The sequence below is a fragment of the Hibiscus syriacus genome, unplaced genomic scaffold (assembly GCF_006381635.1).
Source record: "Hibiscus syriacus cultivar Baekdansim isolate YM2019G1 unplaced genomic scaffold, ASM638163v2 tig00111081_pilon, whole genome shotgun sequence".
Taxonomy (NCBI): Eukaryota; Viridiplantae; Streptophyta; class Magnoliopsida; order Malvales; family Malvaceae; genus Hibiscus; species Hibiscus syriacus.
This window is the reverse complement of record NW_024062974.1, coordinates 110,672-182,760: the sequence shown is the minus strand read 5'-3', so window position 1 is coordinate 182,760 and position 72,089 is coordinate 110,672. Positions and strand designations below refer to the sequence as shown.

General features: G+C 33.4%; 3 protein-coding genes and 2 pseudogenes across 5 annotated transcripts; 3 read left to right on the top strand and 2 right to left on the bottom strand.

The window, feature by feature from the left end:
* The window catches only part of LOC120152005, a 6,258-nt pseudogene extending 419 nt beyond the window's left edge, over nucleotides 1-5,839 (top strand).
* A 12,973-nt stretch (nucleotides 5,840-18,812) lies between these two features.
* Nucleotides 18,813-23,158, top strand: LOC120152010. The gene is made up of 5 exons (XM_039164311.1): nucleotides 18,813-18,884; nucleotides 18,967-19,872; nucleotides 20,313-20,756; nucleotides 20,841-22,333; nucleotides 22,486-23,158. Exons 1-5 carry the CDS (start codon nucleotides 18,813-18,815, stop codon nucleotides 23,156-23,158), a joined length of 3,588 nt encoding a protein of 1,195 aa, XP_039020242.1.
* A 30,747-nt stretch (nucleotides 23,159-53,905) lies between these two features.
* LOC120152009 lies at nucleotides 53,906-55,409 on the top strand (annotated as a pseudogene).
* A 1,348-nt stretch (nucleotides 55,410-56,757) lies between these two features.
* LOC120152008 (glycine-rich domain-containing protein 1-like) lies at nucleotides 56,758-59,511 on the bottom strand. 2 transcript variants are annotated; one of them, XM_039164310.1, is made up of 9 exons: nucleotides 59,324-59,511; nucleotides 59,122-59,239; nucleotides 58,790-59,041; nucleotides 58,243-58,701; nucleotides 57,680-58,164; nucleotides 57,416-57,599; nucleotides 57,170-57,325; nucleotides 56,999-57,105; nucleotides 56,758-56,968 (listed from the first exon to the last, which is right to left on the bottom strand). In XM_039164310.1, exons 1-9 carry the CDS (start codon nucleotides 59,488-59,490, stop codon nucleotides 56,773-56,775), a joined length of 2,124 nt encoding a protein of 707 aa, XP_039020241.1. In that variant the 5' UTR covers nucleotides 59,491-59,511; the 3' UTR covers nucleotides 56,758-56,772. The 2 variants fall into 2 exon arrangements, with proteins under 2 accessions (XP_039020241.1, XP_039020240.1); XM_039164309.1 differs by having other exon boundaries at nucleotides 56,758-56,972; nucleotides 57,003-57,105.
* A 9,387-nt stretch (nucleotides 59,512-68,898) lies between these two features.
* On the bottom strand, nucleotides 68,899-71,759 carry LOC120152006 (putative pentatricopeptide repeat-containing protein At5g52630). 2 transcript variants are annotated; one of them, XM_039164308.1, is made up of 3 exons: nucleotides 71,644-71,759; nucleotides 70,804-71,397; nucleotides 68,899-70,561 (listed from the first exon to the last, which is right to left on the bottom strand). In XM_039164308.1, exons 1-3 carry the CDS (start codon nucleotides 71,734-71,736, stop codon nucleotides 68,987-68,989), a joined length of 2,262 nt encoding a protein of 753 aa, XP_039020239.1. In that variant the 5' UTR covers nucleotides 71,737-71,759; the 3' UTR covers nucleotides 68,899-68,986. The 2 variants fall into 2 exon arrangements, with proteins under 2 accessions (XP_039020239.1, XP_039020238.1); XM_039164307.1 differs by having other exon boundaries at nucleotides 68,899-70,589; nucleotides 70,832-71,397.
* Between the last annotated feature and the right edge of the window lie 330 nt (nucleotides 71,760-72,089).

Here is a 72,089-nt window from a genome sequence, read left to right as displayed (position 1 = left end):
TGTTTGTGCCAGTGGTCTGCTTAAGGGGATTGAGGTAGTCATCACCTCCCCCATGTCATGGTACCAAAATTTTCAGTATCTGTAAAGGCAAAATACCCTACAAATTTCCATGGTTTTGATGGGTTGAATTGTTGCAGAACACTGCAAACAGCAGTAGGAATATTTCATGGTGAAGATGGAATAGTTGACGAGACACCAGCTTTGAACCGGCCACCGATTATAGCATTTGAACTGTGTCGTGAACGATTGGTATGCCTGCAAACATCCCACCATATGCACTTTTTTTAAAAAATCAATCCTTTTGAATGTAGGGAAAATATGAATGTTACAAGAGAAGATGCATCAGCCAATACCGGTCTCGTTTTGCGGCAGTTTATTTTTTAATGGCAAGTAGTATATTCTTAGTTAATTTCCTTTCTTCTTCTTCTACTTTGATTAACATTGACCAACAGCATGTAAAGCATTGCAGTAAGCAAATCTTGGAAAACAAATAGAAATATGGAATTACTTTTCATTCACAAAAATGTCAATTATACATCACCTAAACTTAACCTCTTATAGCAGATTGATAACAAATTTAACAACCTACAACTTCTAGAATAGATTCCTAACAACCTTGACACATATTCAAATTAGTTATAATCCAGATTCTTCATGTATGTCATGCATTAACTGCTAAACCACGTGAACAACACCCTCAGCTACTTCATGTACCTCAACATTCTCCCCGCTTCTTTTCATTCCATTCCTTAACTAGATACTACACATAGCTTTTCTCGAAACTGCTCAAACGCTGGTCTAGTGAGTGGCTTGGTGAGACCATCAGCCACTTGAAACGCAGCAGGAACATAACTCACCTGAAGATGACCAGCTGCAATATTTTCTCGAACAAAATGCACATCCAATTCAACATGCTTAGATCGAGCATGACACACGGTGTTTATACTCAAGGCAACAACACTCGTGTTGTCACACCAAATCACAGGTGCATCACTCAAGGACAACCCAAGACCACGTAGTAAAGCAGCAAGCCAAGTAATCTAAACAATTGAATCAATAACACTTATGTATTCAGCTTCCATCGTCGATCGAGAGACGGTCTTCTGTTTCTTGGAATTCCATACAACCAAACAGCCTCCAAGGAAGACACAATACCCAGACATAGACCTATGATAAGTGGTATCACCAACCTAATCTGCATCAGAAAAGGCTTTAAGACATAGTCTGGCATCAGTGTCCGAAAACACCAACCCATAATCCAATGTACCTACTAAATAACGCATGATGCGTTTGACAGCTACCAAGTGTATTTCACATGGAGACTGCATAAACTGAGCCGCTTTATTGACTGCGAACGCTATGTCTGGTTGAGTATGACATATATACAAGAGAGCTCCCACAATGTTGCGATACTCTCGAGCATTAGCTAGAAGAGCATTGCTTTGATCAGCAGATTTTGTAGCAGCAACCATTGAAGTGCAAACAGGCATTGCTTGACTCATATGAGCTTTCTTCAACAAATCAGAAATATAAGCCTGGTGACTCAGCATTAAACCAGAAGCAAGCTTCTTAACCTTAATTCCCAGAAAATAGGACAATTCACCTAGATCTTTAAGGGAGAAGCGAGAACTAAGCATGCAAATTACCTGATTTACAGCATCAGCAGATGTGCCTGTTATTATAATGTCATCGACATATACTAATGCATACGTACATTCATTGTCTTAAAGTCTAACAAAAAGTGACACGACTGCCTTGGATTCAACAAACCCTAAGTCTAACATGCTGACCTTAAGTTTGTCATTCCAATTACGTGGGGCTTGACGGAGGCCATAAAGAGCCTTTTGCAACTTACAGACCAATAGAGTATCATCTGAAGCAAGTTGTTCAAACCCTGGTGGTTGCTGCATATATACATCCTCATACAAATCACCATTTAAGAAGGCATTATTAATATCAACTTGCCTTAGGACCCAGCCTCGAGCAACAACCATGGTCAAAAGAACATAAACGGTTGAGAATTTCACAACTGGACTAAATATGTTCTGAAAATCAATACCAGGAACTTGTGAAAACCCTTTTGCAACTTGTCGAGCTTTGTACCTAAGCACATATCCATCAGGATTCTGTTTGAGCTTAAAGATCCATTTGCACCCTACTACACTTCTATCAGCAGGAAAGGGCACAAGCACCCATGTTTCATTCTCAAGTAACGTTGAATACTCAGCATGTACTGCTTCAATCCATGCAGCAGACTGAAGTGCTTCTCAAATTGTGGTTGGTACAACATCATCAAAAAATGTTGTATACACCTTTGGCTTAAACATGTCACGTTTACTACGGGGTCAGCATTGGATGAGCATTACTGACTGCAGTCCCCGTATTATCTACAGGCATTGTCTGAGTTTCCATGGCAACCTCAAGGTCTTCTTAATTAACACTGGAAATGTCAGACAGAGCAGCAGATTCATTATCTGGCCCTGAATATGTAGATCTGAGACTCGTATTATCTACAGGTAACTGAGAAATGGCTGTCAAAGAACCATCATCTGACTGCAGCTTAGTCGTGTCCATTACAATATCGAGAGACCTGCTCAAAGATATCAAGTGATGACTAGTTGGTAGACTTATCAGTAGCAAAAGGAAAATTCCATTCATCAAACTGCACATGGCGAGAGATAACAACACGCTTATCAGGTGTTAAACAAAGAAAACCTTTGTGTTGAGAGCTAACACCCATGAACGTACATGGCTGAGATCGAAAATCAAGCTTATGAGCATTGAATGGTCTGAGATGAGGAAAACATCTACACCCAAACACTCTGAATGATTCATAATTGGGCTTCTTCTTGAACATACACTCAAATGGTGAACGTCTAGCTAACACCCTAGAAGGAAGTCTGTTTATCAAGTGCACGTCCATAACTACTGCATACAACCAATAATTGGTTGAAAATGGATGTTTGTGCAAGCAAGACTAACACCAACTCAACAACATGCCTATGTTTACGTTCCACGACACCGTTCTATTCAGAGGTGTGTAGATAAGTAATACGATGAGAGATGCCAGCTTCAGCAAGCAGTCGAGACAGACGACAATATTCACCTCCCCAATCACTCTAAACAGCTAAAATATTTAGTCCAAATTGTGTCTTTACAAGTTGATGAAATAGATTAAAAGCATAAGCAGCCTGGGACTTATCCTTGAGAAGATATAACCACGTGTGTCTAGTACAAGCATCCACAAAACTAACATAATACTTGTAGCCATTAGAAACAATAGGTGATGGCCCCCATAAATATATAAATACAAGTTGGAAAGGTAGCTCATAGATAGTGGACGAATCAGAAAATGGAAGTTTATGGCTCTTTCCTATATGAAAAGCAACACATGTCTCATTAATACTTTTCTCAACATTTACATCAAGTAATTTGCAAATTTGCGAAAGTGTTCCATGAGCAGGATGCCCAAGGCGTCTGTACCATACTTCATACAAATTACGTGAAGCAGTAACACTATTGGCTTCAACAGAAACATTTTTATTACTTATGGAATCTACTTGAAACAAATATAGATCATCATTCTCTTGTCCTTGCAACAACACTTAACCAGTTCCTTAATCACGAACGCATCAATGAGAGGCATGAAATTCAAAATAGACTATTGTCCCTAGCAAGCTTCGACACCGAGAGAAGGTTTTTAGTTATCTTAGGTACATGTAGCAAATCATTTAACATCAAAGATCGAGAAGAAGAAGATCATAAAACAGTTTTACCAATTGCTCTAATAGAAAAAGAATCATCACTGCCAACAGTAATATTACCTGGTCTAGAGACATTCTCTCTTTTGATTAAACACTTTGGCTGAGTAGGGTGTTACATGATGCGTAGCCCTGGAGTCAACCACCCAGTGATCCCTTGTGGTAGCAGTAACACGTGGCTGAGGCTGTGAGGAATGAAAAAGTTGTTCCTCAGTACGAGATTTGGTGCAGCATACATAGTCATCCTCACCAATAGAAATCATCTCAACACCAGAGTAATTAGCAGAGCCTGACCCACCTTGAGCTACTGCACAATCTGTTGATCGACCAGTGAAGGTCTGATCGAACCTATACCAACAGTCAACAACCAGGTGACCATTTTTGCCACACTGCTGGCACTGAACACGTGGATGACCACGGCCACGTCCTCCACCGCGACCAAAATTGTTAGATCCTGATCGTCCAGAACCGCGATCGTGATAGCCTTGACCAGCAGCCTTCAAGCCAGCTTGCACTATATGCGCATTCATTGGAAAATACTTTTTCCTGGGAATCAAACCCAGCCAATTGCGTTTCTGCATCGATCAACATCGAGCAGATCTTTTCAAGAGACAACGCATCTTTCATGGTGGTGATGAACGCAATGTATGGTTGATATTCACGAGGGAGACCTTTTAATTTGCTAGCAATATGCTCGGCTTGAGGAATCGCACTTTCACATGAATCTAATGCATCACAAACCTCTTTGATACGAGTGAGATATGTGCGCATACTGTCATTTCCTTTTTTAAGCGATTAGAGTTTGTAATGGAGACTGATAACAGCCATGGTAGATCAGTTCGTAAAGAACTCCATGGTGACGAGAACAGCGTAGTACACAGAGGCAACCTCAGGAACAAATAATGAATGATACCATGTAAAGCAAAGCTTGGAAAACAAACAGAAATCTGGAATTACTTTTCATTCACAAAAACGTCAATTATACACCACCTAGACTTAACCTCTTATAGCAGATTGATAACAAATTTAACAACCTACAACTTCTAGAATAGATTCCTAGCAACTTTGACACCTATGCAAATTAGTTATAATCCAACTTCTTCATGTATGCCATGCATTAACTGCTAAACCACGTGAACAGAACCCTCAGCTACTTAATGTATCTCAACACAGCACAATGTTCAGATCGAAAACGAAGACGATGTTTTATGGAAAGCAACTGAAAGAGAAACCCTAGAAGACATGTTATCCAGGGGAATAAAGTTTTTGAATTGGTTAGCTCTAAAACTTGGGACTTAGAGTTTGTTTCTTCATTTTACGAGCAAAAAGCATGGAGTTTATGAAATGTTGCAAGTTGTGGACAAGGAAAGAGAAGGAGATAGCAGTGGTCAGCCATGATGTGTTTTTGCAGCAAGCAATGATTGGACTTATTAATACTAACAATTGTCTTCCCTTAATGGAAGACGATCCACGTAGCCGGTTAGTTTGTTAATTCAAGTGTTTAATTTAGTACAAAGAAGAATAGATAATGCTAAAATTAGCCTCCCACGTTTATTCAAATGGTCATTTTATCTTTTATTATATTTTTGGAACATTTCAACCCTCAACATTTCATTTTAAGACAAAAAATTCCCTAATATTTATCAGAATAATCACTTTTTTTTTCTTGCTAATACGAAGGAGGCAAGCTTAAAACATGCAAGCTTGGTCATGCTCAAAGAAAGAAGCAACCTCTGGTGGAGGCTCTTGGTAGCATACTTTTTTCAGTATTCATTACATTTTAGGTTAAAAAAAGTTCCCATTTTAAAGTGTTAATAGAGTGTTAACTAATAGTTTTCATCTATAGAGGGTGTTTTTTTACCCTAAAGTGGAATGTTGGGGCTAAAATGCTTAAAAAAAGAAAATAAGAGTTAAAATGACCATTTTAATAAATATTAAGGCCTATTTTTGATACTACACATAAGAAGAAATACCGGTGAATGTGACTAGCTTTCAATGTTTATATATGCAGCTTTAAAAATTGTGAAATAAGTTCCATAATTATTTTTTATGAAAGGTGAGCATATTTATTTAACACCATGTATGTGGATAGGATAATTTTCTCTTTTTTTCATTTTTTAAATTTTAGATAAATAAATTCTCAATTCTTTTATTAATTCATTTTGTAGTGCGACGGGATTGGGATTAGGTTCGGTGCCAAGGAACTAATATCTGCAACTTTGAGTGATTATAACATTGTATCCCTTCGGACTTTTCTACTTTACTTTAATCTTCAATTTAATCTTAGTATTATTTTCCAGTTTATTTTTATATTATTATTTAATCTTTTTTTATTACTGTCGTTAAAAAAATATCATCAAATCAAAATATATTACAGTTCAAAAAGTTTAAAAATTTGAAATACAGAATGTCAAATAATACAAATAAATTATAAAAATATTAAAAATATCTATATTTTTAGAATTTATATTTTTAACTTATATTTTTTCAAATTTTAATTATGTTTAATTAAAATTAAAAATTAAAAATTAAAAAATCATTAAAAATCAGAAAAAGTGAAAAAATGAGTTTTCTAAAAAGAAATTTTAAAATTTTATATATTTTAACTATTTTTTTGTATTTTATTTGATTTTTTAAATTTCAAATGTTTTAGTTTATTCAATTACATAGGAAATGTGAAAAAAAAGTAATACATAAACTGAATTGAGAAATAAATTAAAATATATAAAAAATAGCTATTACATTTAAACAAAATGGGAAATCTAATATTTTTTTTAAATGGAACATGTCATTTTAAAACTTGGATGTTTGTTGGGTCATGTTATCCACCTTCAGAAATACTGTATATATTATATTCAACTTGTAATAATTTCAATCATTTTAAAATATTTTGAATCATCCACTTCAATTATGGAAGGATACATAATTTTATGTTAAATGTGAATTTTTAAAATTTTAAGAAGGACGTATTCATAAAATTTTAGAGGAAAAAATATATTTTCAATAAAAAAATACTTTAAAAAATATAAAATATATCATAATTTTAAAATTTTAAGGGTATGATTGTCTCCACCCGTGACCCACCCCCTTCAGTCCATCCATGATTTTAACAACTTAATCAAATAATTTTTAAAATTGTCATATAATTGTACGAACCAAGCTACTTCATTAGTTAAAGGGATGATTATTTTCCCTAGATGTCTCAGGTTCGAGCACCATAGACTACAAAGGTGTTTGAACTTTTATTGACAAATGATTGAGAATCTTTAGAATAGATACTACTTGTAATCACCTTAGATTAATAAAAAAACTGTAATATGATTTCAAGGTAAAATGTAGGATAAATTATGTATTTAGTCATTTAACAATTCATGTGGTTTTTTTTAATTATCTAATTAAATATTTTTTTTCAAAATCATGTCTAACATTACATTTTTGTTTCATTTCGGTAATCTACCATTAAAAATTTAACAAAATTATTGACGAGACATTTCTAATTTTTCAATGATAACATGACATTATCTTATGGTGACATGTCAGTATTATCGTTTATTTTTTAACAACTAGTAATTAAAATAAAACTAAAACATAATGTTACGTATGATTTTAAAAAATTATAATTAAATGACCAAAACAAAATCATAAAATTAACTGGATGACTAAATATGTAATATATCTTGAAATATATAATGACATTTCCTTTCCATTATTCAAAATTGAAGAGCGTGTCTAAAGTAAACTCCCATGATTTTGAGCCGTCTGCATTTGTCAACGTGCTAATAAGGTACTTTGAACCCGGCACCGACACAATCAACTATGGAAACTTTACCCATATGATTACTATGGAAATTTTTTTTTTATTAAACAACTATGGAAACTTAGTCAACTGAAATTCGAGACATAAGAAAGACAACCATTCATTTTGCAGAGTGTCATGGAATAAACACATAATTTTATGTTGAGAGATAAAATTTTAAAATTTTAAAAATAAATAAGTTTATAAAATTTTGGAAAGAAAAAAACAGATTTTTAATATAAAAATACATATGGTAGAATATCAAACCTGCTTTTTTCCATTAATGTGGGCAAAGCTTGAATCAAAATGGTGGATATGAAAATGTCCACTTGGAGAGCTATATGGATAACCATACGTGGCAAGTGGAGATGAAGTTGTGTGACAACACGACATGAAAACGTAATCATGTCATCAATACAAAGGTGCTTAACAATTAAGAGAATGAAGCGGCAGCGGCTAAGATTAAAAATGCAGCAACAATTAACATTTAGCAATAACTTTAGGTTACAAAATTGAAGATAAACAAGTAAGGGTTGGCAGCAATACTTGGCGGGCAATTCACGGAAATTTTGAGGCGGTTTATATATATATTTTAATTATGAATGTGGTGAGTGAGTAAGAAAAGAAAAGAGAGAAAGAGAGCTTAGCAAAGCTTGTATTACTTTTGTAAAAAGACTACCCGAAACTAGTATTGTGTTCGTATTGTATCTTATTTTGGTTCGTATTAATAATATTGTGTGAGTTATAAAATTTATCAAGTGTCCATTCACGCTTCCAACAAGTAGTATCAGAGCTTAGTTCGAGTTTACGTAGCGGATAAGATGACCAATATGATTCAACAACAAATCCCGACATTGATAAAGTTAAATTATGACAATTATAGTATCCAAATGAAGGCGTTATTTGGTTACCAAGATTGTTGGGATATGCAGTAGCAGAAGCAACCTTCACAAATGAAGAGAAAAAGATACTAAAATAATCACGTAAAAAAGACAAAAGAACGTTGTTCTTTATTTTTTCAAAGTGTAGATGAATATACTTTTGAAAAAATCCCAGATGCAAAAATCACAAAGCAAGCGTGAGAAATTTTACAAAAATCTCTTTAAGGTGCAGAAAATGTAAAAAATGTACGTTTACAATCCCTAAGAGTTAAGTTTGAAATGTTGAAAATAAAAAATAAAAAAATCGATGATTACATTAGCCGTGTGAAAACGGTAGTAAATGAAATGAAGAGAAATGGTGAATCACTCGATGAAATCAAAGTGATTGAAAGGATTTTGCGATTATTGACACGAAAATTCGACTACGTGGTCGTGGCAATCGAAGAATCTAAAGATTTATCTCAAATATTGATGGACGAGCTTGTGGGTTCACTTCAAGCCCATGAGTAGAAGATTAAACAAAATAAAGATATTGAAAATTTAAAGCAAGCTTTCCAAAGCAAAATGAATGTCAATGAAGGAGAAGCCAACATTAGCTACACACGAGGCCGAGAAAATCATGGTGGTTTTCATAGAAGATATAGGGGAGGATGAGGAACACGAGGATGTGGTGGTCGATCATATGACACCACTCAAACGAGTGAAAATTTTCAAACATAGGTCATGGACGAGGATTCTGAAGCCGAGGTAGAGGCAGATATCAACAAGTAAATAAATTACAGGTACAATGTTATAATTGCAACAAGTATGGTCACTTTAGTTATGAGTGTAAATCAGCTCCTAAACAAGAAGAAAGAAATAATGTAGCAACAATTGAAGAAGAAAAAGTGAAAAAATCTCATGTATTTCTTACTTACAAAGAAAATGAAAAATTCAAGAAAAAAATTTAATATCTCGACAATTGTGCTAGTAACCACATGTAGGGCCGAAAAGAGCTATTCGTGAAGTTAGACGAGATAATTCATGGTTAAGTAACATTTGGAGACGACTAGCATGTAGTAGTCAAAGGAAAATACGAAGTCATGATTACTAAAAAAATGGTGAAAAAGTACATCTCAGATGTTTATTATGTACTGACTTTAAAAAATAACATCATCAGCATTGGTCAACTTTTGGAAAAAAGAATACAAAGTGGAGATGAAGAATCGCTCCCTCAACATCATAAATAAAGATGGAGAATTAATTGTCCAAGTTTATATGAATCGAAATTGTCTCTTTATTAATAACATCGAGTTAGGAGAAGTAAGATGCATGAAGATTGCGATCAAAGAGGATTCATGGCTGTGGCATCTACGATATGGATATCTTGGATTTTTGGGTTTGAAGCTCTTATCAAAAGTAAGTATGATGAAAGGATTTTCATAGATCAACCCTCCAAATCAATTATGTGAGGCTCTCATAAAAGGAAAGCAACATAGCCAAAGCTTCAAAGTTGGCAGATCGTGGCGATCCCGAAAGCTGTTGGAGGGAGTACACACAGATATAGATGGTCCTTTCGACATACCATCACTTGGTGGAAACATATACTATCTAACTTTTATTGATGATTTTAACAGTTAAAAGAAAAATCATAAGCGTTAGAGAAATTGAAAGAATTCAAAGTAATGGTAGAAAAGAAAAGCAACCAATATTTAAAAATACTCATATCAAACAGGGGAGGCAAGTATACCTCAAATTTATTTGAAGATTTCTACAAAGAGCATAACATCATTCATCAGCTAACAGTTAATACACATCCCAACAAAATGGAGTAGCTGAAAGAAAGAATCTCATAATTCTTGACATAACGAGAAGCATGATAAAAAGTAAGCACTTACCAAGAAATTTATAGGCTGAAGTTGTTCGTTGTGCAGTTTACTTTTTAAATCGATGTCCAACAAAAAAGTGTGAACTACATGACACCAAATGAAGAATGGAGTGGTCAGAAACCAAGATTTGGACACCTCAAGATTTTCAGATGCATCACATACGCCCACGTTCCTAAACAGACAATAAAGAAGCTTGATGACAGAGAAGAAAAATGTATTTTCTTCGTCTATAATGAAAAAAAAAGTAAAGCTTACAAGCTATATAATCCTCTTACCAATAAAGTAATAATTTCAAGAGATTTCGAGTTTGATGAAGCATAATACTAGAGATGGAGCACAGAAGAAAAGAAAGTTGAAGGAGTATTTTTTATGAAGATAAAGACGACGACAATCTTATCGATCAAGATGAACAAGATGATGATCAAAGTCCTCAACAAAATTCAACTGCATCACTATTATCAAGCAGCAGCAGAACATAAAGTTATGATGTACCTCGAACAAAAGTTCAAATATCTACAAAGGAGAGAAGAATACAAAAAGGTACAATGATTACGAATTATAAAATGTCTCATTTTTCAATCTACTTGCAAAGACTGATCTCATAACATATGAAGAAACAGTCGAAGATGACAATCAGAAAAAGATTAAAATGGAAAATCATATTTAAGGGGGAGTGTTAGAATATCAAACCTGTTTTTTCCATAAATGTTTGCAAAGCTAAATCAAAATGGTGGATATGATAATGTCCACTTGGAGAGTTATATGGATAACCATACGTGGCAAGTGGAGATGAAGTTGTGTGCCAACATTAAAATTAATCACGTCATCAATACAAAAGTGTTTAACAATTAAGAGAATGAAGTACCAGCAGCTAAGATTAAAAAGGCCACAACAATTAACATTTGGCAGTAGCTTAAGGTTGCAAAATTGAAGATAAACAAATAAGGGTGGCAGCAATACTTGGCGACCAATTCACAGAAATTTTGAGGCGGTTTATCTACTGCTATATATATGTATTTAGCTTATTTTAAATATGAATGTGGTGAGTGAGTAAGAAAAGAAAAGAGAGAAAGATAGCTTAGAAAAGCTTGTATTAGTTGCGTAAAAAGACTAGCCGAAGTTATTATTGTGTTTGTGTTATATCGTATTTTGATTCGTATTAATAATATTGTGTAAGTTATAAAATTTCTCGAGTTCATGCCTAATAATTGGTCAATTCCCCCTAGCATTGTTGACGAGGCTGTGGCAGATAGTTGTAGAAAGATTAAAATATTATAATGTTTTGTCAAATAAGTTTATACAACTTTGAGAAAACATATTTAGCTGGTTTGTCAAATTGCTCATCTTTATTTACTTAAATTTTCTTAAGTCATAGGTTCTAGACCCATTAAAATCACTCTTTTTACTTCTCCTAAAGTTCCCTTCCCCTCATCTCTAAGTGGTAATTAATTTTAATTTTTTAATATTTAAATTCTATTGTGATATTTTAAGCAATTTTAATTAGCTGTTATTTGAAAAAAAATTCCCTCATATTTGAACTAACTCATTTATTTATATTTTAAACTAAATATAATAATTATTTGTTTCCAAAATTTATTTTAAAAAAATATTAAGTCTAGTAATTATTATCATATTTTTGTTTGATAAATACTTCAAATAAAGCGACAATATATATAAAATAAAAATACCATTTTTAACATTAACAATACGAACAAAAGAAAAGTGAAAATATCCTACTATTCACGTATGACCTCTATCTGAACCGGTTTCACAACACAATAGTTGTCAATTATGCGTCGAATTTCTTCGTATTAAAGGTTCATTATTAGAATCTTCAACATCGTTGTTAGTAGATTGCCCGACATCATCGTGTACTACTGAGTCTTACGGTGATGGATGATGACCAATGAAGATAATAATTGCGGAGGCGTCTGAGCAAAATTCTCACCACTGAATGAAAATGTTGAAAATCCAGAGAATGAGGACGGCGAATATGAGGTTTGTAACTGAAATGTATATGGTAGAGCAGTCTCAGTCAATATCAAGGCATTTGTAGCATACGTCGAGTCTGATAACATCGGTGTATAAAACCCTTATATTGGACCAGAATGACCTGGAACATTTTACATCGACGGGGTTGTTGGAAACGATTGTATCAATATCGAGACATGTAGCATACGTTTGAGCAAATTATGAATGATTTATTGTTTTTGTTATGTTGATATTAATCCATGAAGCTTCATAATTGAGTTTTTTAAAAACTTTTAAAATTTTGTCGGAAGCCTGCAGTTTTAGCCCGCCGGTCGTCGGACGACGGTTTTGAGTTTGGAGCATAAGCTTTGGTGTCTATCTAAAGTTAATTTTTTGGTTTTGTATTATTAATTTTGATGCTAAAGAAACTTAAATCTGGATCTTTTCTGGTATCAAATTCAAATATACCAAACTTTGTTTTCTGGGAGGTTCTGATGTGCGGCGGTTAAAAAACGGCATGACTGGTTAAACAAGTGACTAATTAAAATTTACATCGGTTATGTTATATCATTTAACCGGAAATATTATCAAGTACAATAACATATTAGGTAGCGCTTATATAATGTAATAAGTAGCGCTTATATAATAAAATAGGCATTTAACCGGAAATATTATCAAGTACAATAACATATTAGGTAGCGCTTATATAATGTAATAGGTAGCACTTATATTGACATATTTTCTAACTAAACCGGTATATTTATACCGGTAACATTGTAAATTTACCTATTACATTATAATTATCGGTTTCGATATTTTTGGGATCGATACAATTGTAAATGTATCGACACTTTATGCGTGCACCTCGTTAAGCATTCATTCTGGAAAAAGTATTAACACAAACTTAAAACGTGTCGATATTTTATGTAGACCTATTTTCTCATAAAACCGGTATATTTCTACTGGATACATTGTAAATTTACCTATTACATTGTAATTATCGGTTTTGATGTTTTTGGGATCGATACTTTTAATAAATGTATCGACACTTTATGCGTGCACCTCGTTTGACATTCATTCTGGACAAAATGTATCGACATTTTTTAAATTTGTGTCGATACATTATATTGACATATTCTATCATAAAACTGGTATATTTATACCAGTTATATTGTAAATTTACCTATTACATTATAATTATCGGTTTCGATGTTTTTAGGGTCGATACTTTTAGAAGATGTATCGACACATATGTTTACATATTCTCTCATTAAACCGGTATATTTTACCTATTACTTTATAATAATTGCTATTACTTTATAATAATTGGCTTCGATGTTTTGCTGATCGATACTTACAATAAATGTATCGACACTGTTTTGGAAACTTTATGTTTGAGAACCATACTGGACAAAATGTTGGAAACAAATCTTTGTGTTTACTAATTTTATCATTAAAAAAGTCTATTTTTACCGGTTTTGTTATTGTTGGGCATAACAAGGTAAAAATGACCTAAAACATTGTTATTTCTATCTAAAACATCAATGTTTTTTAACATTTCCGGTAAAATGCTCAACAATAATAAAACCGGTAAAAAAAAACAAAATCGGTAGCGCTTTTACCGGTTTTGTTAAGAAACCCGATAAAATGCCAAAATAATAACAAAACCGGTAGAAATAATGATGTTTTCGGTAATTTTTACCGGTTTTGTTATACACAACAATAACAAAACCGGTAGCGCTTTTACCGGTTTTGTTAAGAAACTCGGTAAAATACCAAAATAATAACAAAAGAGATAGAAATAATGATGTTTTCGGTAATTTTTACTGGTTTTGTTATGCACAACAATAACAAAACCGATACCAACTTTTTTTAACAGTATATTAAACGCCGCACGTGAGCATTTCCATTCGGTGAAAGAAAATTGAAAGATTATATTTATATTTTTAGTAGTGCAAGTAAATAACAAATTTTGTAATGAAAATTGTATGTTTGATAAAGATAATAAAAAAGGGTAAACTACACCCCAATGGTCACTAATATTTTTATCAGGTTTTATTTCCTACTAAAGTTTTAAAAGTAATAAATTGGTCACTAACATTATCGATTTCTAGCAAAATATCAAATAGGTCATTGAATAATGATTTTATATTTAATTTACCTTTATAAACTTTCTAATTTTTATTTATTTTTTCAAACACACCAACCACCCACTTAGGGGTGTTCAAATAACCGAATTAATTCGGTTAACTGATCGAACCGAATTAGTTCGGTTAATTCGGTTCGATTACCGAATTAGTTCGGTCGGTTAACGGTTAAGAAAATTTTTAGAATTCGGTTAACGGTTAATTCGGTTCGAATTCGGTTAATTAACCGAATTAACCGAAATTAAATTTTAAATATTAAATATATTATATATAACATATGGGCTCAACCCAAATTATTAAAAACCCAATTAATAATTTAAGATCCAATAACTTTTAAACTTAAATCAATATTAATTAATTAAAAATTATATAAATTTTTTATTTTATAATTATATATTATTTAAATTAATTCTAAACTGTTTTTTAATTAAAAAATATTAAATATATTATATATAACATATGGGCTAAGCCCAAACCATTTAAAACCCAATTAATAATTTAAGATCCAATAACTTTTAAACTTAAATCAATATTAATTAATTAAAAAATTTATCTAAAATTTTTATTTTATAATTATTTATTATTTAAATTAATTATAAACTTTTTTTGAATTAAAAAATATTTAATTTTATATAAATTAGAAAAATTTTAAAAAAAATCGGTTAATTCGAAATTAACCGAATTAACCGAAATTTATTCGGTTCGGTTAATATGTTCGAAAAAAAATCGGTTCGGTTAACGGTTAAAGAAAAAAAAATTTGGTTAATTCGGTTCGGTCGGCCACCGTTTTAACCGAATGAACACCCCTACACCCACTCTTGAACAAACCCTCACCACATCTTCCTCACATTGCTGCTCGAACCTCTGCGCTCCATAACTTCACCTGAATAAGAAGCATCCATGATTTCTATAATTCAAAAATAAGGCAAGATATATTTTATAAAAGACAAATTCCAAAATGAGTTTAATAAGAAATGGATTCCACGAGACATCATTAACTAAAAGTTACGAAATATCAAAATGTTGAGGATCATTTTTTCTAAAATTAATAATAAACAACTAAAAATATAAAAAATAAATTTATTACTTTATCAATTGAAATTAATCATCACAACATCTACAAATTTAAAGAAATATTTTTATTTTATTTTTTTTTTTGTTTAAAAGGTAGCGCACGTTTTGCTTTTCTCTCGGTGCATGTTAGCAGGACTTGTAACACCCCAACTCGTATCCGACCCGGATACGAGTCCGAAGTGTCACATTGACTTTTCAAACATTTATTCGTATCAAATAGTGAGTAATTTAAAAAAACTTTGATAACATTTAACTTATTCAAAACGTTTACAAAATATATAAGAGTTCATACAATTTATATCTTTAGACTACATGCCAACTACACTCTATATACAGTACTTATATTTTCTGATCTGACATTTGGTAAGGAAAACTGACTTGTCTTGCTCCACATTCCTCTTTACTCTTCTCGAAACCTACGTGTGAAACAATCACACGCTAAGTCGAAGACTTAGTGAGGCATAAAAACTTATAATGCACTTTATAACATATATCAATATATGCATGTTCTGTTCTATCATGCTATACCAAATTACATGACTTCCTCATATCATGTAAAATTATATCATATTAATTAACAATAAATACATACATACACATAAATCATCATATCATTTGTAATACATTTATCATATCACTAACATATATTTGTTTATATCTCTTGATTAGCCCATGTACACCTGTGAGAACTGTAGATATGTGAGTCTATTGAGGTTGTGCACCACTATGCTGTCATCACAGCTCATATAAATGTCCCGAAGGACCTATCCAGAGGTCATAAAGATCCTCGGTAACTATCCAGAGGTCATAAAGATCCTCGGTAACTATCCATAGGTCCCGAAGAACCTAGGTAAACTGTCCATATGTTCCTTAGAACATAGATATAGAACATAGATATACTGTCCATATGTCTCGAAAGACATAGGTAAAACTGTCCATATGTTCCGTAGAACATAGGTAAACCCTCGACTCTTGGCATGCCAACTATACCCCTAGCTCTCATGACACATAACATGGGCGTTATCATTTATTTCATTTCAAATATTCACATAAACTTGTAATTCACTTTCACATATCACGTATCACATAGCTTCTTTTCATATTATCACATAGTCACGTAGTTCACTTACACGTAGATCATTTCCATATAATTCACATGTCACATATATCATGTTTTCATATAATTCTATCATTTCTCACCCAATCACATTTATTCATGTAAACATACTTATCATATCTTGTTCACATAAGATCATATACTTCATATAATATATAGAAACACCTAGAACACTTTCACGTAGCTTATAGTCATAGGTCTTATCTCATAACATATACTTGTTTTCACATATATAACATATCATGTAACATTATAATAGAAATACCTATAAGTCATATCACTTAGAGCACATATACTTATAGTCACATTGCTTATATCTTACTCTTATGCCTTCTCTTAGATATATATATATATTCACATGTTCAGGTAATCCACCATTTCATCACATAATTATGTATTCATATAACTCATTTCATTTCATATCTATCTATATATATATATATATTCTCAAGATTTATCCTAATATAAATCATATAGCACTCTTATAATTCATATTCATATTCATCTATGTCAGACTTATAAACACCTCTCACTTCTATTATTTCTTTATATATATATAATCTAATCTGTTTACTTAATTCAATTTCATATAACTCTTATAATCTTCTCATATAGCTTCATAAATTTCTATCATACAACCCCTGTGTTATAGTTTTATTTAAACATATGAATCTTTCCCATCTAGCTTATCTTATATGTTCATATTATCATTTATGTTCAAATCTCCTAGTTAGTGTACTATTCTCACATCATCCTATAGATCAATATTATCTAGCTTATTTCACTTATCATTTAACAATATAATTATATTTTACTATGATCACATAGTTTATATCTCATATAATTCATAACCTTTCTTATGTAATCACTTATACTTTATCACATAACACATAAAAGAACAGATCAATCCATATAATCAAGCATACATACATGCATATTCAACTCATGCCTTTAATCATGAATTCATGTGTAACACTTCAGGAAATACACTCATCGCAAGTCTTATTCCCATCGCACATCATATACTATTGAATATGCACTCACCTGGCCTCACTAGTCAATTCCAATCTCTTATATTTCCCCTTGATCGATCTTACTTGTCAATGATTCCGGAACTTGGTTAGGCTCTGAATCTACATAAATGTACATTTTGAGGCAATCATTAGATACCTACACCTTGTAATTGGATACTAGCAACTTAAACGAACTTATTAAACCCATATTCACAATTTCCTTTAGGGGGAATCGGTTCCCTACTATGGGGGTATCGATTCCCTAATGACATTCTGGAAATGTTGTTCGTTTGAAGGGGTATCGGTTCCCCTTGAATGGGTACCGATTCCCCTTGCCCATAAATCATATTTTAGCCCGAAAATTACTTCATTTTCTCTCAAACACTTCATATATCATCCCCTTTTCATTCTTAACTCTAGTACACATACTTAAACCAATCTATATTCATTTATTTCATCTTAAACCTCAAAATCCTATCTTCCATATGAGATTCAAGAATCATACCAAATTTTCAATGTGTTCTAATTCTAATTCTAACACTTCATACTTCTTAATTGGATTGATGACAAGTCAAATTCATCCATAAAACTTCAACAACCATACCATATCAAAATTTCATCTTAAAACTCATATTGCAAATTCCTTCATAATTCCTTTATTTTATTGTTTAAATCCCATATAAGCTTTCCTTAAGCTTATTTAATACCCAAAGAATCAAAACTAAGCTTAAAACTCAAGAATTAACCAACTAAAATTAAACTTACCTTTTGTAGCTAGCCCCACGTGAAGAAGAGAAAGCAAGAAGAAGAAAGCTTCCAGATAGCTCTCTTCCCACGTTTTCACTCTTATAAAAGGGGGAAGAATATCTTTTAAAGGAAAAGACCATAATACCCTTAATTTCCTTTAATAATTATCAAATAACCTTCAATATATATACAAATAATCATTGAATTATTTCATTCTTCTACTTTAGTCACCAAATTTTGAAACTTTACAATTTGGTCACTAACCCGGTATTGAGGATGTTACAGGACTAACAACGACTGAAAGCGGGTTATCCTTCTTCTCTTTCGATCTTCGATTGTTTGATTCTTGCTCAATTTCTGGTTGATTCTTTGGGGGTTTTGTTGGGCAATGTCTGCTGGTGTGGCCACAGACTGGAGAAGTTTATTTGCGGCAGGTAATGAGCAAGAATTGGACTTTTTCCCCCGTCGGAGGCTGTGGCTTTGCTCGTGGTGAAACCTCCAAGAGATGTGTTTGAGGAGGGTATTTTGGAATGGAGGCATGCTCTGGTTGGGCAGTTCATTGGCTCAACCCCTAACTTTGGCTTGTTGCAGAAAACAGTTGATTTGATGTGGGGCAAAGCCGCTCCGGTGAAGGTGAGCCTCGCCGGATCCAACCTTTTTGTTTTCTCTTTCGATAATTCCTTGGCCAGGGACTGGGTTTTAGAAAATGGTCCCTGGCATGTACAGCATAAGCCCCTCTTCCTCAGGAAATGGGAACCGAATTTGAAGGAGCTGCACTTTGATTTGGATCGTATGCCAATTTGGATTCAACTATTTAATGTTCCTTTGGAATTATTTTCGAAGAAGGGACTCAGCTACATTGCTAGTGCTATCGATAAGCCCTTACACATGGACTCCATTACTGCTTCTAGAGCGAGACTTGAGTATGCTAGGGTCTGTGTTGAAATTTCTGTTGGCTCGAAAATTCCAGATTTTGTTGATGTGCTTCTTTATGATGAGTCTGTAGTGAGAATTAAGATTTTTGTACCTTGGCTTCCTGCCTCATGTGTTGAATGTATGAAATTTGGGCATTTAATGAAATTCTGTCCTTTGGGGAAGAAGAAGGAACAGGTATGGAAGGCAAAAGCTCCTCCTCAGGAAATTAAGCAGGGTGTTATTGACAACAGTCTAGCTGGATTGGAGGTGATGAGTGATGGTGTTGAAACAATACCAGCTCAGGAGAAAATTGTTAATACAAGCCCAACTGAGATTGTGGTGAAATGCTCTGGGTTATGTACTGAGTCCTCGAATTTTTCTGAACAGTCTATTCCTAATAATGGTACACTAGTGGAAGTGATGTGTGCAGGGAAGGTCCATGCTGATTCTAGTAGGGATAATATGGCGGGTTTAAATGCTCATGTGGGGAATTCAGGAAGTAATCCCCCTATTAAACGTGGTCGGGGTAGACCAGCGAAAGAACCTAAAGCTGCTTTAGGAGCTTTAAAAAACAAGTTTGAGGTTCTTACCTCAATTGATCCTAAAAATTTTCTGCCTGCTGATGATGGTAAGAAGTAGAGAGCAGCTTCTTTAGGAGTGTCTAAACTTGTTCAGGACTTAAAGTTGAAGAAAAAAGAACAGCTTGATAAAGTGAAGAAAATGGAGGAAAGGGGTGATACCTCTTCCTCTCCCATTATTTCATGTTAGTTAGTTTTTGGAATATCCGAGGATTTAATAATCCTCATAAACAGAGGAAAGTCATTAATTGGGCTACTAGCTGTCATATAAGCATCCTCTGTCTGCTGGAAACTCGTGTTAAGGAAATTAACTCTACTGACATTCTAAACCGGAGTTTTAGTGACTAGGACTCCTATTGCAACTACAATCACTCATTCAATGGTCGAATTTGGGTTCTTTGGCATAAATACCTGGCTTGTTCTGTCATCTCTGTGTATGATCAGAGTGTTTCGATTAAGGGCTCTTTTGAGGGACAGAGCTTTTGTGTCACTGCAGTGTATGGATTGAATGATGGTAATGCTCGGAGACACCTATGGAACCAATTAATCTCCCTGGATATTGTCAACCTTCCATGGCTGGTTGGGGGCGATTTTAATATCATTTTGAACACTGAGGAGAGCTCGGGTAGCATCAATTCTTCTACTCTAGCTGATATCTCGGACTTTCGGAGCTGTGTGGAAAACCTAGGGGTTTTTGACCACCCGTTCACTGGTCCCTTACTTACCTGGTCAAACAAGCAGCAGGATTCGTATTTAGCTCGCAAGCTGGACCGAGTCCTGGTGAACTCTGCTTGGATTGATGCTTTTCCTGAATCCGATGTGGAGTTCCTCACCCCGGGGGATTCTGACCACTGTCCTGCTGTAATGTGGCTCCGGAAAGCAGCCCCTGTGACTAGGCCTAAACCGTTTCGGTTCTTTAATTTTTGAGCTCTGCACCTGGACTTTTTAGCCATCGTTAGGGATTCTTGACAGGTTCCAGTGGAAGGTAATCCTGCCCAAGTACTTTTTCAAAAGCTCAAACGGTTAAAATGTCCTCTCAGATATCTCAATAAAAGCCACTTCAATGACATCTCCAATCAGGTGAAACTGAAAAGAGAGGAGCTGATGTGTATTCAACTTGTAAATCTTTCTGTTGGCAGTATTGTCAACGATGAAATGCAAGCTGAGAGGGAGCTTCATTCCCTTGAAGAAGCTGAGATGCTTTTTTATAAGCAAAAGGCTAAAGTCAGTTGGATAAATGAGGGTGATCAAGGTACTCGCTTCTTTCATTCGATGGTGGCTAGAAAAAGGAAAAGCAGTACAATAAGACTTCTTTTTGATCAATCTGGTACTAGGCTCGACACTTTCGATGATATGGCAAATGAGGTGATCAAATTATTTCAGTATCAGCTGGGTACGACCGATGCAAATGTAAAGGGTTGTAGTACAACTACAATTAAAGATCTCCTCAATTACTCCCTTTCCCTGGGTGCTGACACTGTTTTATGTCGTGATGTTTCTGACGTGGAGATTCGGGAAGCCTTATGGGGACAGGGAAACGACAAGTCCCCTGGACCTGACGGTTATAATCCTTTTTTTTATAAGGTTGCTTGGCCCATTATTGGAGTTGATTTCACAACTACTGTTAGGTATTGCTTCGACAACTCTTTCATTCTTCCTGCTTTTAACTCCACAGCTGTTGTCATTGTTCCCAAAGTGCCAAATCCTAGCTTAGTCAAAGATTTCAGGCCTATTTCTTGTTGCATTGTGATTTATAAGACCATCACCAGGATTTTGGTTAAGCGCTTGTCTGTTGTGTTCCCCGACATGGTAACCAAAAACCAAACTGCTTTCGTTAAAGGGAGAAACATTGTTGACAACACCCTCCTTGCCCAAGAGATTGTCAGGGGTTATAATAGGAAAAATATTTCCCCTAGATGCACTTTGAAGATAGACCTCCAGAAGGCTTTCGACTCCCTTGATTGGAACTTCATTTTGGTTACTCTGAAGGCATTGGGCTTGCCTGAGAAATTTATTGGTTGGATTGGGGCATGCTTCTCTAAACCGAGCTACTCGATCATGTTCAATGGCAGTCTCGTTGGCTATTTCAGAGGTGGTCGTAGTGTTAGACAAGGCGACCCTCTTTCGCCTTACCTCTTTGTTCTCGCTATGAACGTTTTATCGAATTTGTTGAATGTGGCAGCTCTTAGAGGCATTTTTAAGTTTCACCCCAAATGCAAAAGGATAGGCTTGACTCATCTTTGCTTTGCCGACGATCTCCTCATTTTCTGCGAAGCCTCCATTGATTCTATCATTGGTGTGCAAACTGTCTTGGATGTCTTCTATTCTTTCTCTGGGCTCAAATTAAATATCAATAAATGCGAGATGTTTGTTGCTGGGATATCAGCTGATCAATGTAGATATCTAAGTGTGAACACGGGGTTTAAAGTAGGAAGCTCCCTGTGCGATACTTGGGTATCCCGCTGGTTACAAAGAAGCTTACTATAGCTGATTGTCAGCCTCTTCTTAATAAAATAAGGGCACGGTTGAACCTTTGGGCTAACAGGCATTTGAGCTTTGCCGGTAGGCTCCAACTTATATGTGTTTTTCTTTTCAGTTTAACTAACTATTGGTGTAGGCAGATTATGGTTCCTGCTGAGGTGATCAGGAGGGTGGAACAGTTGTGCTCTCGCTTCTTTTGGAAGGGAGCTAATCTGCCTGCGAAGGGAGCTCGGGTGAGTTGGAAACAGATATGCCTTCTAAAGTCTGAAGGGGGTCTTGGGGTCATTGATATCCTTGGCTGGAACAAAGCTTGTTTCGTTAAGCTTATCAGGAACTTGTTGGCAGAGGAGGGTTCCCTATGGGTAGCTTGGATTCGTTCCTATATTATTAAAAGCTCGGACTTTTGGCAGTTGAACTTACCTTCTAATGCTAGCTGGTACTTCAGGAGATTGCTGAAGTTGAGACATGCTGCTCATCATTTATTTGTTAATCGGGGCAAAGAACTTAGCACAAGGCAGATTTGGGAGGCCATTCGCCCTGAGGCACCAAAGGTTGTGTGGCATCATCTAGTTTGGTTTGCTGGACGTATCCCTAAGTACTGTATTATTCTTTGGATGGCAATCCTGGATAGACTTCCTACCAGGATTAGGCTGTTGCGAATGGGACTTGCCATAGATAATGATAAGTGCTTGTTATGTAACTTGGAGTCTGAGACACGGAACCACTTATTCTTTGAGTGTGACTACGCGAGGAATCTCTGGAAGGCCATTCTGCAGCTCTGTGGTGTTAATCGCCGAGCTTCTCACTAGGATGGCGAGCTTGCTTGGGCCACTCACTGTTTTAAAGGCAAATCCCTCATCACGCGAGTGCTTAAACTTGTTTTGTCGAGCCATGTGTACTGGATATGGAAGGAGAGAAATGACAGGCTGTTTGGGGGAGTCCCTAGACCGTGGTCTACTATCCTTGAGGATGTAAAAGCTGTCGTACGAATTAGGTTGCATGGTTGCTCTATCAACGTAGCAGATCCGAGGAACGCTACTCTCTGCGCTAGCTGGAACATTGCGTGATATCTTGAAGCGCTTCCCCCTCTGTTGATCACCTTGTACTGGTTTTTGGTTATCTGTTGCTAGGGGCTTTTGTTTTTAAAACAGTTTGTTTCTTTGTAAAGTACTGGTTCATATGTAGCAGTCTTCTGCTTCTCTTGGGGTAATAAATACAGATTATCCAAAAAAAATTTAAAGAAACATATCAAATCAGTAGCAAAACTTGGTGATAGAGTTTGAGGGACAACTTAAAACTTTAAACTTTTCAGAGGTTTAAATTGAAATTTTTAAAAATTTTGAAGGGTTTAGTTTAAATTTTTCCAAAAAAATTAGGGTCAAACTAAAATTTTTGGAAATTTGAGAAGCTTAATTAGATTTTTAAAAATTTATGGGAGGAAGTTTAATTAAAAAACTTTTAAAAAATTAAAGTTTAAACTGAATTTCTAAAAAATTTGATGGACCAAATTAATTATTTTGAAAATTTTAAGGGTCTAAATTATATATTTTAAAATTTTGGGGCATGACCCCTAGTGATTCTTGTGTTCCGTCGCTGGATCAAATTAATTTTTTTTGAAATTAAATATTATATTTAATATTTTATAATAAGGAAATTCAATAAAAGATATCCTATAATCAAAAGATTATTTAAATATTTTATCTATTCATAAAATATGTTTTAGATTTGACAATTTTGACTCGTACCCGATTACTTGAACTGATTTATCTGATCCGATACTCGAAATAGACTCGAATATGATGACTCAAAATTGATATTAAACTAGAAATAAACCGAATTGAATTGAAAACAATCCGAAATTTAGTTGAACCGAAAGTAATCCGAACAAAAAATAAACCGAACCGAAATAACATAAACCGAAAGCAACCTAAATTTAATTTACCCATATCCAATATGAGATGAGTTTAGACCTGATTTCAACCCAATAATTGATTCTAACTTATGTTTCAACTCGTAAGAAAAGAAGAAACTTTTATTGATTTCTTGAGACCGTTCTACCGGGTTATTAATAGTAATTTGAACGTTGTACGCCAAGAACCCGACCACCAGATTTCCTCTTTTTGAAAAAGACCGGACCGCGAGATTTGAATTGTCTTGGTCTTCTCGTTTGAACAGTCCTTTAGACCCTTTATGAATTAAGGTAAATAAATTAAAGTCTATTAGCAGTTCTTATAATACATTAAAAAATTATTTTAGTCTTTATATTATTAAAAAGAATGTTTTTAAAATTAATCATTGATATCCAAATCAATTGACCGACTAATTTAGATCGAGTACTGCAAAGGTAAATGCAACTCTCCCAACACAGTTTGTTCTATTAGCTAACATTAGAATTCAAACCCTTGATTTTGCTTAAAAAATCTATTACATCATCCCACTAGACCAACTAATTGTTGGTATTAAAAAGAATGTTTTAGTCTAAAATATTAAATTTATATTAATTTAACTAAATATTTGATATAAAAATTATTTAGGTTTATTTCGTTTCATAAGTTAAACACGTTGATCTTATTTGCTCACTTGTGAAATATATATATATGAAACAAATTATTTCTAATTCACTTAATTTGTAGAATGATTAGAGTTATTTAATCTTAATATTTTATTATAATTAATTATAGGGTAAAGTATAGTAATAGTCACTGAACTTTTCTAAAACTTTCATTTAGGTCCCTCAACTTTTAAAAATTATAATACAGTCCCCCAACATTTAGTCCGTTTACAATATGGTCCCCCAACAGTTACGTCGAGGACCATATTGCAAATGGACTAAATGTTAGGGGATTGTATTGTAAGTTTTAAAAGTTAGGGGACCTAAATGAAAGCTTTAGAAAAGTTCAGTGACCATTACTATATTTTACCCTAATAAATATTATAAATATAATATTTAAAATGATTTAATAAATATTATTTTTAAATTTTACTTGCCCTTACCGTTGAAAATATGTGTATTTGATTGGCGCGTGGCGCATGAGTCTCTCCCCACGGGGACGGCTTGCTTTGGCTGGGTTACTCGGGCATATGTTGTCTTTGTGGGTCATCTACCGAGTCTGCCATGCACTGTACTGTTGTACTGGTATTGAGTGCTGCAGGCTTCTCTTCTCCTATGATTTTTGCTGAACAAGTGTCGTGCGGGGACTGGTTAACTACATGTTATACTACATGTCTCTAGTCCTTCCTTTCCAAAGGTTTGTACTCCTTGTTTTGCTTTGGCATCTTTGGCACCGTCAGAATATATATTGGCATGAGGGCCGGTTAATCCCAGGTTGGCATGTTATAATGTCCAGTCGAGCTCTTTTATCGGCCTACTCTGTCGTGCGTGGTTTGACGGGTGATTCTCCAACAAATGATTCGAGTTCTAACTAAAATCTCCTCTGCATGCTATCACCGTGAATGTCGACGATGCATGTCTGATAAGCCCATATATGCCTATGTTAGTATCATCGCTACAGATCATCAAGGTCTTGTGGTGGATACTTGCGCTATCCCGATCGATGGCCCGTGCAATGCAATAAACGTTGAGGCCAATTCGAGTCTAACTAAAATATCCTCTGCATGCTATCACCGTGAATTCGTCGATGCATGTCTGATAAGCCCATATATGCCTATTGTTAGTATCATCGCTACAGATCATCAAGCTCTTGTGGTGGATACTTGCGCTATCCCGATCGATGGCCCGTGCAATGCAATAAACGTTGAGGCCATTGTGCTCACCAAAGGAATGTGACTGGCACTGGAGTTAGATTATTCAATAATCATATTGAAAATGATCTGCTATGTCGTTCATCATTATTGCAGGCTCCAACTGATTTATCCGTAGTTGGATTCTATTTGTAGGAAGTTAGGGGCTTACTTCGGGAGCATCGTCATTCCAGTGTCCATTGCATCGACGTTCGATGAATATGAGGCTCATCGGATTGCACAATTTGCTTTATCAATTACTAGGCCTATCTCTTATGATTACGATTTCCCTAGTGTATCGCAAATATTTTGTGTTGATGTGTTAGTGGCTAATTTAAATATTATGTATTTCCTAAAAAATAATTAATATTAATTTATAAAAATAAATAAATAGTTATTTAATTATTTTTTTATTTTTAAACGAAGTAAAAAATAATTTTAATTTCATCTTCAATTTAATCATAGTTAAATTAATATTGATTTAATTTAGTTTAAAATAAATATTTTATAAATAAAGAGCCAATTAATTTAGTTAGAAATATAATACTATATATATTTTTAGTGGTTAAATATTGGTTTTAGGTTCATCCTTCCTAATAGTAATTTTGGCATAATTTTAAGAGGTGGTATAATTTAATTTGAATATTAATTTTGATGAATTTTTAATGATGCTTAGTTTGACTTAGTGGCCTTTAAACTTATGTGTGGGGGGTTTGGATTTGAATCTTTTTCTTTCTTTATTGAACACAAATTATGTATAGTTTTTTATGTTCGGCCAGACCCGAAAATTAAAGAATGTATGTAAATTTTATTTAATTATACTATGTCGCTATTTTAAATAAGTTTCTATTTTAAATATATTAACCAATCATTTGAAATAAATAATATTAATTTAAAATAATTGAACAATTATAGAGTGATTGTATAGATGAAGTTGATTTAATGTTATTTAAAATAAAAGTATTACGAACTATACATAAATTTAAGGGTAAAGTATAGTAATGGTCACTGAACTTTTCAAAATATTTTATTTAGGTCCCTCAACTTTTAAAACTTGCAATAAAATCCCTAAACATTTAGTCTATTTACAATATGGTCCCTCAATATTTAGTCCGTTTGTAATATGATCTCCGACGTAACTATTGGGGGATCATATTACAAATGGACTAATGTTGGAGGACTGTATTGAAAGATTTAGAAAAGTTCAGTGACCATTACTATACTTTACCCTTAATTATAAATTAAAATTTGATTTGGATCGACGACTGGTCATCATTATGCTTGAACGTGTACCGTGTATTGCTTGTTTTACCTAACATTAAAAAGAAAAGCAGTTTGTATGTTCAAAGATCATACAACACATGCTTGAACTGCCCTTAATCAATAATTAAATGATAGTCACCGTATATACAGTCAAAACATTACTTCTCCAGTTTCACGCTGTAGGCAGAAATTTATGCGAGGGTATGAGAATTTAAGAAGTTATATTAAAAATTTAGGAAGTAATTATAAAATTTTAGGAGGAGGTGTAAAATTAGATAATCAATAAAAAATCTAAAATATAAGAGAATTTAATCAAACATACAACCCAACTATTTAAATGATTCAATCAAGTCATTGCCGTTAACTTTTTAACAGTGGAGGTTACTGGGCAGTTAAAAAAATTACATATTTAATCCTCAAATTTATACATCATATTTTGGTCATAATTTAATTCAATTAAATAAATTTAATCTATAATTAGATGGTGACACATGTCACTGTCTGATTGGAGGATATTTTTAATTTTTATTTATTTAATATATTTATTTTTCTCCAAACAGTGGTGACTTGTCACCATCTTGATAAGAGAGAAAATTAAAAGGTGGTAATTTAGGCAGCAATTGGATTTAAACCTGGGCAAATTGCTTTGGCTGCACATAACTAAACCACCGCGGGTTGTCTCAGAAAAGGCATGCTAATATACGGTATTACTAGATATATTAAAAGATATTTAATAAATTTGGTTTAACACTACCTATTATGTTGACAGACTAACAATGTTTTAGGTAGAAAACAGGAAAAACTATTAAAAAATTTGGTAATCGGTAAACTTTGGTTATCAGTAAGTATCGATACATATATATAAGTGTCCATACTTTTTTCACTGTGGAAAACATTAATTTAATGTTATCTTTTGAGTGAGTTTTAAGATATTAATTTAGTAATTATAAGCGTCTAATGATTAATTTTTATGTTACGGTATATATTATTATTAAATTAAAAAATAATAAACATAAATATTACATATACATATTTACTATTATCTTTGGTTAAATTGTTAAATTTAAATTCTAAATAATATTTTTTTTAAATATCTAAACAATCAAATAAATTTTTGTGTAAATGAAATTATTAAATTAATATTGTAGGTGGAAAACATGAAGCACTATTAAAACTTTTTGAAAAATAAATTACATAACTTTCAACAAAGTATCGATACATGTACAAAAAATATCTATACTTTCAACATATTAGGTAGCTCTTTACCGATTTTGTCAAAATGAAACTGATTTTGTCATATTTTTACCTGTTATATTGTAAAGTATTGATACATTTCTATAAAGTATTGATACTTTCAACATATCAGGCAGCTCTTTACTGGTTTTTTCATAATGAAACTGATTTTGTCATATTTTTACCTGTTATATTGTAAGGTATCGATACATTTTTATAAAAATGATCGATACCTTAAACATATCAGGTAGCTCTTTACCGGTTTTGTCATAATAAAACTGGTTTTGTCATAATGAAACTGGTTTTGTCATATTTTTACATGTTATATTGTAAAGTATTAATACATTTTTATAAAGTATTGATACTTTCAACATATCAGATAGCTCTTTACCGGGTTTGTCATAATGAAACTGATTTTGTCATATTTTTACCTGTTATATTGTAAAGTATCAATACATTTTTATAAAAAGGATCGATACTTTCAACATATCATATAGCTCTTTACCGGTTTTGTCATAATGAAAATGGTTTTGTCATATTTTTACCTATTATATTGTAAAGTATCGATACTTTTTTATAAAAATGATCGATACTTTCAACATATCATGTATCTCTTTACCGGTTTTATCATATTTTTACCTGTTATATTGTAAAGTATCGATACATTTTTATAAAGTATCGATACTTTCAACATATCAGGTAGCTCTTTACCGGTTTTGTCATATTTTTACCTGTTATATTGTAAAGTATCGATACATTTTTATAAAGTATCGATATTTTCAACATTTCAAGTAGCTTTTTACCGGTTTTGTATGAAACTAATTTTGTCATATTTTTACCTGTTATATTGTAAAGTATCAATACATTTTATAAAGTATCGATACTTTATAGGCGCTATTACTGCTTTTCTTTTAAATTCCAAAAGTGTCGATACTTATTTAAATGGAATCGATACTTTCAACATATCCGGTAGGTAGTTTAATGTAATAGGTAGCGTCTTTTTTTACCGTTTACATTATTAGCAACCTTAAAAAAAACAGGTAAGTATTTTAATGTAATAGGTAGCGTCAATTTTTTTTACCGTTTACATTATTAACAACCTTTAAAAAAAAACGGTATGTATTTTAATGTAATAGGTAGTTTAAATTTTGTTAACATTTATTCCTAAGGTAAGTTGATCATAACTGATAACAAATTAAGTAAGTAATTACCTATTTTGTTACATAAGCACTACTTAATATGTTATTATGATTGATAATGTTTTCAGTAATTAATCGGTTATGTTATCATTGATAACATTTTAAGCGTTTACCTAATATGTTGTAATAACAAATTAAGTAATTAATCTATTTTATTATATAAGCGCTACCTATTACGTTATATAAGCGCTACCTAATATGCTATTGTGTTTGATAATTTCCAGTAATTAACCGGTTATGTTATCTTGGTAACATTTTAGGCATTTACCTAATATGTTGTAGTAACAAATTAGATAATTAACCTATTTTATTATATAAGCGCTGCCTATTACGTTATATAAACGCTACCTAATATGTTATTGTGCTTGATAATGTTTCCAGTAATTAATCGATTATGTTATCTTGGTAACATTTTAGTGTTTACCTAATATGTTGTAATAACAAATTAAGTAATTAACCTATTTTATTATATAAGCGCTACCTAATATGTTATTGTATTTGATAATATTTCCGGTTAAATGATATAACATAACCGGTTTATATTTTAACCAATTACTTGTTTAACCAGTCACGACGTTTTTTAACCGACGCACAGCAGAAGTTCCCAAACCACCGAGTAAACCCCACATTTGGTTTTATAATACCACATATTTATATATCAATTGTCCACAATGGCAAGGAAAAAATATATTTTAATTTTTTATTCTACTCATTAAATATATTTTATTTTTGTTCTAAGTTAAAAATATATTTAATTTTTATCTTAACTTTAAAAATATATTTTATTCTTTTATTAACTTAAGGTAATAATAAAATACATTTTTTAAGTTTATATATATATATATATATATATATATATATATATATTTGAAGTTAAGATAATAACAAAATATATTTTTAAGTTAATAAAAGAATAAAATATATTGTTCGAATAAAATATATTTGAAGTTAAGTTATAACAAATAGATTTTGTAAGTTAATAAAAAAAATAAAATATACTTTCAAAGTTAATATAAGAATAAAATATTTTTTAAATTAAAATAAAAAATAAAATATATATTTTCAAGCTTTGAATATGAATTTAAATTAAGATATATAAAAATGTTATAAATTTAAATTAAATTTTAAAAATTTATGTACAACATATCTATTATATGTTGTAAGTCATTAGCCTAAGCTCTTGCCTTGGTGGTTGCTTACTTGCCTGGCAACTTAGCACCCATTGGATTGACTCCCTTCAATGCCAACTTCCCTTAATTTGTTTTCTTATAATTAGAGGGGTGACGTGTCACCCTCTGATTGGAGGAAAACAAATTTATTGAACTAAATAAATTAAAGATAAGTTTAACCATCCAATTAGAGGCTGACACGTGTCGTAGTTTAATTAGAGGATTAAATTTATTAAATTTAATTAAAATTAGGATCAAATTGACATCTTATGTAAGTAACAATGACAAAAAATGTAATTATATCAAACATGCTAACTGATTTCTCAGTTAAATTTTAATTGTCACGTCACCTGCACCGTTAAAAGTTAACGATCAGTGGCTTGATTAAATCATTTAAATAGTTGGATGGTCTGTTTGATCAAATTGAAACATCGGTGGTCAAAATGATTTTTGACTATAGTTAAGTGGTCACTCGTGTAGTTTACCCTTTATGTTTACTTATTTAATGATTTAAAAAATATGTAAAATTTTGAAATTTTATATTATATTATCAAATTATATATATGAGATAGAATGCGCTTACACAATATAAAATTGTCTTAGTTTTATATAGATTTAGGATCATTTGATGAGTGAAAATAGATGTCATAGATTAACTCCTTATTTTTTTCCTTCTAGTGAATATTTTCTTATTTCCTACTATTAATCTCAACCATCTATTTTTACTAATTCAACAGTCCTAAATTTATATAAAATTAAAAAAATATTATATAATAATATCAAATCCATATATATATATAAAGAGAGGGGAAGGCTGAAATGATTATTTCTATTTAATGTAGTAGGTAGTCAATCTAGTTAAATAGTAGAGTAGTTTTCCATAAATTAACTAATAATTAAACAAGTTCTATCATTTAATATTCCACCAAAAACGTTACGTGTATTTGTTTGTAGAGTAACATTCTTTCTATTTAGTGATCTATCAATATATTAATTTTAACGGGTATTACAGAGGGGAAGACGACCATTCTAATACATTTTACTTCATTCATAAATGTTAGAATTTAAACCCCTAACTATATATACATACATTTTAACACATCTATAATATAAAAAATCTACGTCAATTCATATCATAACTAATTACAAATATATAATATGCCTATAATACACAATTATTTAGTTAATAAAATATAATCCTTAACAAATTAAATTGTAAAAGTAAATCAAAATAAAAAGGCATAGTTAGAGGAATCTATGTTGGAAAAATTATTGAATGAATTGATGTTATTTATAGCTAATTAATAATAAGTCATGTCACTTGATGAATAGACTTAATTTTTTTGTTTAAAGTTGCATCCATTCAATCATACTTATTCAACAATTCTCTTCATGAAAAGAATAAATCCTTGCACGAAAAGGTTAAACACTTTTCATCAAAATGATAAGTCCTTTAATTGAAAGATTAAATCATTTCATCGAAAGGTCTTAACCCTTCAATCTATTTCCTCCTCTATATATAAGCTAGTTAAGGCACAATTCTAAAATATAACACCACACAAGTTACAAAGACAACTTTGAGACACAATTCACAAAGTTGAATTATGATAACAATTAGAAAGTTCCTTCCAAATTCGTTCTTTCCGATGATAGAGAAAGGCAAGATTGTGTTCGACTGATCACTACGGTTGTACTTACTGTTGTGATCATTTGTTTTTATATCTTAGGAGACCGACGTCCAACGTTACTCAAAGCACCGAGGAGAGGATGAATTTGTCTTAAGGAAACTATCACAACGATCCTTAAGCTTTTTGGGGCTATGGCGGGGAGCGATCCAACTTAATCTTGGAAAAGGTTGGGTTTTAAAATAAAGAACAAATAAATAGATTTGGAGTCGCCATCGACCTTTGGGTTAGGTAGGTCGAATACCTAAAAATACCTTTTAAAATAATTTTAAGAAAAATAATTTTAAAAGATAAAAATGGTATGCGTTTAACGAGAAATTCATTTTGAAAAGGGTTCGGGAGTCAATTACGTGTGGGGAAGTATTAGCACCCCACAACGCCAGAAATCGGTACCTAAGCGATTATACGTCGTATAAATATTGAAATTGGCAAATTCGAATAACATTTAAATTATGATCCTTTTTAGAAAAATATAAGGGGTATTATTGGCACGAAAAATTCTCGAAAATACCTTCTTTGTCAGTTAAGGGGGTATTTCCATGGATTCCCCATACAAACTAATATTGCCCAAAAATACATATATTAATTATATAAAAACCAATTCATTCGAATATATAAAAGGTATTATTTTGTTCGAACAATTCTTGGAAACACACTCCTTCTCAGTTAAAACGTGTTTCTATAAATTCCTCGAGTAAAATAATATTTGAAAATATTATAACTAACAGGAAATTAACAAATATATGAATGATGAATCAAAATAATAAAGATAGTGACTTTAGGGATTAAAATATACAACCAACAAGAAATCAAGGTAACCATTGTAAATATTTCACAATCTAAGCATTACAATCGTAAATAAACCAACTTCAATCATTCAGGACTAAAATGGACAAATTTAAAGTTTCGAGTTATAAATTAAAATAAATAAAAGTCAATAACTCAAGGTGACCAAAATAAATAAAATAAGCACAAAGCTTTTATGCATAAATTACACCATTATGGTTATGGGTAAATATGAGTGACCAAATCAAGTAGCACACAAGATCAACAGCCAAAATGCAAACAAATAATAGCAAATCAATGAGGACTAAAATAGAAGTTACTAAGACTAATTGCCAAATCTGAAACGTCACAAAATATGAATAAAAAGAGTGTTAGGGCCAAAATGAAATGCAAGTAAAAGATGGTGTTCAAAATAGAATAATAGAAAACTTCATTAAATGATCAAAAGATTAAATTACAGAGCTCGAGTGACCAAATATGTAATTAACCCACACACAAAAAATACTCTCTTGCCCCTCCCCGAAACTACGTCATTTCAAGTTTCAAGTATATGATTGAATCATAAGGCCAAACTGACCATCCCACCCCATTTATCTCATTTCACCATATTCATTTACTCTAAAAAAATGAAACCCCTCTCCAAAATGCTCTTTTTTCCTCTTCACTCCCCAACATCGCCGAGAAGGACGAAACAAGGCCCCGACCACCGTAAATATGTGGCCAATGGGTACAAGTTACACGAGATAGCCTACTAAATAGGTCCTTAAACAACCAAAACCCAAAACTAAACCCCCCATTCGAAACCCTAGCATCTTACATCTAAAATGGAGTCTTTTTACCTTCGATGGGTTTCCTCTTCTCCGACAAACAGGGAAGCTTTGGTTTTGGGCGAAGAAGAAGGTAAATATTTGTTTTCGGTTTCTCTCCTTTTCTTTTTCCACCGATTTTTTCTCTGTCGGTTTTGGTTCCCCGAAAACCCCTGTTTTTCTTTCTTTTTTGCTTCTTTTCTTGTCCTCTCTATTTTTTTGGGTTCAAATATGAATGGTTTTTTTTGTTCGATTTTCCCCTCCCCAAATCCTTTTTCTTTTTTCCTTTTTTTGATCTTTGAAAATCCCCCTTGCCCGATTATGGTTGCATGTTGATTTAAGAGCCTTTTTTGGTGGAAATCATTAGATCTTTTAGTAGGGGAATGGTTTTCTCGGATTTACCGGGATTTAGGTGCATTTTAAAATTAGTTTGGTAGATTTGGTGCATTTTTGACTGATTTGGTTGTCTGTGGGTACTGTTTGGCCAGATTTGCTGACGACGGCGACGTGAGAGGCTCACCAGCGACGGCTCACACGGCGAGGATGCTAAAGGATGAGCGTGTGCATCTGAAGCGCCAACCAGACGATCCAAATTCCATTGGTGGCAGCAGCTGATATGAATTAAGGTAAACCCTAATTTTGGTCGATCTATACCATTAGATCGACAATCTGATCCAACAACTGTGGGGCGGCGGTGGCTCTCCTTAGGGTAAAAACCCTAATTTGGTTTGGGCATCTGGTCTTGGACTTTATCCTTTGGGCCGAGTGGGTAATTGTATCGGGCTTGGGAACTTGTATTTTTTGGGCTGTAAAATATATAATGTAATATATTAATAATTATTAATTAATAATAATTAATACTGATAATAGTAATAAATAATACTAATAATGAGCTTTTTTCCATTCTTGTGTTAACAAGTATAGGTCAAAGACGAAGAGACGATGAGCTTTTGTCCGGTCGAATCTATGCTTTGAAGTCTCAAGTAAGACTAGAAATTAACCAATTTTGGAAATAGTTTACTAGGTAATAAACTTTAGAAATTTTTCTTACTTTTCAACAATTTCATGTTCAGAAAAGATTTAAATGAGAAACTTTGGAAATCGCTTTCTCATTTTTCGAAAATAATGTGAAAACATCCTGTCCGAAGGTCTTATATATGGCCTGAAGGACTTATCATCTTACTCGAAAGACTGACAGATAACCCGAAGGATTTAATCATCATGATCAAAAGACATACTGATGGCCCGAAAGACTTACCAATTTTCAAAATAGTTTACAGGGTAAAAAACTTTGGAAATCGCTTTTACTTTTCAAAAATTTCATTTTCTAAAAAGATTTAAATGAGAAAATTTGGAAATCTCTTTCTCTTTTTTTGAAAATCATGTGGAAACGTCCTACCCGAAGGTCTTATAGATGGCCCTAATGATTATCATCTTGCTCGAAAGACTTACAGATGACCCGAAGAATTTAAGCATCATGCTTGAAAGACTTACTGATGGCCCAAAAGACTTACTAAGTAAGAAACTTTGGAAATTGTTTTCTTACTTTTCGAAAATTTCATTTTCAGAAAAGATTAAATGAGAAACTTTGAAAATCGCTATCCCATTTTTCAAATTCATGTGAAAACATCCTACCCGAAGCTCTTACGGATGGCCCGAAGGGCTTATCATCTTGCTCAAAAAGACTTACAGATGACCCAAATGATTTAATCATCATGCTCGAAAGACTTACTGATGGCCCCAAATGACTTACTAATTTTGGAAATAATTTACTGGGTAAGAAACTTTGGAAATCACTCTTACTTTTCAAAACTTTTATTTTCTGAAAACGTTAAATGAGAACCTTTGGAATTCGCTTTCTCATTTTTCAAAAATCATGTGGAAACATCCTGCTCGAAGGTCTTATGAATGGCCCGAAGGACTTATCATCTTGCTCGAAATACTGAAATATGACCTGAAGGATTTAATAATCATGCTCGAAAGACTTACTGATAGCCCGAATGACTTACTAGTTTTGGAACTAATTTACTGGGTAAGAAACTTTGGAAATCACCTTCTTACTTTTCAAAAATATCATTTTCAGAAAAGATTTAAATGAGAAACTTTGGAAATCGCTTTCTCATTTTCAAAACAACTTAATGGTCGGGTAAAATGCCCCCACTTCGAAGTAATGCTTCTTCTGTGGATTGAGCTCATCTATTCTTCAGGTCTTGCCTCTCCTAACGTGATTTCCTGTATTTAAGGTTTGAATTCTAGCTTTCAATTGTTAGGATTTTGACATCAGGAATCTTCTCTTTTCATTGGAAGGTCTGTAAAAACAATGCGTTTATGTGTGAAACACGAAGGCAATTAAATGTGTCAATGTAATACATTTTCTTTTATGCCAATGAAACTCTCATGAAAGCACAAATGTTGATTCATTTTCTTTTGACTCCAAAGTGGCAAACTCAGTCTTCTTCCACTTGATCATTCCTCTCCAGGGTTTACTTCAGACAAGTTATAATTTCATGCTTTCATTTTTTAAGAGCCATTTAATCAACTTATGTCTTTGTGTCTTCTTTGCCTCCCGTTTGCATTAAAGCCTCAGAAGAGATGTTTCATTTCTTGAATCCTTGTTGCAGTCAGAATTATGACCTTGATGCTCCTTTATGTCATTGACTCAATTGAGCTATCAGAGTTGTTTTTCCAGGACCCTACAATTAATTAATGCTCGACTGATTTGCTCTGCAAGGTATGCTCTTCTCAAATTCATAGTCTATTCCTAACACTCCAAGTTGTGAGGCTCATTCTCAATGTCTTTTCGGTCTGAACCTTGTTATCTCAACATGATCTAGACTTTTGGTTATGCCAAATGTAGGTATTTTCATGACTCATCCCTATTTGTGTGCCAAAATTTCATCCTTGACTGGTCTCACTTTTGCATCACTAAACATCAATGTTATGATGCCACGGACACTTAAGAAGTGATTAATTATGGTAATAGAAATGTCTTGCATTTTTGCTATGAGCTGGGATATGTGCCCTTTTGAATGAGGTTATCATCTACTTCTTGACAGGTTACCGTCAACTTCACAAAGAATTACAAGTTCTATCCCTCAGTCATTTTGATCTCTCGGACTATTGTTTTGGATTTTGGAATGCTTCATTATTCTGGCATCATTTATTCTTTTTCTCCAATAGAGGCATAATGGGCCTCACATGCTTTAAGGACGTTTCGCATTTGAGACTGTCCTATTTGAAAATGTTTTTCTCTTTTATTTTATTTTAGAAATCAAAGAATGAAAGAATTTTGTAAAGTATTACTCCTTAATTCAGGCTCACAATTGAAGCAAATCATAAACATGAGTTCATAGAATATCAAAAGAATCAACAGCTCTTTTAATATTTTCAAAGTTATAGCTCTTTGACAAGTGCCAAAATTGTTGTGTTGCCTTCAGGTTAGCTTCCTTTTTCCAAGGTTTTAGTCATAAAAGATGTCCTTTCTTTCTCTGTCCTTGTGAACACTATAACATGTCCCTTTTTCTTGGCTTGGTATTTTAATTGGATGCGAACAAAATGACGCAACTAGCATATTCAATTACTAGACTTTCTAGCAAAATTCTATTTCGGTTCTTTGAAATCTTCTATTTGTTCAAGCTTCGCAAACTTCTTTAGCAAAGGTAATACATGGATATCAATCTAAATTTAAAATTCATGAGTGCTTGTGTGAGGTTGACTATAACAGGTGTTCCTCAACTCCCTTAGTCCGTTTTACTGAAACTTGTTATTAGATAAATTCAATTTAATTTGTCATTGTTTGGCTAGCTGAAATCAACTTTATTGTATATATATTATAATCACCTTCATTGGGCTAGTTGAAGGGTTCATCTCATCACAAAGTCTTTGACTTGATAATCGTAGTGGAGCAAACACCGAATTGCCGAGTACCCGAGCAATGTCATGGTTTGAATGTAATCTATTCATAAAGCTGGGGCTTTTGAGTTTCCTCTATAACCAATTGCTTTAGTGGAATAGATCAGCTTTATTGTATAATCTATAATAATAATAAATCTATTAACCCTTTGAGTATTTATATTATAATTTATTAAGTTTATAAAGAATAACCTGTTATAGTCTGTGTATCTTTGATGGTCATAAAATCCTATATTTAGAGTTCAGTTCCCAAATAACTGACATATACTAAATCCATCCACTCCACCATTCCATTTGTAAAGATTAGGATCATCACTGAACATCCTCAATAGAAGTGTAGTCTAGTCAGTTTTGCAATATCATACACAAGAGATGCCACATATTGTCCGCTCCTATGTATACCTGAATACCAAGCCTCTTGATCATTTTCTTATGAGATGAGAAAACTATATTGGTCCCCTACAAGAGAATGGTATGGTATTCGAGTGTATCTTCTGGAGTAAGGTCAAGGTCTTTGTTTTATCAGTTTTCAATCTTGTCACTTTGTCAAATATTTATAACTCTAATCATTTAAAGAGTTTTTAATTCAATTGATATTCAAAGAAATGCAAGATTGCAAATTTGATTCAATGCTTAACATATTTAAAGTAACATAAGTTCATTTAAATATCCTTACAAAAAAAAACTCAGAAATGACAAAAAACAAATTCAAACAAGATACTGCAAATGAAAAAAAAACTCCATGATGGATAAAATGATCTCTTTCGAATTAGGATGCCCCATTACTCATCTAATACAGTGGCACTTTACTCAATCAGATGTTATATATCGTGCTTTGATGCCCTACTTGAGTTCTTCATCCACTGTTCCACAAGTTCTTGTGTCAACGTTCCATTTTCAACAAGCATCTCTATATACTTTAACAGCGGCCTACAATTCCTCGTAGAATGCCCAGATGCCCCCAAGTGGAAATCACATACACTATCTTAATCATAGATGTGGGTCGAAGGGTTTTGTGGCACTTTTGTTAGCCTCCGTGTGAGGTATTGACCTTTAATCAAATGGGGGTACAGATCTGAGATAGAAGTTTGAAACACCTCCAAAGTATTTCTCGATCGTGAGACTTTCCTTAGTCGGTCTGAATGACTAGTTGCTCATTTTCTTTTATGGCTGTGGGGTTCTAGACGTGACATTCATTTACATCATCAGCTTTCGCTTTTTGATCAGTTTGGCTTTTGGAAGTGACTTTTAAGTTTCCTTTGCTGATTGCATTTTCAATTAATTCCCCAACTGTCACAAGATCCTTAAAATCACCTGTTGAGTTTGCCATCATTAACTCGAAGAAAGGATCTGGGTGATAATTCTAAAACATATATGATATCTCTTCTTTTAAAGCTTTCAGTGACTTTTATCCATATTCCCTGAAGAACCTGACGCTTTGGAGCTAAGCCTTTAACATATCAATATTGCCCTACAAAGGCTCAGCTAGATCGACCCATCTCTTGATCTGATCTCTGTTTAAATGGTTATACCATACTACCGCTGGCCCAGTGAGACTATCATGGAAATAGTGAATTAGCATATTATTGTTATTTAAGTATCATTCCATCATTCTGCAAACATTCTCAGGTGGATTAGAGGATAACTGGTGCCATCATATTTCTAAAAATAGGCACCCTAAATTCATGTAGGATGACCAAATCCGGGACCAAGATGAGCTCTCTCGCTTTTAGTTCTTTGTGGGAGACATTAACATTTTTCATTACTCTAATTGCTTCTTTCAGCCGCTTGAATTTAACTTCAAATTGCTCTTGAATAATGAGACTTTTCCCTCAATTTGAGTGGGATACTCCAGGGCAGATTATTATTCTCGATGTATTAATCTGATGACACTGATATCATTGATCAACTATCTTCTCTCTATCAGTAGCCTTGATTGCCATCACATGGATCATCTTATTCGATACATCTTGCCGAGAACCTCGATGCTTGATTCCTCATATCTTGTAACCTGGCCAACTACTCTTGCAACTGATCTTGTGATCCCTCATGAGATTGCTCAATTGCTTCCATTTGTTTGCTCATGATGATGAGGAAGTAGTATGAATGAATGATCTTGGTATTACTTTCACATAACCCTCCATAAATTATTTTCATAACCAATGCATGTAAAATGCTTAAATAAACGAATGTGATGCAAATGCATGTATGCAAAAGGTTTCATTCCACAGTGACCATCTTAAAACAACTTTCATTGAACACAAAGGTTTTAGTACATCAAACAAACTTTATATATAAGAAGTAGCTTTCACTCCTAACTTCTCTATATCTCTCAAAAGCCAAGTTAACTTTTATTCATGCTCGGGTGTTAAGTTGTCAATCTACTTCAATTCTCTTGCAAAGCCAACTAAATCAACCAATTTGTGAGCCACATTACTTGCTTGGGAAAAAACTTCTTGCATGACGTTTTTCTTTTTCCTTCATCTTCTGTGTCAATTCTTGGAACTGTAGATAATGTTGTTCATTCTTACTTGTACTAAAATCTTTGTGGTTACAAAGTTCTCATGCAAGATCTCCATAATCATCTACAATCTTCACCAATGTCTTGTTCTTGGCTCTAGTGGCTTCTAGCTCAGCATCATTCTCACGTTTTTGGTGTTGATATGAAACTTCCATATTGGCTATGGACATATTCAACATCTGATTTGCGACTTGACATCTTCCCAAATCAATAACGATTATATTGCGTTTTTCTTCTGCAATCTATAAATCATAAGAGAACTTCTTGGCTCGACCTTCATGTACCTTGCAATTCTTTCTCTATTGTTCAATATCATTTTTCAGTTTAGTGACCCCTTTTGCCCACTCCTCTGGGACATTTCCTATACCAACAATTTTAAAGGCTTGATAGATCCTTTGAAAACCATCACGCATGGCTTCCATCTCTCTATTCAGTTTATCATTTTCAATCTTCAAATGATGCACTTAAGCTTCGTACTTTGGCAAACATTCTTTCTCCTAAATGTCCCCACTGATACCATTACCTTTGAACATTTTTGGCTCCACCTTAACAGGACAATCAGCTACCAAACTAGATTAACTTTTCATCTCAAACTCTAATATTCCATGATACAAAAGGTGTTGGACTCGATGCTTGAAGGTGGTACAATTCTCAATGGAATGTCATTGAGCTTCGACATGATATTCATAATGAACATTGACGTCATACCAATTTGGATACGGAGGTTGCCAAGGTTTTACATAATGCGGGGCCACATCTCGAGCTTCTAAAAGCTTATCATACAACTCCTTATATGATATAAGGATAGGATCAAAATGAGGGCCACCTCTCATCTTGGATTAAACTGGAATTTTCAGGTTTATTTGTCCTAACGCTGTAAGTAAAATCTAAAATGCCCACGAGTTCTGATTGCATGACTTCTTTCATCTTTCTGAACTTCTATAATTGTCACCATTTCCTTGGTATCTCCAGACAACCTGTTGATGCAAATAGTGATTGTGCGTGATTTCTCATATTGACTAGGATTAACTTGTTCTGAAGTAATCTATTGTGTATTTGACACAACGGGAGTGTTTTTATCGAGCTCTTTCTTTTCTTTTACAGAAGTCTCTTTTCCTTTGGCAAAGACGCTATTTTTTCCATCATCTTGGACATTTGCTCTCTCATATCTCTTATCTCCTCTTGCTTTTCATCAGACATACGATCTTTGGGCGCATGGCTCTCCACTATCCTTGGAGTTTTCTCAAGATGTCATTCCCCAGTTGTGTTATAGTCTACTTGATTGTGAAACCCTTTTTCCATCATGAAAACCTTTTACTCTGATGACCACTCACAAAACAACACCTTGATTATGTCATGATCAAGTGATGCAAGCAGAAACAAAAGCAACATAAAAACAAGTTAGTACAAATAAGATAACAAAAAGATAAGAATTATTATAGAAGCAAATAGAAAAATAAATAAATTAATAAGCTAATGCAAATGCAAATGCACAAGGTGTTAGTTCCAAAAGCGACCACCATAGAACAACCTTCATCAGACCATAAGTTCTCCTTACACTAGACAGACAAGTTTTATTTTCTTCATTTACTTGATCTAGGCCTTTCTCACGATTTGATATTGTCTTCATAGTCATTGTTGGACTTCTTAAAGTGTTGATCCACATTTCTTCATTTTAATTCACCTATTATAATTATTGGATCTCTAGACCTCCATTTCCGTGGGATTCTCCAAGAGGAAAGGGACCTTGATATCTCATGAAGGGTCTTTTCATTCTTGACTCAACTAGCATCTTACTATTTGGTATCATCTCGATCTTTGTTCATTTAACAGGAGTCTTAGATCGACTTAGAGTTCTTCTCTCTTCGATCAACTTTGTTTATACGTTGTCGCCCTTATGGAGTTGACTATCTAGTTATGGAACTGTTATGTCGATACGAAAGCCTTCTAATTTTATCAATCACTTATGAATTAACACCTTGTTTGGTTATGATGTGAAAATACAAATACAAACATAAGGCAGATAAAAATAAAATAAAATTAAAGAAATTGTTAGTACCACTTAACCAAAAAGCAGAAGAAATATTTATGAAAGGAAAATATCCTATCCAACATGGTATCTACCCTGACATGCTTTTATATCAGTTCTACCCAAACATGTTTTCTACCCTCATGCTTTGTTCAACATATAAATCCTAACCTCATGTCATCTAGTTCGCATGCTTGTTTAAAAAAATGAACATAACCACATACTCTTCTAATTCTCATACTTTTTGCAAAATAAATAAATGAATTCAATAAGAAAGGTTAGAGTGAGTTTCCCCTTTTGTGACTTTTGAAGAACCATAGACAGAATTTCGGAACAAAACATGCAGAGTTTTGGTACTTCTAAAAGGGTCATCGAAGTGTCCTTTGTTGGTGCCCCCTTGGGCCTGCCAAACCCTCGATCTTCACCCATCATAGGCTTAAACGGAACAAGTTCAATTCAAGATGATGCATTTCCCTATGTCCATGTGAGGAAACTCAATGTTTCGCTCGTAAACACAAGGCATATGTACCCCAAAGGTTACTTGCTAAAGTCCATACGGAGAAAAATAATTTTTCTCACGTAAGCATAGCGTTCACCCCTACCTAACGGGACAGAGCACATTTAGAATGCTCTAAATACTTGAATGGTTATAGCGCGAGTGGGGGGGACTCACAATCCTTTGCCCCGATCCAAAAACCAATAGACTAAAACAAAAGTCAGAAATCTGAAACATGTAAATCACATGTTAGTACAACTAATAAGTAAAAGATGTACAATGTGATGCAACCAAAACACGAGGATCAAAATTTAAATATCATTCAAACTACCATTTTCGACTAAAAAGATGATGTATAATCGATTACGGTCTGATTCTCTAATGGTCCCCAATGGAGTATCCAAGTTGTCGGAAATGTCCTTAAACTTTTTGGGGCTATGGCGGGGAGCGGTCCAACATAATCTTGGAAAAGGTTGGGTTTTAAAATAAAGAACAAATAAATAGGTTTGGAGTCTCCATCGACCTTTGGGTTAGGTAGGTCGAATACCTAAGAAATACCTTTTAAAATAATTTTAAGAAAAATAATTTTAAAAGATAAAAGTGATATGCGTTTAACCAAAAATTTGTTTTGAAAAGGGTTCGAGAGTCGATTGCATGTGGGGAAGGATTAGCACCCCCACAACGCCCAAAATAGGTACCTAAGCGATCATACGTCATATAAATATTGAAATTGGCAAATTCGAATAACATTTAAATTATGATCCTTTTTGGAAAAATATAAGGGGTACTTTTTGCATGAACAATTCTCGAAAATGCCTTCCTGGTCAGTTAAGGGGCATTTCCAAGAATTCCCCATACAAAATAATATTGCCCAAAAATAAATATATTAATTATATAAAATACCAATTCATTCAAATATATAAAAGGTATTATTTTGTTCTAATAATTCTTGGAAACGTGCTCCTTGTCAGTTAAGGTACGTTTCTATAAATTCCTCGAGTAAAACAATATTTAAAAATATTATAACTAACAGGAAATTAAAAAATATATGGATGATGGATCAAAATAATAAAGATAGTTACTTTAGGGATTAAAATATACAACCAATAAGAAATCAAGGCAACCATTGCAAATATTTCACAGTCTAAGCACTACAATCATAAATAAACCAACTTCAATCATTCAAGACTAAAATGGACATATTTAATGTTTCGAGTTATAAATTAAAATAAATAAAAGTCAATAACTCAAGGTCACCAAAATAAATATAAAACTAAGCACCAAGCTTTTATGCGTAATTACACCGTTCTAGTTATGGGTAAATGTGAGTGACCAAATCAAGTACTACACAAGATCAACAGCCAAAATGCAAAAAAATAATAGCAAATCAATGAGGACTAATATAGAAGTTACTAATACTAAGTCTCAAATCTTAAACGTAACAAAACATGAATAAAAAAGTGTTAGGGCCAAAATGAAATGCAGGTAAAAGATGGTGTTCAAAATAGAATAACATAAAACTGCATTAAATGACCAAAATATGAAATTACAGTGTTGAGGACCCAATACATAATTAACCCACAAACAAAAAAATACTCTCTTACCCATCCTAAAACTACGTCGTTTCAAGCTTCATATATATGATTGAATCACAAGGACAAATCGGCTATCCCACCCCATTTATCTCATTACACCATATTCATTTACCCTAAAAAATGAAACCCCTCTCCAAAATGCTCTTTTTTCCACTTCGCTCCCCAACATCACCGGAAGAGGACGAAACAAGGCCACGCCTCGTAAATATATGGCCAAGGGGTACAAGTTGCTCGAGATAACCTCCTAAACAGGCCCTTAAACCACCAAAACCCAAAACTAAACCCCCATTCAAAACCCTAGCTTCTTACATCTAAAATGGAGTCTTTTTACCTTCGATGGGGTTCCTCTTCTCCGACGAACCAGGAAGCTTCGGTTTTGGGCGAAGAAGAAGGTAAATATTTTTTTCGGTTTCTCTCATTTTCTTTTTCCACCAATTATTTCTCTGCCCAGTTTTGGTTCCCCGAAAACCCCTATTTTTCTTTCTTTTTCATTTTTTTCTTGTTCTCTCTATTTTTTGGGTTCGAATATGAATTGTTTTTGTTCGGTTTCCCCCTCCCCAAATTTTTTTCTTTCTTTCCTTTTTTTTTCGGTCTCCGATAATCCCCTTGCCCGGTTATGGTTACATGTTGATTTATGGGCATTTTTTGGTGGAAATCATTTGATCTATTAGTAAGGGAATGGTTTTCCTGGATTTACTAGGATTTAGGTGCATTTTAAAATTGGTTTGGTAGATTTGGTGCATTTTTGATTGATTTGGTTGTCTGTGGCTACTGTTCGACCAGATTTGCTTATGACGGCAACTTGGGAGGCTCACCAGCGATGACTCACGTGGTGGAGATGCTAAAGGATGAACGCGTGCATCTCACACGCCAATCGGACGATCCATATCCAATTGGCGGCGGTGGTGACTGATATGAATTAGAGTAAACCCTAATTTTGGTTAATCTGGACCGTTGGATCGACAATCCGATCCAACGGCTGTGGGGTGGTGACGGCTCTCCTTAGGGTAAAAACCCTAATCTGGTTTGGGCTTCTGGTCATGGGCTTCATCCTTTGGGCCGAGTGGGTAATTGTATTGGGCTTGGGAACTTGTATTTTTTTGGGTTGTAAAATATATTATGTTAGTATATTAATAATTAATAATTAATTATAATAAATATTGATAATATAATAAATAATACTAATAATAATTAATGCTAATAATAATAATAATTAATGCAAATGGTTTCGACTCGGACAAAACCAGTGTCTACAGAAACTGTTCATATAGGCCTCAACAAATTTCTTCTTCGATTTATGTTACTCTACTCATCCGATTCAGTGTCTAAATATGAGTAAACCAATTTCTTGCCTTTACTTTAAGTTTTATTTATTTTGCTTCGTTTGATTATATAATAATATTTTTATATGGAGATTGTACTTTATGCGATGAAGTCCATATTCCTCAATAATAAACTGCGATTTTGAAAACATATTCAAATGACATGGGACAGGATAAAGCATTGTCTATCTATAAGGTAACCTTTCTTTAATGTATCTAATGATGATTACTGATGACTTGCATTGCATCGTAAATTCAAAGTAAATTCAAAAATAAATTGTAGTTCAAAGCAAATTCAAAGAAATCTGCGAGTCAAAGTTGCATGTTGATTTTTCATTTAGAGTGAAGAAATAATCGACATGTTGGAAAATATTTCTATCTCCAAAGAAAGGTTCTTAAAATCACGTAGCCTTTCACACATTGAAGATTAATTATGCGTTTAGCATTGATTTTGGTGCAATTGCACTTCAATACATATTGCTTTTATGGTGAGAAATTTCTATCACATAAATTTATAATGATTTTTCAAATACACAGTTTTTTTAAAGTCATCTTAACCTTGGAAAAGGTTACATATCTATTGGGTTTTAAGTCATATTAAAATTCATTGATTTATTGTAACACCCCCAACCCGTATCCGACCCGAATCCGAGTCTGAGGTGTCACATCAACTTTCAAAACCTTTACTTGTACAAAATAATAAAAATTTTCTGTTAAAAGAAAGCTTCATATAATTTCAAAAATAAAAGTTTACAAACTTATCAGAGGATATACAATTCAAATCTAATAGTACATGTCAACTATATTCAAAGGTACCAAAATACATGTTAATTATTATTTTTCTGATCTGAACTTAGTAAGGAAGATGTCTGACCTATCTTGCTCCTCTTAGCTTATCTTCTTGCTTTCCAACCTACGTGTGAAACATTCACACGCTAAGTCGAAGACTTAGTGAGGCATAAAACATGTATAATCTGAACTTTCTATATTCAATAATGCATGAACATTTCACAATTTATATAAAAACATAATGCAACATCATATACCAATTTAGACAACCAATTTATACATGCACACATATCATCATATCATATAGCATAATATATTGTTTTATGTGCATATAATCATTTATTTTACCTCACTCAACTTATATCACATTCTCCTGTTATCCTTTGAATCATCCCCTTTTACATAATTCTTAATCATATAATCTCTATACCATAATCATATATCTTATATATTATTTCCATATGCTTCTATTTACTATATTACCTATAGACTCTTGTTACATATTCTATTTTGTGTACTAATTCTTTATATTCTATTAGCTCATTTTCCACATAATTTGCCACATAAACACATTATCGTAACTTATCACAACTTAATTCCTATAATATTCTCATATGGCTTCATTTCCTAGATCTTTGTACTATATTTTATATCACCTAAGAATTAAACCAGCTTTAGATCATCATTTCATTGAAACATATGGAATTTCCTATACAACTTATTTCTATACATATTTCCTATTTGATGTACTATTTATTTATCCCAATTAATTTATCTAAATTCTCATTTCCTAGTATAATTCTATTATACTAGTTCACCTACAAAGTATATTCTCACCATACGATCATAATTATTCTATTCATATAATCCTATAGTCCATCATTTTATTCCATATACCTATACTTATGGAATTCATAACATTTTGCATGTAATTACTTGAAACATATCATATAAGTTCATTATAGTCTATTATATTCCAACATATCAAACAATCATAATTTTTAACATAGATAATAACATATGCAATACATGCAACCAATACACTCATATTCAAGTACACAATTACATAACAATCATATCAAATTTATTTCTATTATCTCCTTATTAGCCCATGTACACATTTGAGAATCTAAGGTACGCGAGTACACTAAGGTTGTGCACTAATATTGTCACCACAGCTCGAATAAATTCCCACTAGGGGAACTAAAAATTTGTCCCGAAGGACCACTGATAATCCCTTTACTCTTGGCATGCCAATTATACCTACAGCTCTCAATTCACATAACATGGGCATTATCTTTTATGATAATTCATTTCACTTTTTCACATAACATTTTCACATGCACCTATAATCACTTAGCTTATTTTCGCATAACTTATGTCACATATTCATATCACATAAGCACATAGTTATTTCCATTTAATTCATATTCCTCATATGATCACATAACTCAATTCACATAAACTCTTATGTTCCTATCATATAACTTATATAATCACATGTATTATTTATATTAATTCACATGATTTATTACACTAACATATACTCATACATATCATATAACATAAGCAATAACCAAATACACATATATATATCATGTCAAATCCATGCTTAATGCATTCATGCATTCTACTATAGGAAATAGATTGGTCACAAGTCTTATTTCCTTTAAAATATCATATAATAACTAGTATGCACTCACCTTAGCCTTTCTCGATTCTAGCACTTTCTCTCTCTCGATCGTTTCTACTTCTTCGATTGTTCTAAAATAGGGTTATGTTCTATATCTACATAATAATACATGGATACATATTAGTATTCTAATTTGCATACTATAATCTTTCATTTCTTAGGCTAAAGGAAAGGTAATTTCATTGCTTATTTAAAGTAGGTATCGGTACCCTCTATAAGGTATCGATACATCCCTCAACTGAGGTATTTGTACCCTCCTAGGTATCGATACCCCAATTACATTCTGTAAACTTTTCACTCACAGATGGTATCGATACCTTCCTTAAGGTATCGGTACCCCTGGGTATCGATAATGTTCTTCAAGGTATCGGTACCCTTTGAATTCCTTCTTAAATTTTACTTTTGAGGTATCGATACCTATTGAATGGGTACCGATACCCCTAGCCCAGAAATCACATTTTCAGCACGAAAATTACTTCATTTCAGCTCAATTATTTCATATACATTTTCCTTTCATATTCTTAACTTACATACATGCTTAAACTTACTTATACTCATTTATCACATCTTTAACCTCAACATTTCATCCTCCATATGGAATTTATGAATTAAACTCAATTTTCAACATGTTCTAAATATAATTCTAACACTTCATACTTCTTAATTCCACTAATGACAAGTCAAATTTGGCCTTGAAATCTAATTAATATATTTCTATCAATATTCACTTATTCCCTTCTTTTCTTTAATTCCATCTAACTCTCTTATCCTTGAATTTTAAGGTAACTTAAGCTTTCCTTAAGCTTAAGTATAATCTAAAGAACAAAACCCAACTTAAATTTCAACTAATAAGAAATCTCACCTTTTCCTTAGACCTTCACGTTGAATAAGAGAGGAGGAGAAGAGAACTCTGGAAGCTTAGATTTTTGTTTCCCACCATTTCCACGTCGGTTAATATATAACCATAACATAATTTAATTATTTCCTTACAAATGACCATTTTATCCCTATATTCCTCATTCCTTGTAATTCAATCCTACACAAAGAAATTATGATTAGATCCCTAAACTTTTTACTTATTTCTAAATTGAGCACCAAGTTTTCAAAATTTACATTTTAGTCATTGACCCGGTTATTATGATGTTATATTTATTTACTTTTTGGTGTTATTACACGAGGAAATGAATAATTTGACGAGTCATTTCTAATGGCTAATAATTGTGGTGGTTGAAATCACATTGACCTGATAGAAAGGACATTGCATGTGTAAAATGCCCCTAGAAGATTAACAAATAGTTATCTCCGTGCTCAATCCTTAAGGAAGTTGAAGGCATTATGGATGCATAGGGTAAGGCCCCATTAACTTTGTGTTATGAATTCAGAACCTTTTGCAGGTTCAAAGAAAAGAATCTCTATTTTTATCCCGTCCACAACCTTGATGTAACGTGATAAGGCTCGTATTATTTTGTGACGAATGGTGATTTTCGATCAAGAAATCGAAAAGGTATGTGTATTTATACATTGAGATTATACTACTATTTCGGGTTTTATTAAATTACCACCATCAACAGAAGTTAGTTCTGTTTTGAGAATTGATTTATTAAATTCTCATCATTTAACTGAAATTGGTTCGGTTTTGGGTTTTAATCCCGTTGTCCAATAGAAGTTGGTTTTGTTTCAAATTTTAGTTCTAAATCCTAACATTTAACGAATTCAACAAAATAGTGTTGATTGTGAATTTCTGTTTCGGGTTTTAGTTTTAATAAATTCATATTGTTTAACAGAAATTACTCAATTGTTGGATTTTAGTTTTGACTAAAATTTGTTACGATAAATAAGGTGCCAAAACTAAATTATGATATGTCTGTGAAGAAAAATTAGGCCTATAATTTTGTTTCAGGATTTTAATCCTGTTGTTCAACAAAATTTATTTGATTTACAGTTGGTAACATAAATCGTTTGGAGGTAACAACATTGTTACAAATTTTGTTTTCGAATTTTAATTTGAATTAAATTTTGTTGTTCAACAGAAACAAATGGTAAAACAAATTGAATTAACTTTCAATTTATTGTTGAAATGTTTACAAATTCTGGTTATGTGATTTTAAATGAAACAATGGTAACCCCATTGATTTACCTAACTCGTGATTTGAAATGTTGATTCCTATTCAGGCTTTGAATAAAATTCAATGATGTCAGTGATTGTGAGCCACAACGAGAAGCATGTGAAATTCATGGATAGAAATTTAAGACATAGCAACATAAGATGTTATATTTAATCATGTTGAATATGGTCAAATATAGGATGATCCTCCTATTCATAGAGAGGATGAGATAGACATTTTTGTCATTAAAGCTTGAAAACATTCTATGTTTCTATTTCGGAATTACATCTCGAATGGAAATTACCTTTAAATAAGGTAACTTACAAGAAAATAGGCGAGGCACCATATGAGTTATGGAAAAGTAGAAAACTTTCCTATAACTACATCAAAGTGTGGGGGTGCCTTGTATAAGTATAAAGGTAAGTTGAGACATATACGTCGTCGACATAATATCATTAAACAATTGATCTCAAATAGAATTATCTATATTGATTTTGTAAGATCAAAAGATAAAATTGTGGATTCGTTAAACAATGAGTTGAATCGAGATCAAGTTGATAAACATCGAAAGAAATGTCACTAAAGCCCATTAATATTTAAGGTTCTATGTGAAGGAAAACCCAACTTAGTTAACTGGAGATCCCAAGATCTAAGTTCAATGGTACAACCTACTTGCATAGACCTTATGAGGTCACTGTGGGGGTTCTTATCCCCAAGTCTATTCATATGATGAAAATAGTGACTAAAATGTGGAAAATGTTAAGCAATGCTTTTAATGACCACTATGTGTTTCGGTGAGCCGAACAACATAAGTCACCTATGTGAGAGTGAAGTAGAGCCACTTCAAAGAGACTATTGGGGCATAGTTCTCTACTTTTGCAGAACCAGGAGATGTCCCCGTCTATATGGACATAACCATGAGAACCAAATTCTTGTCAGTAAGATATTTGTGTGAGGCATGTCATCGTTTACATCAACGGCATGACAGTTTAAGGACATCACGTCTACTAAACAACCAATAAGGTAAACATATTTTCACAATAGAAGGTTCAAAGGGGAACGCCTACCTATCCTATGCAAATATCGAACGTAGAATCTAGCACCATATCGAGTCAGTGCTTAAACCATCAAGTTCATTCATGTGGGGGATTGTCGGAAAAATTATTGAATGAATTGATGCTATTTATAGCTAATTATTAATAAGTCATGTCACTTGATGAATGGACTTAATTTTTGGTTTAAAGTTACATCCATTCAATCATACTTATTCAGCAATTCTCTTCATGAAAAGATTAAATAATTTCATGAAAAGGTTAAGCACTTTTCATCAAAAGGATAGGTCCTTTAATTGAAAGATTAAGTCATTTCATCGAAAGGTATTAACCCTTGAATCCATTTCTCCTCTATATATAAGCTAGTTAAGGCACAATTCTAAAATATAACACAACACAAGTTATAAATACAACTTTGAGACACAATTCACAAAGTTGAATTATGATAACACTTAGAAAGTTCATTCCAAATATGTTCTTTCCGGTGATAGAGAAAGGAAAGATTATGTTCGACTGATCACTACGGTTGTGATTACTGTTGTGATCGTTTGTTGTTGTATCTTGGGAAACTGACGTCCAACGTTACTCAAAGCACCGAGGAGAGGACGAATCTGTCTTAAGGAAATTGTTCATACAAGCCTCAACAAAATTCTTCTTCGATTAATGTTTCTCTACTCATCTGATTCAATGTTAAATATGAGTAAACCAATTTCTTGCCTCTACTTTAAGTTTTATTTATTTTGCTTCGTTCGATTATATAATAATATTTATTATTATTATTATTATTTTATCTCGGATTAACATTTTGTCTAACAATCCATCAAGTTACTTGAGTAATAAAAGGAAATGTTATTCTCTTTACAAGTCTAGGGTTCGAGTAGCTGCGTTTGCAGGGTATATGTTATTCAGGCCCGTCCCAATAGATTTGGAGACTATGTGTTACATTTTAAAATGAGGTCCCTAAAATATTTTACAATAAGACGAAATTGTAAAATATCAAAATTTATCATATTACTATTGTTTCTTATAAAATAAAATAAAATTCTAAACATATGAAATTAAAAAAAGTCATAAAACAACTCTATAAGCGTGATATTTTATTTAAAAGTGTCATCATTCGAACGCCCTTAGAGCAAAATAAAGATATTTTCTAAAGTGTGGGGCCTCCAAATTTTGGGGCCCTGTGACGTATAACATTTTATATTTGCTAATGGACGGGTCTGATGTTATTAATAGGTTAAGAAAATTCTAAATAAATATTATTTTTTAATCACCCTAAACTATTTTAAAAATAAAACCTAGTTAGAGAATTATTGGAATTAGGGATATTCTAGTATTAATATGATTGATCGCGTTTCACCTAGAAATTTAAATTCTCTTGTATTTTAGAATTTTTTATTGATTATTTAATTTTATACCCCTAAAATTTTATAACTTCGTATCTTTTAAATTTTAATATAACTTCTTAAATTTACTCTCATGACATAAATTTCTGGGTCTATCCGTGCATGAAACCTAATGTTGACATGATACGCACAATTTAACAAGATCTAACGTGTTTGAAAATAAAATAAAGGAAAAACAAATAAACCCAGATTTACGTCTGCATGGATTGTATTTTACGACCTACAAAATCAAACTAAACCCTTGCCTACGATTTTCCTTTCCCTGTTGCATCCTCATCCTATATATATTTTAAGCTCTCTATCCATCCCTTGGCATTAAGCATTCAAATAGTTTTCATATTTCCAGAGCTTTCTTCAGTTCTTCCCCAAACTCATTATTTACCTTTGGTTTCTGGTAAGTAAGCTAAGACTTGCAGTTACATATGCCAAAGGTATTTAAATACTAATCTGTGAGTCAAATCGTATTATTTTTTAAAGTCCCTTGCACTGAAATTACTTTGTTTATTTCCTTGTTAAATTCCATCCCTTTTCCTTATTCTTTACTAACGACAACACCTACCAAATATACTCTCATAACTCTGTCATAATTTATTCAATAACGAGTCACGTAAAGATACATGAACTCACATAGAAAAGACACCGAAACTCTTCCTTCCTCTCTCCCTCTACATATATATATAGTCAGTAATATTGTACATTCAGTTCTTACAATTTCCCAGCTCAAGTAATTTCCAGAAGCCATTCTTTGCAGAAAATGAATAGATCAGCAGCTCAATTTCCATACCCATGGCAGCGTTGCAAAATTGTTCACTTGGTATGTATATATACACATTACACACACACCAGCAGAGTTTGTTTATTTAGTTAAAGGCAGTCTTATTGAAACTTTATTTTTCAGGTGAGGCATGGACAAGCCATGCATAATGTCGATGGAAACAAGAACCGTGAAGCACTGTTGTCCCTCATCTATTTGAAGCCCAGCTTTCCCCACTGGGATTGCAGCAGGTGATTCCATAGCATTCAATGAATTATTCAAGTGTTTGATATAATCACTTGTTTAAATATTTCCATGCCTTTTTTTATTTCAGGTTGACAAACTGCGCAAGGACGTTCATGCTAGTGGGCTAATTAAGAGGATTGATTTAGTCATCACTTCCCCATTATACAGGTACACAACTCACGATGTGCATAATTTCCGAAGAAATATTTGTTTTCCTCAAATATGATTTTAAGTTTTGTATGATTGTTGATGGGTGTAAATGATGATGATCACTGCAGGACCATGCAAACTGCTTTTGGAGTTTTCGGTAACCCTGAAAGAGACGATTATGCAGGCGGGAATGGGAAATTTTCTGCAATATCAGCTGACGATTGCCCACAAATTATGGCAGTTGAGCTTTGTAGAGACCGTCTGGTTAGATATATATAGCTTAAATGTCTCAAGATTGGTGTCTTATAATACTGACGCAATATTGTTCTTTACCTTAGGGTGTTCGTCCTTGTGATATGAGAAGACGGGTCAGCGAATGTCATGCTCTTTTCCCTTCATTTGATTTTTCAATGGCGAGTTCTTTAGCCACCCTATCTTCAAACAGTATTTAAGATGCTGATTCATATATTATATCATCACTAAATTATCAGTATTGAAATAGTTTTGCTTGTTCAGATGGATGGTGAAGATGACAGCATGTGGAATCCAGACGTTCGGGAGCCTGAAGAGGAAATAGCCGCTCGAATGGTTCTATTCATGAAATGGTAATCTCAATATTTTAGAATTCAGAAATCAATTTTTAGATTACAAATTCATCAGTTTTGTTTCGATTTTATCCCAAATTCCAGGCTATGGACAAGGCCAGAGCAGGAGATTGTTATAGTCAGCCATGGCATAATCCTTCAGCACATTCTATACATACTTGGAAATGACTGTCATCAAACAGTTAGAACAGCTTTATGCAAACGGTGAGCCTTAAACATCATCTCCATCTTCTTCTTCTTCTTCTTCTTCAGAAAAAAGACTTAACATCCTTTGCTTTTTCAGGTTTGATAATTGTGAGCTTCGATCCGTGCTCATCGTGAATAAAAGGTGAGCATTTTGTTAGCAAGAGGCATGCATAACGTCGTATTGTGCTTAAATTAGAAACACACAGTTACTGTTTTGAACATCTTGAAGTTTGGTGGGGGCAGATTCACAGGTTTGCTCACCTACTCCAAGAGGTGTTGCGAAAGAGAAGGTGTTAAGGGAGCAAGTTTCCAATTAATTGCACTGATCAACTCACTTTGAAACAATAAAGTCAGTATTCAGTATTAATATTTCTACCTCATAATCTGATACAACTTTTCTTATGTTCCTTAAGATTTATGCCTCCTTAGCATTCTCATCTAAATTATCTTCGATTCCTCTCTTTCCAAATAAAATAGATGAAAGCATTTCATGCGAGTTTTAATATCAGTGTAATAAGAGACTTTTTTTTTTTACATATTGTCTATCCAAAGAAAGTTTGAATATCAACATAACGTATTCCTCGTAATATTACATAATCTCATTACATCTTTTCGAATATTTTTGTTTGCATAAATAAATGTTTCAGAATATGTATTGAAAACCAATGTAATTTCTGCCAAAATACTTTATTACGTAGATTTTGCTCTTAAAACATTCTAAATCCCAGTAATTGTAAATTTGTTACTCCCACTACCAAGGTTATCAACCCTTGGAATAATTTCAGCCTGCAACTTCAGTATTCTTCTCAAGAATCAAATAGAATTGCTCCGAACAAGACATATACCAGAATTGCCCCTATTTGCTATAGTGAAAATGAATGTACTTTGTTTTTGGGTTCTGTTGACCGGTAAAGTGATTAATAACAACCGTGAAAGGTGGAAGATGGATGGTTACAGTGATAATTCCGGTGGTATTAGTAGTGTTGATCTAGTTTTGTGGAGAGGTGTGCCCGTCTGGCTTTTATAGTTCAGAAATACTCATTTTACCTTTTTTTTTTTTTTGTATGGCTATTTATAATGCCTTGGACTGATGTTAATTAGGAGTTGTCCTGCTATTAATACTGATTGGGTGCTATAGGGAGTGTTGGTTTAGACTACAGGACCGTGTGTATCAACGATGGTTGCTGGTGATCATACATGTAGTGCGCTCCCACAGATAGTAGGTGGTTGACACGTAACCAATACTAGTTATTTGCAGGGTGTGACTCGCATGCCTAAAGGCTTGCATAAATATTATGTCCGTATATCTGGGATTCGCGGAACTATAGACTCGCATGTGGTAACAGGTTTTTTTATCTTTCATGTTTTCCGTCCATAGGTTCTTGATTGGCACTCATAATAATATAATTTTCAAAGTTGAAACATAAATTCTCTACTTCATAGTGGCAACACTAGTTTGTTATTTGGGAACTTCAAACAAGCTTAACTGATCGTTGCCTACTGTTATTCTGAATACAAAATGGAGGAGACAAGGGATGAAAAACAAACTTCCCCAAACTTTATTTTATCCATTTTTCAACTTTAAACGATAATATGGAAACTTCATTTAGAAGATTATTTAATCCAAATGTTAAAAGCTTATTGTGAAATGATTCATTAAGTCATATTTTCCCCGTCACATCACAAAGCATCACCACCGAAACAGTGCCCTCCGCAGGAACCACCAGCGCAATGTCCGCCGCAACTCCCTCCACAGCCTGCACCGCACCCGCCGGAATGGCTACTCTTGACCAGATCTTCATGGCCAGGGAAGTCTTTGATTCTGTCACTGATGGCTTCACCCCCACCCTTCTCATCAACGCACTCACCGCATGGAGCGCCTCCCGCCATCGTACTAAGCCGGTTGGCACTTTTTTCTTCATATTTGCAGCTTTTCACACAGTTGCTCCAATTTTCAGATAGTAGAAAAGCCAGTATAATCATGGGGAGTACAAGTGATTCTTCTTCACTTATCTGTTTGTAAAGATTAAGAATCAGTGTGATAATTAGGTGTAGTTATATTTAATTTGATATATACCTCTATAATGCCAGACTTGAAGTTCATCAATGCTACAGCTTTTCCATATGGATGATCCATGGAGAACTCAACAGCTGTCATGAAATGCTCTTCATTTTTCTGATTATTGCTGCTGTTAATCTCATATCCCAGTTTTCTTCCTCCAAAAACAATCAGCTAAGCCATAATATATACATAAAATTTAGGGTTTTGAAAATGAAGACAATCTATGCCTAGGGTATTGTTTTCAAAGCCATTGATACTCACCTTTCGATTTCCTTTAAACCCAAATGCATGGCCATCTTCGTGTAGTTTCTTATGAAGATGAAACCACCAACGAGAGTTGTTCAAAAACCAACCTTTCCCAGCTGGCTCTGCAAGCACATGCGTTTCACCACATGGTGTTAAGCCAATCACTTTCTTTCTTGACTGGTAATTGTCTCTTGCCTCTCTGAAAAGGTATTAAAAACAAGCAGATCATTGAAATTTTCCCAATTATGCTTCAAATGATAAACGTGTGAACAAATATACCTCATGTGGAGGATTATTATATCATTGCCAGCCTCATCGGCAACATAAGAATACTTCAAATGCTGAAACTTCCCAGGGATAACAGGGAATGGAGGTGTTCGAACCATGTATGGCGCTGGACTCGGAGGAATGAATGACAAAGCGATTTGTAAACTTATAGGCTTCGAGTCAGCAAGTGTCGAATTTGACACCAGATCGAACCATTTGTCTTCATAAAGCAGAGAAACCGAGCTTACTAAGTCCTTTAGGGAGATTGAGGTTGTTCCCAATGTTTTGGCAGGTTTATATGATATTAGTTCAAAGACAAGATCCCCTATAGGTTCACAGAGGAAATCAATTGCTTGTTTCTCACTAGTAGCAGACAAAATGCTTAGGCTTCTTTTGTTGTTAAGAAATGAATCTGGTTGTTTCTTGCTGATTGTAACAAAGAGGCTTCCTTTATGTCCCTGGGGTAGACCTTTTACCCCAATAATCTCAATCATAATCTGCAATAACAATAAAATAAAAAAAGTGTTACAATTTTCTTATTAGAACTTGCAGGGAAAAGATATTTGAGGCCTTACCTCCATAACCATTTTCCTATGAACTGGAAATAAATCTTGATCTTCATTTGATGGGGCCATCTTCTCCTCCATCAGGTTGTCCAATTGAGACAAGTCGAGTCCAAGTGGAGACGGTGCGTCTCCTCTGTACATTGCCCCAGCACGCCAATACCTCGATCCGAATATGTCTTCCCATTGTTTGGTGGTTCTAAGGAACCCATTGTCTAGCTTCTTACCCTTGGTTCTATCAGAATCTGTGTCATCATGTTCTAATACCTTTCCCAAGGCTGCCATCACATCTTTGCAGTAAGAAACAGACTGCAATTGGTGAGTATGCCAAATAAGGTCGATGTCATACGTCGGAACACAAAAACATCTCTCAGAATTTTCCCAATTCCTCTTTATCAAATATAGAAAACCCTTGTATCTGGCTAAAGCTCCGTCAAGAAAGGCATCATCATTCATATGGGATCTGGATACCTGTTCCATGTACTGTACTGTCAACTCAAAGCTTAAAACAATGTTATCTATGCTTTTGCTGTTTACATCTCCCTCATTTCTTAAGTACCTGATAAAAGAAAGCACTTTGCCTCTTGACAGCTGAAACTAGATCATACTCGGTGCTCTTCGAAGTTTGTACGGAATTTCGAACATTCTCTGAGAAATGGGTGCTCATATTAAGTTCATATGGCTCAGAAGGATATATCCTGTCCCAAATTTCTTCAGTTTGTTTTCTGCAAGTTGTCGTAATGGACGATATGACATTTCGGTTGTCTAGAATTCTCCCGTAGAGTTCCTCACAGTCGGCCTCGTATTGCACCTAACAAAGACAACAAGTACATATTAGTAAAATTCAAGGTGACTATATGTTTCATGGTTGAAAGTGTTAGAATAGCATACAGGGTTTAGCCTATGGCAATGCCAAATCCATTCACAGTCAAGTGGAACAACTAAAGGGCCTTCCGAAATCGCAGAAGCGGTGTGTTCGGCAAGCAGAGGAAGCCAACAGTATTTGTACCTAAACTTGGCACATTAAGGTAATCAAAAGATGGAAGCAATGGCATATTTGGACGTATTAATATCATTCAAGTCAAGAATTCACCTATAGATGGCTCGGTCTAAGATAGGGCCATCATAGAGGGACCGGTTCCTATCAACCTCCGCAAGGAACTGAAGCTGTTGTTTGGTTAAAGCCACGAGATCAACGCTAATGGCCAGATTTTGTGCCTCGGCCCATACTAATGCTTGATCCTGTTCCATTCTAAACATAGAGAAAGATGTAGCTTCGAAACTCAACTTGTCATTATTGATGTCCAAGAAAGGAGCCTAAATAGGTAATTGGGAGATCTGAATGTGCAGGAAACCATAACAAACGTGTATCTGTTAGTCCATGTCTATGAAAAATCATGCTTTGCGCATTTACTAGGAAATTTAAGGCAGTTTTGCAGGGAAATTCAGGGCACGCATGCCTAAATACATGCAGGTTCCCCTAAACCATTGATTTGTTTTGAAATATGAGAAACTCCACCAATTTGACATTTAAAAATCTAGTCCACTAACAGAATGGGGTTTTTATAATAGTGATGGATTCAGTAATATTTTTTTAGAGTTGACACATATATATTAATAATAAAAAAAATTGTATAAGGCAGACACAAATAAAATTTTAGGATGGGCACCATTAATGAACAATTAACATAAAAAAAGTTCGAATTTCAGAATGAACATTTGCCCATCATGAAAAACACATACATCCGCCTCTGATTATGAAATTAACCAATCTATTACTTTTGTTTCGTTTTGGTCATTCAACTATTTCTTGTTTCAAAATCACACCTACCGTTACGTTTTGGTGTATTTTGGTCATGTATCATTATAAGGTAGTGACACATCATCATTGAAAGTTTTTTTTAAATATCACCTTAATAGTTCTGTTACTTTTTTAAAGGCGATGACCAAAATGAAAAAAAAAAAGTAACGATCAAAAATGATTTTGAAAAAAATAATAGTTGAATGATCAAAACAGAGCAAAAAGATAATTTAAATACTAAACATGTAGTTTACCCTATTTTTATTTGGATAAATACATTAAATAAGCATGAGGAAACGATCAATGAGTAAAGAAAAAAATGTATCTGTAACTAAATCTTCATTTTTTTTATAGGGTAGATTGAAGCAAAATCTCCATGATCCTAATCCCTACCGCTTGTTAAACTACTCATTAGGTATTTATGTCCCATAATTTTTTTTATTAATCTGGAGTAAGTAATAAGGTAGTATCTGTTTAAAGATAATTCTTAACTATAATATTGAACGTTTACATCCTTGACATTATGATGCTCAAACTCGAAACTTCAAGAAATAACAACAATTCATTTACCTTCGAGATCGCTTAATTCATGTTATCCCATAAATTTTACATGTATATTGTTTTCTATTTCTTTTTCTTGATTTGAGTCATTTATGTTGTGTTTGGTTTCCCAAAAAATATTTTTTCGATTTAAAAATTAAAAAATATATTTAAAAAATATAAATATTTTTTTCAATAATAAAATATGAAAATACATGAAGTTGTTTGGTTTCTTATAATAGAAATAAAATTAAAAAAATTATATGGATTTAAATCGGGACTAGATATTTAATATTTAAAAGTTATTAAAAATTAATATTTTTTTGTTTAAATATATTTGAACTCGAGTTAGTTCATTAAGCTAATAAAATCCTTACTTTCAACTTTAACGATTTTATAAAACATTTTCAGTGACAACATTTTTGACCAAATCCTTATTTGGTCATTTTATTTTAAGAAGTTACAATAAGTCGCTTAATCGATTGTCTGTAACAATAAACTCATTGTACAGTTTAATCTAAACAATTTCTTATGTGTAATATCTTATTCATGTAAAATCCATGTAATGTGCATAATTTATGTAGGGAGATTACATCATATTTCACTAGTAATATTATTAGTAAGTTACAATTCAGTCACTGTATTTCCAAAAGTTATAATTGAGTCACTGAATTTTCAAAAAGTTATAATTGAACCATTAGTATAACACCCTAAATCCGACCAGCTATAAACGGTGGGCCTCTAATGCGACCAATGAATTTGAAAGTTTTTAAAATCACATGTATTTAACAATTTCATATCAACAAAATAAATAAGTATTAGTTTACAAAACGTTTATACAAAATCGGAGTCCCGTAATAATTTAGTATAAATCAAAATAATAACAGGGCTACATATCAAGATTATAAATAAGGGTCTATGAATACACATCATCTATCATCTAAAGTAATTGAATTATGTTCTCTGAATGATGATGTTGGAAGTCTTATAGCGAAGGTGCTTCTCTGGAACAACCATGATCTACTAGCATGCGAACAGGAATAGCCGAATGTTGAGCGATACACTTCTACTATATTATAGTTTATGTTTTCATAAATAAAAGCATACAGAAGTATAAACAGAGAGACATGAGTCTATACATTTATTACCACCTCACAATGAATATCGTGCTTAACCACAGTCATTTAGATACTATTCAAGAGTATTAATAATCATCACTAAGAGAAACATGCTTATTACATTCTTTTTAGGATTCACACAGTCATATCAATCTCAACAAGTTATCTGATAACTATCTAACATCAGATAAATAAACAACAATAGCACATGGTCACATAAAGGAATCATGAAATAAATAACAACAGTATCAGACAGGGCCGGTCCTGACATTTTAAGGGCCCTATGCAAAATAAAAGATAAGGGCCCCTAAAAACATATGGGCGCTACCATGCTCAAAAGGAAAAAATTATATATTCGAAATGCTAGATCTGGGTTTTAGAAGAATTATCACAGTAAAAAAAACAATATGTAATATGCTTTATACGAACTAAAAGTAAATATAATGGTTTGCTAGATAAGAAATTAACCAATAAAAAAAAGCATGCATTCAAACAATAAAAAAAACATTGAGTAATAGGTAACCTTTGAAATCTATTATTCCTTGAAGATGAGTTTACAGTGTCTTTGCAAGGATTTTTTTCGAATCACCTTTACATTCTGTTTGATTGGGTCCTTAAATATCCAGTTGCAATCGAATAAAAAACTATTCACTTCCTTGTGTTCTGTTTTTTTTTTGCTGGTGAGTGGGATGTGTTGGAGCCCATTAATGTTTTTATATATCCCCATAATATGCTGCTCCCCATAGTTGGTAGAGAAAAACTAAATTAATCTCCCTTGCTTGGCGTGCTCCTGAATATGCGTGAGTGGGTGGGAATATGGGCACTAGTGTATAGTAGAGCATGGGTGAGGTCTTGATCTTCTCAATTATGGTATTTCACGTGGGGGAAAGACATGGACAAAAGATGGGTTTTGAATAAATAAATGATGTGTAAGAAACATGGGGTAGTGTTTGAAATAAAAAAATGGTGTTTATAGTTAAATTATGTAAAAATATTTTTTTAATTATTAAACTTAAAAATATTTTCAAGAATGGCCCCCTCCAAACCTGGGCCCTAGGCGGTCGCCCTCCTCGCCTACGCTCAGGGCCGGGCCTGGTATCAGGTCTCACTAAGTAATCAGGTATCCTCAACAGAGATGGTACCTGATCTCACCAAGTAATCATATATTGTTCCATCAAAATAAATATAAGATATAGTTGTTAGTGTCACTAAGTAATCAAGCCGCGACATTACAAACATCGGGATTATCTATCATCATATGTGGTCACACACATACATAAGTACCCATAGACCATATATGTCAATATTTAAACTTTAATGCCCCGTTTGGTTCACGTCATATTTCATTTCTGGGAGTAATGTTTTTTTTCGGGTAGTGACACCCATGTTTGGATGAGCTTCATTCCCAAGTGCAGGTAAAGAATGAATACCAACAGTGGTATTTTTACCTTCTTTTCCCGGGAATATCAATCCCCCGTCTCTCTTAGGTATTAGCTTATTCCCGGTTCCCGTTGTCTAAAATACCCCCGCTTAGTTCTGGCTGAAAGAAAATCTGATTCTTCTTCCATTTGGCTTTCAAATTTGCTTCTGGCATAGGTATTTGCTTCTAGCGTTGATACTTTCAACATTTTTATTTGATTCTTAGCGCTGATATTTCAATTTGTTTCATTGTTCAATTTTTATGGGTTTGTGTTTTCACTCATGTTTCTATATTTTCTCTACTACTACACTGATCTGCCCATTATTTTTCTAATTTTTATGGGTTCGTGGGAATAATTGAGATGCAACTATTTTTCAGGCACCCAGATTTGAGCTCACTTGAGTTGCAGCAGTTAAACCCATTCAAAATCTAAGGAGTTATCCATCTTTCATTGAAAAACCATGTATGTTTTCATAGATGTGAACCTTTTCTTCTTCGTTTATGAAACTGATGCATTGTTTATTGAACTGGAACTTCTATCTGTATTTGGTTTGATTTCTTCTGGTTTTTAAATGAACACAAATGATTAAGAGAAATATAACACATCAACTGGAAAAACACTGACCTTGTAATGATTTGTCGACATAAATCGCAGAAAATTAATTGAACTGTAAGAAATAGATAAAATATTAGTTGAACTGTAAGAAATAGATAAAATCACGACAGAAAATTAAAGCCGAGTACAAATTTGACTTCTGCAGTTCAGCATATGTTCGGAAACAAACTCTCTAGATAAATGTCATGCTAATTATAGGTTAACTACGAAAGCTAAACAGGTTTAACCTTGCAAGGGCAGCTTTTGTTAAATCCGACCTGTAGTAGTAGTATTCATAGCGACCGTAATATTGTGGTAGATTCGCCGTCCGAAACCGGTATTGATGATTTTAGCGGTGGGTAACTGATTCACATAAATAACGGTCTATCACGCCCGCAATTTAACGGGTTACGGTGGGAAGCGTCGATAACGGGACGCTATAAGCGTTATTCCACCGTTATTGCAAAACAAAAACAAAAATCAATCAAAAAGACCATAAATTTCTACTGCTGAAAGAAACTAGATCTAGGTTTAGAAATTAGAAGAAAAAAATTGTGTGTTCTTCTCTTCCCACGATGACCTGAAATTTATACTGTTGAAAGAGGAAGAAAAAAGTAAAGGAAGAAAGTAAAAGGAAGAAAGGGGTTATACCCAAGGAAACAAAGTAGTACCAGGAGGAATCTTCGTAGTCATCTGATTGGATCTTGCAGGAAATGAAAGCAGGGGAGCTAGGAAGCTTAGTTTTGGGTTTGTGAGTGAATGTTAAACAATGAAAACGTTTGTTTTGTGAAGCTGTAAAGAAATTTTGATGAGGATATGAAGATGAAGACTGAGATTTGGGTATTTTTGAAGGCACTGCTGGCCCACTCCCATCTCATATTTTTTAAAATAAATTTTATAATATCCTAATTATAATTTTAACATTTCTCACCTTTTCAAATTCTATAATTTAATTCTTAATTTAGATGGTAAAGTTTAATTTTCATTTAATTTAGTTAGATTTTGAGTAATCAAAATTTCTAATATTTAAATTTTACAATTTTATTTTAATTCCATTTTATGTTCTTTAAATATGTCACTTTCTCTTAGAAAACATTCTAAAAATTATTAAAAACGATTTCTTATAATTATAATTATTGTTATTATATTTTAAGATAAGTTGTGTGAAATTTAAAAAAATTCACAACTACGACACCCGCAGTGACCGCGCTGGCATCCGTAATATCCGCAACCGCGATAAACGCGACGCGACCGAAAACGTGACCGCTAACTATTTAAATCCCCGGTAAGAACTGCTATGTCAAGAAACGAATTATACAAGTACAGTTTCAGAATTTCATTGCAAATGAACATTACACAGAAGGGGTTTAGAAAATCAACAAATGGATACTAAAGAGTCGTGACCAAGGGAACTGAATCGACAAATGGATAATACCATGAGCTATATATTTCTAAAAGATCATGACAAAAACATTTCACTTCAAATGAATTTTTTTTTTAAGCAGAACATACATGCTCACATAAATTCTAATATGATGCACTTAAACATTTACCTGAAAGCCACGAGACTTTGCTCCAAGAAATCCTGAACAGTTGAGTGCACCACAAAGACAACTAACATTTGCATTTGATTAAGACAGATTAATACTCCCACCATTTTTCTCTACCTCTCTGATTTGGCTTGAGTTTTTTCCCTAAAAATCACATCTCCCTCTGTTAGCATCGCTCCAATGTCAAGGGGATAGATTAGGTTGACTTGGTTAGAATGGGTTGAATATGCTGACTTGGTGAAATAGATTAGGCTGACTTGTTTTTTATGTGAGATTTGGATGCTACTATGTACTTCTAAGCTCTGTCCGAGAATGTTGTTAGTGTGAGATTTTAAACTTGTAGCTTGCTCTTCTTTTCGGGGACATGACATATGTTTAGACTTCTGCATTGCTTCCAAGATTTGCTCTTAGATTTTCTATAATTTTACAGCATATTCATAATAGGCTTTCTTGCAAACAAATAAAGTTCACTTCATAGTATACCTAATACTTGATAAATAAATCTGAAATAATAAAATATTTAAAAGCTCATGTGTCAACCAAAATCGCATTAAAAAATAATGAAGATATATTACCGCTCATCATCGTCTAAACATATGTCATGTCCCGAAAAAAGAGCAAGCTACAAGTTTAAAATCTCACACTACAACATTCTCGGACAGAGCTTAGAAGCTGGAAGCCAATAAAAACACAATGTAATATTAAACTAGAAAAAAGATATATCCATTTGAAAGGAGATATATGAGTGCAATGGTTTTCAAATAAGTAAAAAACACCAATTATGAACATTTTTTTTGAGGATGCAAATCATGATCAAGATTGTTTGTTTAAATATATTCAAGAGAAAAGGACAAAACCTCGAGGACTTTTTACGAGTGAATTCTTGAGATTTCTAAAACAATATTGCAAATTGCTTTAACAACATAACCAAATGTTTTATCCCTCCAAATCATGGTCTGAACTACAATAGATATTCCAAATTGGAGGGACTGATCAAACTAGTAAACAATGAAAATAAAGGAGTGCAATGTTTAGAAAGACATCAGTACAACATAAAGACGAATACTACTTATAAATTGGTAGCACAATCTGATAATTGTGGCTAATGGATTAAGCATCCATCTCTCTCATCTATTTCATTATAAAACATTCCAAATCCAACCTAAATATTGTGAAGATTACCATTCCAAAAAAAAAAGTTAAAGGGGCCTTAAAAGATGAGAATTAATACCCTAAACACAGAGAAAATCAAGCATAGTAGGATACTAAAGAGTCGTGACCAAGGGAACTGAATGCCAAACGTTTGTATCCTCCTTTGCATTCACAGCTCTTGATGGTTGTTATACATATATAAGCTGGTCGGCAATGAGGCCCTGCTCTTAATGCCAAACGTTCTGTTGTGAAAATATTTCGACAGTTGAGATGGGTTTAGTGGTCAGTCTCATGTGTAGGCAACCTTCTGCAGTTTTCTGAATTGCTGATAGATTGCAAAACACGATCAAATGATAGAATATTTGCATGCATACATGATTGTGTGGCGTAGCATTGAATCAAAGAGCAAAAGCAAACAAAACAAAAGAGGTGTAGAACTCAAGGTGTTTCCATGTTTCATTATTAAACAGCAAACCCCATGCAAAAGCATAAATGTCTTGAGATTTAAGAAACGTACCAAGATCTTATTAAATATTTACACAAAAATGTATTAGTTTCGATTTGAAGAAATTACAAGAGCTGTAATCATTTTTTGTTCTTTTGGCATTTTAATGTACGAGATTGTTTTTGCTACTAGTTTGTTTATGGTATTTTCTATGTCTGCATGACTCTCCAGACAGTGTATGACCATAACACTTTTAGCAAGGATGACAAAATGGGAGATGCTGAGTTTGACATCAGGCCTTACGTAGAAGCCTTGAAACAGGATTTGGAAGACATCCCGAGTGGAACCACAATATCAAGAGTGCAATCGTGCAGGACCAACTGCCTGTCTGAAGAGAGCGCCATTAAGTGGATCGACGGGAAGGTCGTGCAAAACCTTTTCCCCCGATTGAGAAATGTAGAGTGCGGTGAACTGGAAATCGAACTTAACTGGATTGACCTTCCTGGGTCTAAAGGTGTATAATGCAAATCCTAGCATTGCAATAGCCATCAATGTTCCAACACTGAAGCAGATGTCATGAACACTTTTTTTCGAAAAGCAATCTCATGACCGATAGTTTAGAATAATTCGGACATGGCCGAATTAGCAGCCACTTAAAATTGTTTTAGAATTCTCTTTAGATACAGGTAAGATATTTCACTTGTCCTTTGTGTATGATCCAAAAGAAATTAACGGTCTAGTATGTTCAAAGCTTGGCCACTGTCAGTTTTTGTATGTTCGGAGAGAAATTAAAGGTTGGGAAACTTGAATTATTGGGTTGCTTGCTTTTCGTAATAAGGAGTTAAGTACAAATCATATTAGGACTGAGTATTAATACTTAATATTAGCAAAAATAATGATGAATAACGGTGAAATATAAAATTCTAGACAATATGATTTTTAGTGTTATATTTTCTTACTTATTTGAATTATATTTTTGTAATAAAAATTCATTAGATAAATAATAATGATAAAGTATTCAGAATTAAGTATAAATATAAAAGAGAAATAAATAAATTATTTTATATATAAGATATAATAAATATTATATCTTAGATAACAAAAATAATTTATATCTTTTTATTATTATGAATATCTATGATAAATTATTGTATATAAAAGAATATAAACCTTGTCGATTGAAAAATAACCCAGTGAATGCGTCACGTATGAACCGAAGCTAGTTTCCACAATGTAAACATTTAATTAAATGTTGATGTAAAATTTTAATATAATTTTACATAAATTATGTAAAATTTAATATTAATTAAAATTAAAATAATACATGATATATTTAAATACTCAAGTAATATATCATCAACAAATAAAATTTTTATATAAATAATTTTTATTTAAATATTTAGAATTTCACTTGTTAAAAAATATAGAACAAGAACAATTTGGTAAAATATACATTCCAGTAATCTTTTATTCTTTCAACCAAACACTGTAATCTTACATTCCTGCCAAATCAACTAAACACAGTAATGTAACATTCTCAGTAATCCTATTCCATGGTAATCTTTTATTCCCACTGGTAATCTTACATTGTATGAACCAAACACACCCTAAGGGAAATCAATGTAGCTTTATTACATTAGTCATAATATTCAATCATTCATAAGGCACAAGCCTTCCTCACAAGGCACTTTATATATTGCATTATCATTCAATGAATTTTCATTATTATCACCCACTTGTACATGTCTAGTTTGTTTTCTTTCTTCTTTTTTTTTTTTTATTCCGACATGAACGCTGCATCTTGTCACAGTTTTGCCAGGCATTTTAAAGCAAGCTCGAGGATATCACATGGAAACCACCAAATGAAGTACCATACTTTAATGAGATCAAATGAAGTGGTTAGTGACATTTTACAGTTGATGGTACCTGGCAATCTGTATCTGTGGGTTTGAATTGTGCTTAAGATGATATATGTTTATAAAGAAAAATTGACATGTTAATAATTTGCCATGCATATTCCTACAACGCCTTTGAAACATTCAGGAATATCAAAGACAAGAATTTGCATGAAATGTCCTTAAAGTAACCTTATATAAGTGGGAGGGAAATGGAGTGATGGGAACCTACCTCACTCATCAAAATAAACCACCATAATCCCCACAAGAACACTTCCCATCGACAAATTTATGGAGCTGCTTGCTATCTCGAATGATGATTTCCCTTGCATTAAGCGAAGAGATGGCCTTCATAAAATTGTGGCAACCATTGCACATCCCTGTGTTCTTTATGATTCGTATTGGTGCAGCATCTGGTATTTTCAATAGGCCAAATGCAACAGCCAACTTCTCGCTATGTTGAACTTCTTCACCGAATATGGTAAAACTTTCAAGTGATTCATATCCAATAACACTCTTTGCTTTGTCAACTAATTCATCCAACAATTCATATATCTCAGCTCCATAAACTTGCCTCTCGTCGGGATTGAACGAATAAACCTTGTCGTGAATGCTAATAAAGCTCCAGTCTGTTAACTTTTCGAGTCTCTTCTCCTTCATCAGTTCTCTTACTTTTGAAACATCTTCCCATCTCTCTGCAGAGTCGTATATATTCAGCAACAAGAGACAAGTCTCGGCATCTTTTGGCTTCAGTTCAAGTAACTTTTCAGCAGCATAGAATCCCAATTCATTGTTGCCATATCTTTTGCATCCTGCAAGCAACAGAGACCAAGTGGACTCATTCGGAGGAAAATCCATCTTCTTGATCAAATCAAAAGCTTCATCCAAGGACCCCTTCCTCACAAACATGTCAATTAGGCATGAGTAATGGTCCATAACAGGTTTGATCTTATAATCTTTTTGCATCATCTCGAAATACCCGAGTGCTTCATTTACTATCCCGGCACGAGCACATGCTGAAAAAACACCAACAAAGGTTACTTGGTTTGGTCGGACTCCAATCAGTCTCATATCATCAAAAAGCTGCAGTGCTTGCTGAGTCTGCCCATTTTGCGCAAAAGCAGCAATCATAGAAGTCCATGAAATCAATGTTTTAGCAGACATCTCCCAAAAAGATTTGCTTGCTCTCTCAATGCTTCCACATTTGTTATACATATTAACCAATGCAGTTCCCACTATCATATCTGACAGATACCCAGTTTTAAGAGTCTGAGCATGAATTTGCTCCCCTTGTTCTAAGGCAAACATCTTACTACATATGGTTAAAATACTCGAGAAGGTATATAGATCAGGTTTGAAGCCAGAGTTATTCAATTTCGAGAAAATGTTGAGAGCCTCCATTCCATTATGGTAGGCTGAAAGATAATCCTTGGCAAGTTCCATTATTTCACCATATCCCGCAATTATCGAATTCATCGTAACTAAGCTCATGTCTTCCATGCCGTTGAACAGCCGCAGCGCTTCAACAAACCATCCACATCTGAGATACAAATACATGATTGAGTTCTTTATGCGGAGGTGTGTTTCATATCCGAGCTTGATGCTTAAACAATGAACTTGAGCCCCAAAGCTCAAAGATAGCATTGTACAGCACATACTCAAAACACTTGTGAAAGTGAATTCATTAGGTTCAACATTGTCAGCTAGCATCTCAATGAAGAACCTAAGCCCCTTTGCAGCTTTACTATTATCCCCACAAGCAGAAATAACAGCAGTCCATGTAATTACGTTCTTTTCCTCAACCGTAAGAAAGGCCTTAATAGCGGAATCCAAGCTTGCACATTTAGAGTATAAGCTGCAAAGTGAGTCCCCAAAGCTCAAAGATAGCATTTACAGCACATACTCAAAACACTTGTGAAAGTGAATTCATTAGGTTCAACATTGTCAGCTAGCATCTCAATGACCCTAAGCCCCTTTGCAGCTTTACTATTATCCCCACAAGCAGAAATAACAGCAGTCCATGTAATTACGTTCTTTTCCTCAACCGTAAGAAAGGCCTTAATAGCGGAATCCAAGCTTGCACATTTAGAGTATAAGCTGCAAAGTGAGTTTCCAACACTTGTGTCATGATCAATATGGTATTTGATACTGTAGGCATGAATTTGCTTCCCCAATTCAAGAGAGTCTATTGCAGAACATGCATTCAAAGCAATTCCAAGGGTATAATTCGTCGGAAATGACCCAAATTCGAGCATCTCTTGAAAAACAGTAATGGCAACATCTGGCTGATCATCATGAACATAGCCTGTCATCAAAGTTGTCCATGCAACAACATTTCTTCTAGGCAAACTGTCAAACACTTTTCGAGCATTTTCCATGGCTCCACATTTGGCATAAACATTGACAAGGAATGTCATCACAAACACATCTCGATGAGTTCCAGTCTTTATGATATGAGAATGAAGATCACGAGTCCCGGAAAACGAATTCCTTTCAATGCATTCTTGCAAAAGCGGGACATAACAAGATGCTTCAATCTTTGAGCCATCTTTTATGACTGAGAGTGATTCTTGGAAATTCAGAGTCAATGATTCTAATTTTCTATCAGATTGGATTAATGTACGAGCCCTTGGATAAGATATACTTGGACTCTGGAGGAAAAAAATCGTACGCAGCTTAGCATCAATAGATATAAAAAAACCCCACAATTCCAGCCAACTTCCATTGAAAATGGGAAAACTTTAAAAACAAAAAAAGAAACCAGAATTTTGACAGATGAGCGGAGTAAAAGAAGTGCAAATATGAGTTATTCAGCATTGGAAAAGAACTTGTGTTAATTTTTTTCTAAATGCAAAATAGCGAAGAGAATAATTAAGGGAAAATTTAGTGAAGAATACCTTATCTGTGGAAGCAGAAGTGGTGGAGTGCTTTGTGGAGTCTGGTTCGAGCTTGAGAGTACCAATGCCATGAAATGAAGGCAAAGACGCCATTGGAGAAAGGTGGGAAGGATGATAGAAATATATTGAATTGAATGGAGAAGCATTTTGTGAATCTATGGTACAACTGTTGCGCTTTACGTTATCCTAATTCCTATCTGCTTGTCTGAGATAAGTGTAAGACAAATAGTGGACCTCGAATTGTTGCTAGGGATGGGCGGGCCGGGTTTTTTCCGCCCGGCTCCGACTCAAAAACATATTTCTTATATCCTGTCCATCCCGCCCCAATAAATTTTAGTTTTTTTTTTCCACCCAGACACTCTTCGGATTTTAGACTAAAACCATAATTTCGACCCGATCTAAATATATTAATATTTTTAAATAATTAAAATAATACATTTTATTAT

What these genes read in the sequence shown, in the direction of transcription:
- LOC120152006 (XM_039164308.1), bottom strand. Translation starts at nt 71,736, where the DNA reads ATGGCGTCTTTGCCTTCATTTCATGGCATTGGTACTCTCAAGCTCGAA. An exon ending in CTTCTGCTTCCACAGATAAG is followed by an intron (nt 71,398 to 71,643) that starts GTATTCTTCACT and finishes TTTTTCCTCCAG; the next exon opens with AGTCCAAGTATATCTTATCC. An exon ending in GCTTGGATTCCGCTATTAAG is followed by an intron (nt 70,562 to 70,803) that starts GCCTTTCTTACG and finishes TCCGCTATTAAG; the next exon opens with GCCTTTCTTACGGTTGAGGA.
- LOC120152010 (XM_039164311.1), top strand. Translation starts at nt 18,813, where the DNA reads ATGAGCAAGAATTGGACTTTTTCCCCCGTCGGAGGCTGTGGCTTTGCT. An exon ending in GTGAAACCTCCAAGAGATGT is followed by an intron (nt 18,885 to 18,966) that starts GTTTGAGGAGGG and finishes GGCTTGTTGCAG; the next exon opens with AAAACAGTTGATTTGATGTG. An exon ending in GGCTCCGGAAAGCAGCCCCT is followed by an intron (nt 20,757 to 20,840) that starts GTGACTAGGCCT and finishes GATTCTTGACAG; the next exon opens with GTTCCAGTGGAAGGTAATCC.
- LOC120152008 (XM_039164310.1), bottom strand. Translation starts at nt 59,490, where the DNA reads ATGTTTAGAATGGAACAGGATCAAGCATTAGTATGGGCCGAGGCACAA. An exon ending in GGTTTAAAGGAAATCGAAAG is followed by an intron (nt 57,326 to 57,415) that starts GTGAGTATCAAT and finishes ATTATGGCTTAG; the next exon opens with CTGATTGTTTTTGGAGGAAG. An exon ending in AAATATGAAGAAAAAAGTGC is followed by an intron (nt 56,969 to 56,998) that starts CAACCGGCTTAG and finishes GGCGGGAGGCGC; the next exon opens with TCCATGCGGTGAGTGCGTTG.